General features: G+C 43.0%; 2 protein-coding genes across 5 annotated transcripts; both read left to right on the top strand.

The window, feature by feature from the left end:
• The first annotated feature begins 16737 nt into the window (after positions 1-16737).
• SPIN1 (spindlin 1) lies at positions 16738-48959 on the top strand. 4 transcript variants are annotated; one of them, XM_053409073.1, is made up of 7 exons: positions 16741-16957; positions 33942-34157; positions 36544-36643; positions 39779-39827; positions 42640-42893; positions 43958-44191; positions 45927-48959. In XM_053409073.1, exons 4-7 carry the CDS (start codon positions 39805-39807, stop codon positions 46124-46126), a joined length of 711 nt encoding a protein of 236 aa, XP_053265048.1. In that variant the 5' UTR covers positions 16741-16957; positions 33942-34157; positions 36544-36643; positions 39779-39804; the 3' UTR covers positions 46127-48959. The 4 variants fall into 4 exon arrangements, with proteins under 4 accessions (XP_053265044.1, XP_053265048.1, XP_053265047.1 ...); XM_053409069.1 differs by lacking the exon at positions 36544-36643 and having other exon boundaries at positions 16738-16957; positions 39755-39827; XM_053409072.1 differs by lacking the exon at positions 36544-36643.
• Positions 48960-60784: 11825 nt separating this feature from the next.
• On the top strand, positions 60785-69446 carry NXNL2 (nucleoredoxin like 2). The gene is made up of 2 exons (XM_053409075.1): positions 60785-61718; positions 68703-69446. The coding sequence occupies exons 1-2, from the start codon at positions 61417-61419 to the stop codon at positions 68869-68871; spliced, it is 471 nt and encodes a 156-aa protein (XP_053265050.1). The 5' UTR covers positions 60785-61416; the 3' UTR covers positions 68872-69446.
• The last annotated feature ends 2365 nt before the right edge of the window (positions 69447-71811 follow it).

Raw genomic sequence — 71811 nt, 5'->3', positions numbered from 1 at the left:
GAACCCTGATCTCACAGGTCCTAGCCCAACACGGTAACCACTACACCACACTGCCTGTCTGACATAGGAGCCAACTCCCAGGGACTGAGGTGCCTTTGGTCCCCACCCAAAAAAAATTGAGAGGGTTGGGCCCCCCAAAGTTGATCAGTATTGCCATTCAAATGGTGTGCGTGCGCCACATCTTGCGATTGATTAAGTGGAGCAGAGCTTACCTGTCCCGTCCCCCCCCCCCGCCCTCAAATATTTTATTCCGGTTGGCACCCCTGCAGTCTCTGAGATGAATAGTAATATCTGCTAGGCTATTAACCAGCAGGTGCTAGCAATCAACCAAATGAACTTGGAAATGTGAGGCTGGATAAGACGAAGGAAGAGGTGCAGAATAAGAGTAGGCGCTTTGAGGCATATAAGAGACAGCTGATTGGGTAAATTAGGCTATTGGCTGAGCCTCAGTCCCTCTGGTTGACCCTGCACTGACTCATAGGTGCCTGTGGATGTGTTTTGGGTAGGGTCCTCCTAGTTTGGGCTGAAGACCATAGACAGGTGTTGAATTTGGCAGCACAACAGGATGCTCTATAGGATTACACATTTCTCTCGCACGAGTTGATGTTTTCATTTAACTAATCAATATGATCCAACATCTCTTTCTTGGTTAATACCCCACCTTAGGCTTCATTAGCATATTGTGAATTATTTTTGTGTGTGAACATGTGGTGTATTACACATCCTTCTGGAACTCTTTAAAGTGTGCAGGGGGTTTCAACAAGCTGAAAGCAAAGATCACCAGTGTCAAAGCAATGATTCTTCAACATCAATTTCGTTGGACTGGTTATGTTGTGCAGATGCCTGATTATCGTCTTCCAAAGCAACTACTCTATTCCAAACTTAAAAATGGAAAGCGTAATGTTGGTGGTCAACAAAAGAGGTTTAAAGCCTGTCTCAAAGCAAATTTTTAAAAATGTAGTATAAACACCAACAACTGGGAAACACTGGCATGCGAGCACTCCAGTTGGAGAACAGCCTTTACCAAAGGTGTCATGGGCTCTGAAGACTCAGGACGCAAGGGAGAAACACGCTAAGAGGAAGGCACACTTGGGTGATCAACTTCCGCCCAGAAACCAATGTCCCCGCTATGGAAGGACATGTGGATCCAGAATTGGCCTGCACAGTCACTTACAGACTCATTGTTAAAACTGTGTTTATGGAAGACAATCTTACATGGCCAAGAGGGATCGAAGAAGAAGAAGAATTGGTTGTTCTGGTAGAAATTTCTGAGACATTCTGCTATATACTTGCCTGCGTTGCAAGATCTGCCTGCTTACTATTAACTTCAGCTTCCTGTTCTTTAGCCAGTTACTTATCTAATGGATGATGACTTCTTTAATCCAAAGAATGTCATGAAGCAGGACTTTTCCTTGCCGGATCATTCCAAGTCTTCCTTAGCAAAGCTTGCTCTTCTATATGCTTATAATTCTGTTCTCTATTTAATCATGCTTTCTACCAACTTACTCAGAGCAGGTGCTAGTAGCCCCGATCCCTTTTAGGGATGAGGGAGAATCAGTGTTATGCTGGTTACTTTTCAGTCTTACAGTAAGAATGCCAGTTTTAGTGACAAGTTGTATTTACTTATTTTTGACAGGTCAATAGTTTAATATTTGATTTATTTATGGACATTTGGGATTATGCCATTAGGAACTTGATTTTCTCTCTCTTCAGTTTAGAGGATTATATATTGACGTCTCTGTTTGGTTTAGGATCTAAATATCCTCTTTCCCATTCATTCATTGAAAAAGAAAACGGGAATGGATAACTTAAAAAAATACAGATACTTTAGACCTCGAGGGTCATGGTAATAGATTTGGGTGGCATGCATATTTATGGTATGAAAAGACCAAAGTGCATAAAGTACTCTTGAACCATCTGGTAAGAAAAACAATTTATGGTGTATGGAGAAATATAAAAACTTGTTAGAACAGAAAACACCATGGTGGCTTTCCCCAATAGAAGTGATATCAGTAAAAAAGGTTAATGCGAAAGGTGAGTGGGCAACATACGGTATAAAGAGTTGCTCACTGAAGGAGAACAATTGAAATTAAAAAGCATTGAAGATATAAGACAGTTAGTCAGAGATTGGTTGCAATATCATCAAGTAAATGATGTGTTTAAAGCAGATGAGAAAAATGGATTTAGTATAGAAATTTCAAAGTTTGAAAAGGAATTACTGGAAAATAATGAGAAGTAATTATCTAGAATGTATAAATTGTTGCTAGAATGGCATACGAAGGATGAAGAAGTCAAATCAGTAATGATAAAATGGACACAAGATATTGGGCATAATATTCAATCTATGTCTTGGGAAAATTTATGGAAGGAAGACTTAAAATTTACATCGTGCTGTGCGTTGAAGGAAAATTATATGAAAATGATGTATAGATGGTACTTAACACCAGTAAAATAAGCAAAGCTATATAGAACTGCTTCTAATGTTTGTTGGAAATGTAAAGAGAAAAAAGGCACATTCTACCATATGTGGTGGGCGTGTAAGATAACTAAAGCATTCTGAGAAATGATTTATAATGAATTGAAGAAAATGTTCAAAATAACATTTGTGGAAAAACCGGATGCTTTTTCGTTAAGCATTTTAGGTACAGAAATTCCGAGAAAGCAGAAAATACTTTTCATGTACATGACAACAGCAGCCTGGATACTACTGGCCCAAAGATGAAAAGAAGACAAAGTTTCAACCAGAAATGAGGAAAATGATGGATTATGCCGAAATGGCGAAATTGACTGGGAAAATCAAAGACCAGGAAAAGAAGAATTTCGAGAAGGAATGGGAGAAATTTATAATATATTTAAGAGAACACTGTCAACAACTGAAAACCTTGATTAGAGTAATGCTTGTAAAGTACAAAATACAATGGGAAAATGGATAATAATATTTCTAACAATTAGAAAAAATAAGATAAACTGAAAGAAAAAGGGATTGATAATTGAAGACAAGGAAGGGAGGTGGGAAGTCACAGGGATTCTGAGAATCCTAAACTGTGAAGGTGAATGATACGTTTGAATTTAAATTTGTTTTGTAATAACTCTACAGATCCAAGCAGGGTGTCCAAGGATGGGTTGGTGTTTCTTACATGCGGGGCATGAGAGCAAAACAACAACAACAACAATTTATTATTTATACCCTGCCCATCTGGCTGTGTTTCCCCAGCCACTCTGAGCGGCTAAAAAAGGAGGGAAGCAGGGAGCAAGAGTCTGGTTAGATGGAAGGCCCCAAGAGAGCCCAGCTAGTGAATCCTAGTCGCTGTGGGGCATGGAGGTTGTGGGGAGGAAGGGCCTGCAGAAATGCTGCCCTATGTGGCAAACTATTCCATAAGATCCACTGTCCTGTAATATCACATATGAGCTTTAACTACTGATGAAGCCCAGGATGGAGAAACAAGGCCAATATTCCGGAAATCCTTGTCTTCGACTCTGTGAAAGGATTCTGTGGAACTGTAACAACCTTTAATGTGGATTGTTTGGACCTTATGAACAGACAGGTGGAATAGACACTATTACGCGGATGGACCTTATGCATGAACTGATTAGAGAATGATCTGATCCACTGGGTCTTCTGCTTTGTTTGTTTCTTGAACTTTATGAGTTACTTCTGTTGAAATTTATGATTTGATATATGAATCGTATGCCTTATTTATCTAAGAACACAGCCGGTTACGTCTCGTGTGTTTATTGAGTATGCTTTACGTGACCATAGGTTTGTTTGTTGTTGTTTTGCTAGTCTTAAACCAAGCTCTGCATAGAAAAATGGAACTCGGGAAGGGTTGGGTGTGTGTGGAAAGACCCCAACCAAGCACAGCTGGGGAACCCCAGTTTTGCAGGGAACAAAGATTGTGAAGGGTCCATGGAAGCGAAGGCCAGCCAGTACTGGGAACAGGGTGGGACACATCTTAGCAGTGAGAAGAGTGGATCCTCCGTGTGTTGAGGAACCACACGGATGCAGAGAAACATCCCCCTGTCTGCAAGTTCAGCATGTAGCCAACTTTTCCTGAGTGACAGCCATTATCTAAACCAGTTTCAAAGAGGCTCAGTCGAGGTGAGCCTTAAGGGAGAACATGGGAGCAATGGAAGACGTCAAGGCAAGGGGGTTTGTCTGGGGGCTTTGAAGGAAGAAAATGAGTGAAGAAGGGAGTTTGGGATGAAAGGGGGCTGAGTCTACACCAAGCATAGGCAAACTTGGCCCTCCATCATCCCTAGCTAACAGGACCAGTGGTCAGGGATGATGGGAGTTGTAGTCCCAAAACATCTGGAGGGCCAAGTTTGCCTATGCCTGGCTACCCCAACATCTAACGTCTCTTGAGTCACAAGAAAGGAGATTCCAACTAAACACCAGGAAGAAATTTCTGGCAGTAAGAGCTGTCTGACAGTGGAGTGGACTCCACTGGAAGATGGTGGACTCTCCTTCCTTGGAGGTTTTTAAGGAGATGTTGTATGATCATTTCTCATGGATGCTTTAGCTGAGATTCCTACATTGCAGGGGGTTGGATTAAATAACCCTTGGGATCCCTTCCAACTTTACAATTTGATGATTCGATGTCACTGAAGGAAACAGGTATGTCACTGTGCCTGTAAGTACCTTAGATTTCTAGAAGATTTGTGTCCACAGGCCACAGACTTAGTGCAGATTAAGGGATATGCTTGTTAACCATCATTTCAATGCTGCTAGGATGGCTAAAAATGGTAAAAGAACCAGCTACTATATTCCCCCGGCCCCATGAGTTTTTAAAGACAGAGCTGTTATTTTAATCTGAATTACTATGATTGTCCTCAGAGTCAATAAAGACAGGGATTAACATAGCAAGTATAACCATACACTGAAAGAAAGAAAAAGCTTTATTATTCTTTCACTACCTTGATTCTTTGAACAAGAGGTGCATACTAGAAACTAATCAAGAGGCATTCATAGGTAAAGTTGTGTATTCATATGGTAATTGCTGTTAAGACTTGATCATTAGAATTTACAAAACATAACTTCACAGGATGAGTCCTGAAAGTTGTCTTTGATCACCTTAGGCAATTATTCAAGGAAGGAAGCTAATCCTGGTGCTGACTAGCTTTCCATAGGTTTTATGGTGATCTGCCTGGTATGATTTCCATCTGCCCTAACATTGTGAAAAGAGCTCGACTATTTAACTGTGGCAGTTTTGGTCAACTCATTATTATATCACTACGGCAAACTCCTTCTTCCACTCTATCTACCTCCTGCACAACTTCCCATGTGGGTTCTTCCAATCATGCCGGCCGATTCCTTCCCAACACAGATGTTCCAGAGGTACCGTGATGTGCTTCATCATGCTAGATTTCATGAGATGCTGTTATGGGTGTGTACCTGGACTCACCTGTGTGCAGCCAGCTGAGAGGTTTAGGATGTTTTGCTGGAGTTATGATGTGCACTTGCTAGGGATGTGTGTAGGGTTGCCATCCGTCCGGAATTTTCCGGACCTATCTAGAATACTGCAGCCTCAAGCAGTGTCCGGGCGGAAATCGGCGGAATGTCCGGGAGTGCCGTTTTTGCCAATTTCCCTCAGAAATAGCTCAAAAACCATCCAATTTCTGTGTGATTCTGAAAATTTTTTTTAAAAAAAATTCAATAACTTTGGCCAAAAAAATGCTCAACTCTTCTGTCCAGATTTTCACTTTTTGAAATATGACAACCCTAGATGTGTGTTAGGGACGTGGGTGGCACTGTGGGTTAAACCACAGAGCCTAGGATTTGCCGATCAGAAGGTTGGCGGTTCGAATCCCTGCGGCGGGGTGAGCTCCAGTTGCTTGGTCCCTGCTCCTGCCAACCTAGCAGTTTCAAAGTGCAAGTAGATAAATAGGTACCGCTCCGGTGGGAAGGTAAACGGCATTTCCGTGCGCTGCTCTGGTTTGCCAGAAGCGGCTTAGTCGTGCTGGCCACATGAGCTGTATGCCGGCTCCCTCTTTTTTTTTTTTTTAAGAATATTTATTAAATTTTCCAATTTTTTAAACAAACAAACAAACAAAACAAACAGAAACATTAAACACAGGCATAAAATTCATAAACCATACTTTTAAATAACAAATTTCTCAGACCTCCTCATACTTCTCCTTCTTGTATCCCAATTAAGATTATTTGTTCAGCAAATCCTTCATTTAAAGCATTACAGCTTATAACATTACCTTATTTTTCAAACCCTTTCTTTTCCCCATCTATGTTCTTATATATTATTGCAGCTAGAAACCTCTCAGTTTCAATCCAACACCATCTAACTTTCTTAAATTTTACAATGTTTCTGTAAATAGTCCTTAAATTTTTTCCAATCTTCTTCAGCCGACTCTTCTCCCTGGTCACGGATTCTGCTCGTCAATTCTGCCCGTCCCATACAGTCGATCATTTTCATCTGCCATTCTTCCAGAGTGGGTAGATCTTGCGTCTTCCAATACTTTGCGATGAGTATCCTTGCTGCTGTTGTAGCATACATAAAAAAAGTTCTGTCCTTCTTTGGCACCACTTTGTATGCCGGCTCCCTCGGCCAGTAAAGCAAGATGAGCGCCGCAACCCCAGAGTCATCCGCAACTGGACCTAACAGTCAGGGGTACCTTAACCTTTACATTTACCTTAGATGTGTATTAACTTCTAACTCAGTCCCTGAGTTAACCCTCCTGGGCCGTGTTCAGAAAGTGGTGGTGGGGGATGAGTGTTCAGACCCCTGGGCTCTCACTTGTGGGGTGCCTCAGGGTTCTGTCCTCTCCCCCATGCTTTTCAACATTTACATGCAGCCACTGGGAGAGATCATCAGGAGGTTTGGGCTGGGTGTTCATCAGTATGCGGATGATACCCAGCTCTACCTCTCTTTTAAATCAGAACCAGTGAAGGCGGTGAAGGTCTTGTGTGAGTGTCTGGAGGCGGTTGGAGGATGGATGGCGGCTAACAGATTGAGGTTGAATCCTGACAAGACAGAAGTACTGTTTTTGGGGGACAGGAGGCGGGCAGGTGTGGAGGATTCCCTGGTCCTGAATGGGGTAACTGTGCCCCTGAAGGACCAGGTGCGCAGCCTGGGAGTCATTTTGGACTCACAGCTGTCCATGGAGGCACAGGTCAAATCTGTGTCCAGGGCAGCTGTTTACCAGCTCCATCTGGTACGTAGGCTGAGACCCTATCTGCCTGCGGACTGTCTCGCCAGAGTGGTGCATGCTCTGGTTATCTCCCGCTTGGACTACTGCAATGCGCTCTACGTGGGGCTACCTTTGAAGGTGACCCGGAAACTACAACTAATCCAGAATGCGGCAGCTAGACTGGTGACTGGGGGCGGCCGCCGAGACCATATAACGCCAGTCTTGAAAGACCTACATTGGCTCCCAGTACGTTTCCGAGCACAATTCAAAGTGTTTGTGCTGACCTTTAAAGCCCTAAACGGCCTCGGTCCAGTATACCTGAAGGAGCGTCTCCACCCCCATCATTCTGCCCGGACACTGAGGTCCAGCGCCGAGGGCCTTCTGGCGGTTCCCTCATTGCGAGAAGCAAAGCTACAGGGAACCAGGCAGAGGGCCTTCTCGGTAGTGGCGCCCGCCCTGTGGAACGCCCTTCCAGCAGATGTCAAAGCGATAAACAACTACCTGACATTCAGAAGACATCTTAAGGCAGCCCTGTTCAGGGAAGTTTTTAACGTGTGATATTTTACTGTATTTTTGGTTTTTATGGAAGCCGCCCAGAGTGGCTGGGGAGGCCCAGCCAGATGGGCGGGGTATAAATAATAAATTATTATTCTTATTATTATAACTCAGTTAAAAGCGTTAGCTCAGTTGGTTGGAGCTTGGTGCTGAGAACACCTAGGTTGCAGGTTCGATTCCCTTATGGGGCAGCTGCAAATTCCTGCATCGCAAGGGGTTACCTAGATGATCGTCAGGGTTCCTTCCAACTATTAAATTCTATGGTTTTAACTCGCTTAACTCTTTAACCCACAAGAATTTCTCACACAAAGAAATAAAGAAAGCTTGGTTTATTATATAAAACAGAAATGACAGAATATATCTCAATATCATTTTAATTTTTTTGTATGCCGCCTTTCCATAGTTAAAACAACGCTCAAGGCGGCTTACAACATGACAAGATTTACATAATTACCAACATAACAAAAATCATAAACAGTAAATAAAACACATCAAAAGGTACACAACCAAATGGAGAACAATTTCCACATAAAATGTTGCTTTAGACAACAATGTCACAGACTAATCAGGTAGCCAATGCACACCTTAATTAATGAGTAAAACATTACTTAACTATTCTAAGAGGCCTACATGGGCATGACAATTATGCCATAAACCCACACTAGGAGAGAGAGGGAAGGAAAATATACCTGTCATTAAAGCGAAGCTGGATAAGTTCTCTCCTGTTGGAACTTTTCGAGCTAACTAACCTTAGAATCTAATAGTTTATTAAAAAAATACTTTTCTGCCAAGGCATGTCAGTGGAGAGGGGGCTGTCAATGAGTGATTCTTCAGTTTCCATAGTTCCTTCTGGAATTTCCTGCCAATGCCGGATTAAACCCTGTGGAGGCCCCCAGGCAGTCGAAATCTTGGAGTGGGGGGCGGGGAGCATTGCAAATTATCTCCTAATACATTTTTGTAATTTTCTTTCCAGATCAAATAAATATTATTTTGATCTGTTCTCGCGGGGAGCCATGGGCCAGTGCTTACTCTGCCTGTTCGGTAATCTGGCACTGTTTCCTGACTAATCCTTTCCTCGCCCACCTTAGTGAAAAACGGGTAAAGATGGACATCTTGTTTGCTTAACAAAAGGGTGACTTTTTATTTTTTAAAAATAACTTTTTATTAAAGATTTCATTGGTTTATAAACGTACATGCCTGGTCTCTTTTTTCAAGTTGCACAGTCTTTTCTACAGTTCAGTTGCATTTGTTATAAGATATTAGTGTTGTGTACAGTATAAAGTTGGGGATGAAGAGGGGGTGGTGAAATATATATATATATATATATATATATATATATATAGTTTTAAAATAGATACATTTATGTCAGGAAAGCAAACAAACCAACAAACAAACAAACAAACACTCAAATAAACTAACTATAAATTGACAGACAGTAGCAATATATGAAAAAACACAATTCTTATAACTGACATCCTTTGTACTCCCAATGATGTGAATGAGTGTAAAAGAAGAAATTAAAAATGACTTCCAATTAAACTCGCTGTACTTTATCTGTTGATTATCTTATACCACACAGTTACATATTTCTTACATAGTTCCTGTTAACTTCCCTACAAACTTATGCAAGGTTCAGTCTAATTCTGCCAAGAAGTTTCCTTTTATACCGCAATTTTTAAAGCATTCTTTAAAAATTCTCCAATCCTTATAGACTATTTGTTTTGTTTGGCCTCTTATCCTTCCTGTCGTCTTTGCTAGCTGCAGGTATTCTACCATTAGGATCTGCCAATCCGCCGTGTTAGGTAATTGCTGTATTTTTCCAATTTCTTGCTACTAAGATTATATTGTTTTACAGTGTACGTGTGGGGTTTTGTGTCAGCGTCAACTAGATTGGTTCTCTTTCTATTCGCTTGTTACATTTCCTCGGTAGTGAGAAAGGTTGGGGGTGCAGGGTGTGGTTGGTTGTCCATGGTTGACTGCAATGGGGTTTCCCATACAATTTGGTACCACTGGCCCATGTTTACTCCTGTCAGATCTCTCCAGTGTCTGGCTATGCTGAGAGTAGGTGGGTTATAAGCCCTCTATATTGTGAGTGGTCATTATGATCTTGGAAGATGTTCAAGAAGGCCAGTTCTGGGGTGACTTCTAATACCTGTTTAGTTATTTTGCATATCTCTTGTAGGACTGCTATCCAGTGTAATAAGAATTTTAAGGTTTCAGATATATAGTGGTACCTCGGGTTACATATGCTTCAGGTTACATACGCTTCAGGTTACAGACTCCGCTAACCCAGAAATGGTACCTCGGGTTAAGAACTTTGCTTCAGGATGAGAACAGAAATCACGTGGCGGCGGAAGCAGGAGGCCCCATTAGCTAAAGCGGTGCTTCACGTTAAGAACAGTTTCAGGTTAAGAACGGACCTCCGGAACGAATTAAGTACTTAACCCGCGGTACCAATGTATAATAAATGTTGATAAATGTACTAAGCAATAAAAATATAAACCACATGTCTGAAGCAGCACAGGAAGACAGTCCTGAAACCATTTTGACTCTCAAGTTGATCAAATGTTTCTCTGCAAGGAGGGAGGAGGTGAAAAAACCTTCCTTGTTACAGGAATTTAGTAATTATCATCTCAAAGATGGGGGTGACAGACTACCAGGAAAGGCAATCTGATAAGGCATTCTCAGATAACCTGGCAGGCAGGAAAAACAACATTCAAATTTCTGTTGTAGACCAGCTTTTCTGTGATGTAGGTATGATGTTTGTGGGGGGTGGTCTTGGGTTACACCCCTTCTGTAATGTATGTGTGATGTATGGAGGGGTGGTCTTCAGCTCTAGGGCAGGGAATTTAAAATGTCTATATAAGGGCAGGCACACCTGAGTTCAGGGTCCTCCTCCTTTCCTGCGTGTGAGGGGAACACCCTGTTGCAACAGATAAATAAAGATCAGGCTTACTAGCTGCTTTGCTTCTCAATATTCTCTGGTTGGCCTCTGTTATTTTCTCCTACCAATAGGGAACCCACATAAGGACTCTATACGGGCTCTTGGATACCCCATAAGGGGAAAAGGGCAGATTTTGTTTACAACACCAGAAAGGTTGGATTTTGGGACATTCCCACCACATGTGGAGGTATGTGCCTGTGGAGGTGCAACCTCTCCAACATTTTGGTGAGCTTCCTGGGCATATCAGTACCAGTTTCCGTGGTGTTAAGTACCACCTCTATGTGAGTTTCAGAGTGACTTCCCTTATTTTGGCTGAGATGGATTTCATGGGAGGTTTAGACCACATTCTAGTCAATTGGGTGGGGTTAATTTCATAGTTTATGTCCTGCTTCCATTGTTCTTTGATTGCATCAAAGGGGTTTGTGGGATTTTGGACCAATTATATAATCATCATCATCATCATCATCATTTATCATTTATACCCCACGCATCTGGGTGGGTTTCCCCAGCCACCCTGGACGGCTTCCAACAAAAGATTAAAAATAATTAAAACAATCCAGCAGTAAAATCAGCAGCCACTAGGCCCTTGACCACATTTGAAAACCTTCCCCTGACAGCAGAAGGACATGGCAAAGGGATGGTATCCACAAAATACAAAGCGGTGAGAGACTTTTGATAGTAAGTCTTATCTGCACTTGGCCATCTCAGGTCTGTGATCTGCCTTCAAATCACCATATCATTGTGGGGATGGATCTCACTGAGGAGTTGAATATCCTTGATGACTACTTTTGCATGTGTTAACCTTTAAGTAAGATGTGTGTGAATTCAGGATATTCCTGAATGCTTTTCAGCTGGAGGCTAGAATCAGGCTGGTTTCATGGTTACTGGAGTTCATCACAGAGGGCCTTGTGTAACATTATGTCAATCCCATGCTTATGCCATAACCTATAGAAATAAACCATGTCATAATAAAATAATAATAATAATAATAATTATTATTATTATTATTATTATTATTATTATTATCATTATTATTAGTTCAGATCCACACATAATGCAACAGCCTGACCAAGAAGGTTATCATTCAGAAGGAGTTTACTGATGGCATTAAATCATTATTATGTCATCATTACAGAAGCATATTTTATAAAATAATAATGAATTTATTATCAAAATATTGTAAACACAATCAAAATGAAATATTACAATCCAATATTCACTAATTTACAATTTATTTCTAAATCACCCTATTTAAAAGTCTGTCTTTAATGCAGTATAGTACAAAGATACTGTATAATATTTTCTAAACATTTATAAATTTCTATAAATTAACAAAACTAATTATGACAACAATAATTCTAAGCCTGTTCTTGGGCTGTATACTTAATAGTATGCTTAATAATTAATTCTCAAAATGCTCCTTTTTTCTACCTTAAGTGTACTGCTCCTGTTAATTTTGTAATTGTGGCAAGATACCAAATTTTCTTAAGCCATCCTCATTCGGTTTGAATCATCAGAGCATGCCATTTAGCTGCTGTTAATATTTTGGCAGTCGTCTGCAAAACCCTGACTAGATTACCATGTTCTGGTCTTGCATCTTTTTTAGATATCCCAGAAGAATTGTAAGTAGGTTCATCTGTATGTGATTTCCAGTTATTTATTGTGTGTACTCAATAACATCCCAAAAGCTTTTATTTTTCTTGCACATCCAGCAAATACAAGGATAATCTATAACTTTCTCACACACACTTCCAACACGTTCCACTAACCTCTTGATGTATCTTTGCTGCATCTCATAGATGCTATCTTTTATATTCACACATGATATAGGATTTTGAAAGCCCCAGGACCTCTGCCTCAGGCATCATCTGAACCCAGTCTGGGGCCTGATCCTGAAGAGTCCCAGTCTGCACAGGTTCCCCTGCAACAAGCACCAGCTGGGCCAAGTCAGGGGCCTGAGCCTGCCCTGGTTCCAGATGCGGGGATTACATTACTGCCTTCAGCTGGGACATCACTTACAGCTGCTCCACTACCAGTTGGGTCAGGGGAGGCTGAGGCGGCCCCTGAGTCTAGTAACCCACCGACATCTCCCGAGTTGCAGAGACTCAGGTCTGAGAGCAGGAGTAGAGTGCTCGCCTTCGGGCGAAACAGGGAGGTGAGTTGTTGGGGGATCAGGACCAGTCACTACCCTGACAAAGATAAAAGGCTGTCGGACCCCGCCCCAGGTTGTGGGAGCAACATTGTTGTATACTAGATCCTGCCTGAGATCCTGTACCTGTCCTTGCCTGGTTTCCTGCCTCGTATCCTGCCTTGGCTCTGTCAGACTGACTCCCAGCGGAACCTTCAGATTCTGGACTGGTCCTGGACCACGATAAATGGGTTACCCCGGGCCCAGCACATATACAGTGGTACTTCTGGTTACGTAGGTAATTCGTTCTGGAGGTCCATTCTTAACCTGAAACTGTTCTTAATCTGAAGCACCACTTTAGCTAATGGGGCCTCCTGCTGTTGCCGCACTGCTGGAGCCCGATTTCTGTTCTCATCCTGAAGCACTATTTCTGGGTTAGCGGAGTCTGTAACCTTAAACGTATGTAACCCGAAGCGTATGTAACCCGAGGTACCACTGTAGTCCCAAATATTAAATAACAGCATAAGAACAGCTTAAAACGAAATACAGCACTGTTATTAATAAAAGCAGTGACAGAAATTAAAATGCTCAGTGCCCCTCACCCCTCCTCAAAAACCTGGACAAAAAGGAGCATCTTTGCCTGTCACATTTACTGTAGATGCACTGCATAGGCAGTAGCCCAAAGACTGCCCCACCCTGTGGTCCAACAGGATGCCGCCCCCTCTGCCTCCCAGGAAGAACATCATGGCAGGGGAAGACCAGACTGGCTCCATCCAAAAGGACCAGCATGGCAGGGAAGTTGTTCTCCCTATGCTTTCCAGGATACTCCGTTCATCATCATCATCATCATATTATTTATACTCCGCCTATCTGGCTGGGTTTCCCCAGCCACTCTGGGTAGCTTACAGCATATATAAAAACATAGTAAAACATCAGACGTCAAAAACTTCCCAGTACAGTGGTACTTCGGGTTACAGACGCTTCAGGTTACAGACCTCCACAACAAATTGAGATCCGTTCTTAACCTGAAACTGTTCTTAACCTGAAGTACCACTTTAGCTAATGGGGCCTCCTGCTACCTCCATGCCGCCACTGCGCAATTTCTGTTCTCATCCTGAAGCAAAGTTCTTAACCCAAAGTACTATTTCTGGGTTAGTGAAGTCTGTAACCTGAAGCGTCTGTAACCCGAGGTACCACTGCCTTCAGATGTCTTCTAAAAGTTTGAGTTTGGATTTGATATCCCGCTTTATCACTACCCTAAGGAGTCTCAAAGCGGCTAACAATCTCCTTTTCCCTTCCTCCCCCACAACAAACACTCTGTGAGGTGAGTGAGGCTGAGAGACTTCAGAGAGAAGTGTGACTAGCCCAAGGTCACCCAGCAGCTGCATGTGGAAGAGCAGGGAATCGAACCCGGTTCACCAGATTACGAGTCCACTGCTCTTAACCACTACACCACACTGGCTCTTTGTTGTGTAGGTCTTTATCTCCTTGACATCTGAAGGGCGGGGAGGGACAATTGCGCAGCAGGACAGAAGGGAAGCTTGCTTGGGTCTCGTCCAGAGGTGGAGTTGTCCGGGGTGGAAGACCTGTTACTCTTTCTACAGCAGGATTCCCGTCTCCAATGTCCTTGAGCTGCCTATCAGCACGTTGAACGGGGATCTTTTTTGCCACTGAGAAGTCTTCTCACCTTTTGGGTTGACTGGAGATGAGTCAGCCACAGAGAACTGGCTGCTAGAGTCACTCTGGAGAAAGAGGTAAAGGGACCCCTGACCTCCAGGTCCAGTCACGGACGACTCTTGGGTTGTGGCGCTCATCTCGCTTTACTAGCCGAGGGAGCCGTCGTACAGCTTCCAGGTCATGTGGCCAGCATGACTAAGTCGCTTCTGGCGAACCAGAGCAGCGCATGGAAATGCCATTTACCTTCCTGCCGGAGCAGTACCTATTTATCTACTTGCACTTTGATGTGCTTTCGAACTGCTAGGTTGGCAGGAGCAGGGACCGAGCAACGGGAGCTCACCTCATTGCGGGGATTCGAACCGCCGACCTTCCGATCGGCAAGCCCTAGGCTCTGTGGTTTAACCCACAGCGCCACCCGTGTCCCTGGAAAAAGATGTACTATGCGCCAAAGCTAAGCATTTAGGGACACTGAAAACACAAGCGGCTTTGGTTTCAAGAGAATTATGTGCAAATGGAACTTCAAGGAACACCCAACTTAAGTCACTCTTAAAGAAGTTTGAGCACTCCAACTCCTTTGCCCATGCACACGTACAGAAAATAGCTCTGCAACACGAGATCTGCCTTGATTGCTGCAATACATCCTCAATTATTATTATTATTATTGCATAATTGTTCAGATTCTCATATAATTTTAGATGGCATGTCTGCAGGTATCATGAACGGACCATGTTGCAGCACTTCTGGCCAGATATGGTTTTATTATTTATTATTATTTATTGAATTTATATACTGCCCTATACCCGGAGGTCTCAGGGCGGTTCACAGAAAAGATTGACGTAAAAAACCCACAATATATATATATAATCAAAATAACAACAACAACCCATTATTGAGACCCATTGCCAAATGGTTCTGTTGAAAGGCCAGGTGTGAATGTTCAAATGAAATCCATGCATGGGTATCTATGCTTTGGCACGCATGGAGAAACACGTGTTTGATGGCTGTAAAATATGCAGGGATTTATGTTATGCAAAATGAACCATGGAAAGGGAATAAGGGAAGTTTTTGTTATTTTACAGTTGTTTAAATGAATATTCTGAATTGTAAAACAGAAAATTTAATAAAAATTATAAAAAGTAAAAAAGAAGAAATACATGTGCCAGCTTTGCAAGCTAACTTTCACATGTCAGAAGGCACCTTTTATCGTATGTGGTGGATATGTAAAGTAGTAAAAGAACTTTGGGAAATGATTTACAATGAGTTGAAAAAAGTTTAAAATAACTTTTTCTAAAAACACTGTAGCTTTTATTTTAGGAATCCTAGGTGTGAAAATCTCAAGTGAGCAGAAAAGACAATTTATGTAGCGATCACAGCTGTGTGGATGTTATTAGCCCAGAGATGGAAAGAAGATAAAGTCCCTACCAGAGAAGAATGGCAGATTAAATTGATGGATTATGCCAAATTGGCAAAAATGACCGGAAGAATAAGAAATCAGGAAGACCAAAATTTTAATAAGGAATAGGGAAAATTTATAATTAAACACCATTGTAAATGGCTAAAACCGTTAGCAGGACTGGAATAACACTTGTAGTTTAATGGTGAATTTTGGACATAATGGAGATGTAAAAGATTTGGATCATCATAAAAGACGCAGGAGGAAATGATTAACAACAGGAACCACAAAGGGGAGGAGGGAAGTCCAGGAGATTCTTTGGAATCTTGTTTTTATGTTGAATATGTGATTGTAAAACTTAGATCTGAAAACCAAATAAACAAATAATAAACTTTCACATGTCAAAAACGTGTAAATTTGTTTCCGCAGGTAAGATACGCTGCATGCAGGGGGCTGCATGCAGAAAACAGCAGAGCTTCTTTACCCCATAAAAACTGAGAGCGTAGTGCTGCTTTAAAAAAAAAAAACCCACATGTTTTGGAGGAGCAGAGAGAAAGCGAAGGCCCTGCTCCCCTGCTCAATCCGCGGGCAAGTGAGCCGGCGCATGCGCACTCCGGCTTCCCGGAGGTGGGGCGGGAGGGAGGCGAGCGCGCTCTCGCGCCGGGCCAGACAGACGGCCGAGGCCCCGGCTCTCCTGTCGCAGTTCAGCTGCGGCAGTGCGCCTGCGCGGCCGCCGCAGCAGGCCGGCGGGAGGCGGGGCCGCGCGTTTCGGAGCGGCTCACTATTTGGCAGGAAGGCGCGGAGGCCTCTCTCCTGGCAGCGGCGGCCGCGCAAGGCTGAGGGGGAGGCTCCCAATGTGGCAAGGGAGAGGAGGAGGAGGGCGGCTGAGCAGCGGCGGCGGCGGAGGAGGAGGGGGCCGAGCGAGACAAGGGGAGCCGCCGCAGCAGCAACCGCCGCCGCCGAGGAGCTGAGCGGCCTGGCCGGGCGAGCGGGGGGTTGGCGGAGCCTCTGCAGCACTGGCACCCCCGCCGACGCCGCACCCCCGCCGGGCACCGCGCGCCCGCCCGGGTGCAGGCGGAGGCGAGGGCGGACGAGGAGGCTCGGGCAGCGGCAGCAGGTGAGGTAACGGCGGTGAGGGGAGCGGGGGGGGGGAGGGGAAAGGGAGCGGGAAAAGGAGCCGCCGCCGTGCCGCCCTTGGCCCGGCCGGGCAGTACCGGCCACCGCCGGTGGGAGTCGCTGTGGGGGAGCCGCTCCCTTGGCCTGGCCCCTCCCGCCCCGCGTCCCTCGGGGCTGGCGTTATTTATTATTCATCCGAGGAGGGCGCGCGATCCTCCTCCTCCTCCCCCCCCCCCCAACTCGCTCGCTAGCTCGCGCCAGGCTCCCCCCCCTTCTTCTCTTCTCCCTCTCTTTCCCCCCCGGAAGCTGTTGCTAGGAAGAAACGGGGGGGGGGCAGCCCGGCGGGGGACCCTTTTCTCCTCCTGTGGGGTGGAAGGAGCGAGAGGGGGACGCTCGTGGTCTTCAAACCCCTCCCCCCAAAAATCTTCCTTATACACACATTGCTTCCCTCCCCTCTGTTTTGTGTGGGGGGGGAGCCTGGGGCCTTTTGTCATCCTGCAAAAATAAAATCCCATTATTGGAAACAGAGCCACGAGGGAGTGAGGGGCGGGGGTAGGTGAGGGGGAATTGTGTGTGTGTGTGTTTGTGTGTGTTGGTGAATGGGGGGGGGTGATGGATCTGTTGTTGCTAGTGGTGCCCATGAGAATGTGGCAAGCCTCGTCTCTCTCACACACAGGCTCTTGCACACTCACACAGACACACACAATCTCTCAAACACACACAATCTCAGACAGACACAGGCACACAGGCACACACAATCTCACGCACTCACAGGCACACTCTCAATCACACACTCACAGATTCTCTCTTACACACACACACACACACACACACTAGAAACTTCCCACTAGGTAACGAAAATGGCCAAGAAAAGAGGCAAACAAAGCTGCCCCAGTGCCTGCCACAGCAGCTCTGTGTGTGTGTCTTGTCAGGCTTTGCTGGGTTCCTTTGTCTGCTGTTGCTGCCTGTCTCTCCTCCCTTCTCTCCTTTCTTTCTGCTTTTCTCCCCTTCTCCTTCTCCTCGCCCTCTCTCCCTCCTCCCCCTCCTTTTTCTTCTTTTTCCTCTTGCCTTTCCCTCTCCCTCCCCCCCTCCTCCCTCTCTCCCTCCCCTCTTCCTTCACAGACTCCAAGAGCTGCTGCAGCTGCAGGTTTGTAAATACTGGACTCACATTCACACACACACACAAGCAAAACATGGCTGACGCTCTGCTCCCCCCCCTTCTGTAGGGCTCATTTTCTCTCTGCTTCTTGGTCTTTCATCCACTTGTGCTTTGCCTCCCCCTCTTTTATTTCCCCTTCCCCCCAACCCACCCAAAAAGGAAGGAAACTGCAGTGTGTGTGTGTGTGTGAGAGGGAGGGAGGGAGAGAGACTTTGATGGGATATAAAGGGAAGGGTCTTTGCTCTGGAGCCTTCTTTTCTTTTCTTTTTTGTACAGTATGGTAGAGGAAAAGTCCAAAAGATTCTTGCAAGCTTAGGGAGGCCTCGGGGAGGGGGAGGGGGTGAGTGGTGCGACCTCTGCTGAGAGGCTTGACTGGAATGTGCGTATCTGTCTTCCTAGGCATGGGGGGAAGGGAGGCTGATGCACCAAAAAAATGTTGGCGGTGATTAAGGTTATTAAATAGGTGTTACGTTAGCAGGATGCTCAGGGCCATTCCTTTTATTTTGGGATATGCCTCATTACCTGGCATCATACAGTATGTTAGCTCTGAACACAGAGCTCCCCACCCCCCAGTCTGATTCATCCTTTTTTTAGTGCTTGTGCCATTCCGGAATCTGAAGTAATTGTTGAGCTGCGAGAGTTAAAACATGCATATGGTGATGGTAGTTCAGTTTTACACAATAACTTTTCTTCATAACGACAAGATAAGTGCATACAAGGAAGGGCTGCACCTCATTTTTTAGGGTTTCAGTGGCTACACAGATCTAAGATTCCTCACTATCCAGTGTTGCTCATTGAAAGCATCCAAGACTTTAAAAAACAACAACAACCCCAAAGATCTTGGCCAGCTACCAGCATCTCCTTCTGGCTTTGACAAAACTTCATAAAACAGTTTTGAACTGCACACACACACACATCTTTAGTTGACAAGGACCTTTGCAGTTTCTTCTCATGTAAAATGACCTTGGGTATAATTGCATGCTTTTCTTTAAAGGAGGATCGTGCACAAGAGTTTTCTTCGGTTCTGTGCCTCCTGTGGGTGACTGGTTGCTACAAGAGAGATCCCCCCCCCCCATTGTGCATTTTTACTTCTGAGGATGTTACTAATGTTTAGAATGTTGGCTTTGTGTTACTATTCTTTTGTCCACACAATAATTTTGTGGCCTTTGCATAATTTATCACCAGCAAAGTTAGTAGTATCTTTCAAAAATACATAATGTAACCAATTGGAACTTAAATGCTTGGTGGTGATTGGTAAAATTGATTTTGAAATTGCAGAGCGGATGGGTAGAATAATGGAATATTTGTCAAGCTTTGGAAATTGGAACTCTTGGATTAGCTGCCACATTACAAAATTATATAAATGCATAGTTGGGAGCCTTTGTTTGAAATATTTATGTTAAGTGGTACGGATATAGATTGTATAACTGAAAATAATTCTAAGTGGCTTACAAGAAAGAATACAGTAATAAAAGCACAAAGCTAACATATTATGTATACATTATCAAATATGTTCAGTATTCCTGAATGAAGAATTGCACCTGTACTGAAATGAAGCTTTGATTAGTCTCTGCCCACCGATGGGACCAAGGAAAATTGGTTGCAGCCCAGGTTTTACAATTGGGAACCTTTTGTTCAGTTTTTGTTGGGCTTTGCATGCAGCATTCTTGTTATAGTTGACTTGTTGATCAGCAAATGATGCCCTGCATCCTGTTCTCAGAGCAGTTAATAGGGCAGTCTCCATGGCGGCACACCACTACAGAGTGAAAGTATATAAATATTTAGCCATACTGTATTTGTATTGACTTGTTTTTCTAAACTTTGCTAGGTCTAGGTGCAGAGGAAGCAAGAGTCAGAGGATGTTCATGAGGGGAAGTTTCTGAGAAGACTGTAGAACCTGAACTCTTTAGGACATTAGAGAAAAAACTGACCTCAAAGCTTAAAACACAGGATAAAAAAAGACATTTAAATGAACATTCTGATGTAGGAACCTTATCAACCCCTACAGACAAAGAATAATGGAAATTCAAAGGGTTCTGGAGTGGGTTGTGAGGTTATGAGCTCAAACACATGTGAGGGAGCTAAATTAAGGCCTTTAGCATCATCCTCTTACAGAGACTACTTTCTCCATTGTGGCAGTTTGAGGAATCTCTGTCTTCTAACTTGATTATATGTTGATAGTGATTAATTGTAAGTTGGCTTTCCAGGGGAGGGAGTAGAAGTATGAACAGAAAATAAACAGAGCAAGTTTCGGCAGGAAGGTACTGGTTCTCTGGCCAGGGTTGTTCAGTTCCATAGGCAAGGGCTGAAGCAAAAAGCTGAACTGTGCTTAATGGCTATTGCTTTGCTGTTTGTAAGGGGTAGGAGTAACAGAGAGGTGGGGCTTCAGGATAGTTATGTATATGCAATTGGTATGCTGTAGGTGATTAGGCATATAGATGAGGCTTTTTGCAAATTGAAATTCCCTTTGCCAGTCCAAGTCAAACTTTATGTTGAAGCAGTGAGACCTTTGGTTAACCTGGTGCTGTTTATTCCATCTGAAACAATTTGAATCTGTACAGTGGTACCTCAGGTTAAGAACATAATTCGTTCTGGAGGTCCGTTCTTAACCTGAAACTGTTTCTTAATCTGAGGTACCGCTTTAGCTAATGGGGCCTCCTGCTGTTGCTGCGCCACCACCACACGATTTCTGTTCTCATCCTGAAGCAAAGTTCTTAACCCGAGGTACTGTTTCTGGATTAGCAGAGTTTGTAACCTGAAGCGTATGTAACCCGAGGTACCACTGTACTTTGGAACAATGCAAGCAACTTCCAAGACTTCCCGTTGGAACTCATACAGTGGACATATGTCTCCTTTATGCTACACTCTTCCTTCACCACTGTACCTGAGTGTAACCTGAAATAATCTTGCTGTGCACCCACCCAACCTATTATGCACTGTGCCACAGTATTGAGGCACAGATGTGCAGGGTTCTCAATTTGCTGTAGCCTCAGCATGCTTCAGTTAAGTCATACCTCAGGCAAGCAGTCATTCATTTAGAGCAGGATTCCTCAACTTTTTGCCCTGCAAGTATTTTGGGCTACAATTCCCATCAGCGCCAGCACGGCTGGTGGTTAGGGATACTCTTCTTCTTTGGCGATCACTCGTAGCCGAGTAAGATTGTCTTCCATAAACATGGCTTTAACAGTGAGTCCGTAAGTGACTGTGGAGGCCAATTCTGAATCCACACATCCTTCCACAGTGGGGACATTGGTTTCTGGGCGAGAGTTGGTCACAGTCAGGGATACTAAGGAGTTGCAGTCCAACAACATCTGAAGTGTGCCATGTTGCGGAAGGATTTAGAGGGATTGGAAATGTTGATAGTTGATAATTCCAATGACTTTGCTGTTTAGACCTGAATAAGGAAGGCAGAGGTGGTTGGGTCATGTTAACTTGACTGCTTCCATAGCTGCTAGAATTTTAACTAATGGAAAGGTTTTGTATGTTGTATATGCCAGGTTTGCACCTCTAGCTGTATTCTAAATCAGAACTATAAAGTAGTATCTAGTTGGCATATTTCAATCAGACACAAGCTCAAGACCATTCTCAAGTTAATCCTTGTCACTTGGTAGGTTTATTTCACAAAACTTAGCCAAGTAATTTCCCAGGATATTTCTGGTTATCAGTAAATAGGAGGAGCAGAACAGTGGCTGGATAGCCCTTCTGCAGAGCAATTCCTCAGACCCGAGGTGGCTATTGTGGCACTTGTTAAGTACAGTGGCACCCTTGGGATCTAAATTTGGTGCTCACAAGGTGCACTCCCTTGCAATGATGACAAAGAGGCGGGGCTCCTTTTTCTCCCAGAGAACAAATAAGAGAGTAGGAGGGAGAAAGGAGATCTGGGTAGTTAGAGGGATGAAAATGTAGTTGTTGGGGTGCAGGGAGAAGGATGTGAGGCGATCTGGCTGCGACATCTGTCACCCCATTGGTTGGCAGGGAAGGAGATGGGGTGCTACAGGAGTCAGGAGAGAATGCAGTACCAGATACAAAGAAGGCTTGCATGTGTTTGCACATGCACACTAGATCCTGTGAAATGAATGATATTCAAAATGCATGATTTTTTCCACAGCTTCCCTCTTCCCCAAATCAACATCAATTTGCAGATCATTTCTGTCTCCATTGACTGAATAATAAAAATCATGGTTTCAGTGTGCTTTAGCACTGCCCAGATGCATAATCATGGATCTAAGGCAGGGATCCTTATGTATCATAAGTTTTACAAGGGATTATCTCAAAACTGCTATCAAACCATAACAGGTTAGCTCTGTGTACACTGATGTGTTATGTTATTTGTTTTTTGTCCTATGAGGAAGATTGCTGCCTTGGATCAATGTTCTTGTTGTGCTGGCGAATTCCAGATTTACATATTTTTACTATGCAGTTTAATACTTTCATTTGATAGTGGGTTTGTTTTTTTAAAACCTTTCATACAGAAAAGAATCTGTTTTTAAGTCTATTGGAACTGACTTTTACCCAGGTTCCATGGAAAATGTGTGCACATGCTTTCTGTCTAGTGAGATTCCAGCCTGAAGAGAGGAACAACCCAAGTTAGTAGTACCCATGGCACTCACTGAAAATTCTGAATGGACCAACAAAGGTTGGCTGTTTATCTAACGGGGGAGCCTGTAAGGCTGTCTCAGTCTGACCAGTTGATAAAAAATAATAATCTGTTCTTTGAAATTTTCCTATGACATCCTTTTCCTTGTTCTCCCAAGTATATCTTCCATCTTCTCTATTCTTATCAACCCATTATCTACATTTTTCTTGCCTTGGTTGTTAAGCGTTATACAGTGGTGCCTTGGTTTACAGATGCTTCAGGTTACATACGCTTCAGATTACAGACGCTTCAGGTTACAGACTCCGCTAACCCAGAAATAATACCTCGGGTTAAGAACTGCTTCAGGATGAGAACAGAAATCGTGCGGCAGCGCAGCAGCAGTGGGAGGCCCCATTAGCTAAAGTGGTGCTTCAGGTTAAGAACGGACCTCCAGAGTGAATTAAGTTCTTAACCCGAGGTACCACTGTACTCTACCTTCATTTGTGACTTGTCAGCTTCTGTAAATTATCACTTGCTGGAAACACCACCACCCCACTTAGTTGTAATTTTTATTGATGTTATTCAAAATATCAGTAAAGTTTGTTAAAACTCTAACCTGATTAAAGAGGACTAATTTTTGGTACTCTGTGGGCCAATAATGTAGTGAGGAAACGAGCAAATTGAATGTTTGGGATGTCTACTTGATCCTAGTGACGAGGCCGAAGACACTTAAATCAACAGCAGAGGTGTAAATGATATTTTTATGATAGAAAACAATTAGAATGAATGTCAGATAGCTTTCATGCTTTGGAACAAACAGAAAACTCATTTCACTGTTCAATGTATTATTTGAGATTGGTGAGGCATCAAACTGCCTTAATCTTGTGAAGTGGAAGAGTCCAGATAAATCTTTGTATTCGGACCAGTCTAAGTCATATGGGCAAGGGTGGCAGATGACTCAAGGAGACAAACATACAAGAGAGTAACTCATACTGCATTTTTAATAATACCCTATCCTGGTATTGGAAAGCTAGAAAACAGAGGGATATGCTTTAATTTGGAATGGAAGAAAAAGGCTCTATAAATGCATGCCTTTGTCTCATTATAGCATGTTTGCTAGTAGCTACCCATCTCCTGTTTCATTCTTACAATTAGTTTCTTCCACTTTACATTCTGACTTGGCTAGAAGTGCCTTGGGTCAAATATATGCTTCTATTATTCCTTTGAACCCTGTCCATTTTTGGCTTAGGGCTCTTTTACAGGGTTCTTGCGTAGAGAGTATGCAGGGGGAAAGCAGAAATATGAATTAAGCCTCACACCTGGTTTTTTTGGCTGCTCGTTATAACCCATGAAAGGGCCGTTAGATTCTGATATGCTTTTAGATTCATAATTACAATATTTCATGCCTTATGCAGAAATCACTTTAGTACAATACTAATACATATTAATACATATTTATTTGCTTTAGAATTGTTAATAATACTTGTTCATGTTAGACTTACCAACACATGATCAGAGTTGCATGGTGAGAAGGCTACTCGAGCCTATAGCTTATGTTCTAAGGATGCGGGATGCGCTGTGGTCTAAACCACCGAGCCTCTTGGGCTTGCCGATCGTCAGGTCGGCAGTTCAAATCCGTGTGACAGGGTGAGCTCCCATTGCTTTGTTCAGCTCCTGCCAACCTACAAGTTTGAAAGCATACCAGCATGAGTAGATAAATAGGTGCTGCTGTGGTGGGAAGGTAAACGGCATTTCCATGCGCTCTGGTTTCTGTCACTGTGTACTGTGCGCCAGAGGCAGTTTAGTCATGCTGGCCACATGACCCGAAAAGCTGTCTGCGGACAAACACCAGCTCCCTTGGCCTGAAAGCAGGGATGAGTGCCACACCCCATAGTTGAATTCGACTGGACTTAACCCCCCCGGGGGTCCTTTACCTTTCTAAGTACATTCTCTAGCCTGAGAAATTAGTAATAGGCTATTTTGCCATGTTTAATAACACTAAAGACAACTTACAGTATATTCTTTTTGAATTTCAACATTTGTTTTTTAAAAAATGGCAAGACAGCAGATAAAAATAATTTAAAAAATCATTCTTCAGGTAACCGGCACTATAGCTTTAGCTTGACAAGCAAAAGTTTGCAAGCAAAAGTCTTGGCTAGCAAAGGTTTATGCAACTCAAACCTCTCTAGGTAGGCCATTGCATAGCCTAGGAACTACCACAAAGTGGCTTTCCCTTGTCCCCGCTAGACACTTCAACTACTGATGGAATGCAGAGAAAAGCCCTTCTGCTAGATTTTATGAATAAGAAGACTCAGGGCTTTAAAGGCAAAAAACAGGTTGTTGTTGTTTAAATTGTCCCCATAAACTGGCCAGAAGCCAGTGTAGCTGTTGTAATCGCATACTCCCAAGAAATGATTCCAGTCAATACTCAAGTTGCTGCATTCTAGACCAGCTGAAGTTCCTGGACATTTTAGACGCAGCTCTATGGAGACGGCATTGCAGTAATTCCCTCTAGGTGGTAATTAAGGCATGTTACCTTGGCCAGATATGATCTCTCTAGGAATGGATGGAGCTGGCACACCGACTGAAACTGTGCAAAAGCATTCTTGGCAACAGCTGCTCCCCAAGAACCCAGGAGGAAAACTGGATCTGGAAATGTGAGCCTGAGTTTTCACAGGGAGTTCTGCCTGTCTGAGTGGCTGATTTCCAATACCATCAATTAACCCTAGTTCAATTTCTCTGCCGTCTGCATAAGATCTCATAAAAATAGTATTGAATTATTATTTTTATTTTATACATTGTGATCTTTTCTGTGAACCGCCCCAAGACCTCCGGGTATAGGGTGGTATATAAATTGAATAAATAACAACAACTACTACTACGACTATTCATTTATCCTGGAGCTTTCATGTGCACTCCTGAATTTAGAAAACAAACACGAAACAATTTTGTATGGTACCGAGTCCTCGCTCTTACTTGAATGCATAAAGCAGTGTTTCTCAAACTTGAGTCCCCAACAGCTCCCAACAACCACTGGTCCTGCTAGCTAAGGATGATGGGAGTTTTAGTCCAACAATAGCTGGGACCCAAGTTCGAGAAACACTGACATAGAGCCTGTTGTATAGTGGTCATCTAAACCAACCCCACCTAGTAACCTTCTAGTTGTATGTACATCAGTGTTGGACAGTGTTTCATATGGTTTAGTAGTATTGACTTTGTCATTTCTTCCCAAGCTCTTCATAATGTTTCTATTTCATATTAACGGCTTACATTGGAAATTGTGCTGAACTACAGTAAATTGGCAAGCTCAACACTCCTTTGGTCACAGTGAATCCACTAAACCAGTATGAGGGTTGAGGCAACTGGATAACCCCAGTCATTTTTTTCACAGAATAGTAGCGCCACTCTATAGTGCAAACTTTTAATTCTTACAGTACTGACTAACTTGAAACTTTAGCACTTTCTTCATTTCTATGAAGGTACAATGCAGAGAGCTTTGGGTCATTTTCTCTAGAATAGCTGACTTTGCCGTGTGGGTTTTTTAATTAGTCTGTACAAAAATAGTATTGGGATTCTCTTCAGAAATAGCTTGTTACTTTACTTATAGTTATAAAGAAACCTGTGTGTCTCCTGGATGTTGTGAGTGCAAAACCTCAGATTTTTTTTACCCAAACTTGATGATTTGGATACAGGCTAAAGTAAAGGTGTTTACTGACAAGAACATTTGCCGTGCCTGATCATGCATAATAAGGTGAGCCAAGTTGGCTACTTCTGATAGGTCAGTGAAGTAGCCTTCACTTAGTGGTAGATTGTGCAAAAACAAATCATTTGGCTTGATGAGCAGGACTTCACATTTCCAGGATGGAATTCGTAAGTGGGGCATTTCTCAGATGGAGAGGGATTTTTTTATTTATTTCATAAATAATGAAATTATAGCACGTTTTGAAAACAATTGCCAATCTAGTCCCTCTGTGTGTGTGCTACTAGAATAGGCAGATCATAGAGTCAGACGGAATTGCATTGTAAATCCTATGGGAGGAATTGCGCTAACGTGAAAGTTACATCAGTGCAAGCAGTTCAGCTTGTCTGATGGAATGTTCTCCCTTCTCTTCCCTGTGTACTGTTCTGGGGGTTCTCCTGACCGCCCCCCACTGTGGGAACCAGTTGCTGGAGCACACGGGGCGGTAACGCTGTGGCACTGGTAAAAGTCTTTCCATAGGTGTATACTAGTGGGATTAATTCGTTGAATCTAGTCTTAAGTGTACAGAACGATGATTTCCACCCATTGTATCTTGCATGTAAGAATGGTAGACAAATATATCACATAACTTGTCATGAAGTAGTGATCCTGTGAGCAAGTATCACTGGGTGGGGCAGGTGGTAACACTTAGTCCCCAAAGTGGGAGCATTTGATGGGGCTGGCTGGTTGCCAGCATTCCCCAGCCCCTATAAATATTCGAGTTAACCTGCCGGGGGGGAGAGAGAACCTGCCGTGTTTTAGACTTGCTGTTTGATGTTCTGTATGTGGTGCCAGAAAATAACCCAATAAAGCCAGGGAACCCGTTCGGTGCCTGCATGTGATTGATTAGCAGCTTGGAGGGAGGACACAGGAAATCAGCCCCCTCCTTGACATTTCTAGTCCAAACAGCTCTCTTTCTTGAGCTCAAGATACTAAAGTCTACAACTTCTATAATTTGAGATGGAAATTGGTTATTCTGATTCTTGCAGGGCTATCCAAGCTTGTGAATACACCCTACAGTTCTGTCTGGTAGTGTTGCCTCAAGACTTTTTAAAAATAGATCTAGATAGTCCTATCATCAGCTCTAACCTTTATTAGATGTATCCAGGTTTTTCCCTCTATCCTTCCTAGAAACAGCAAACTTCCTTTAGATTATGAGATCTTCAACAGCCATGGTAGGGTGTGATATCATAACTTGAGTCTATAAATAACTTCCTAGTTTGTACACAGGCTGCTTACATTCCATTGCCCTAAAGGAGATTTAAGTAGCCTGTGTTCAGAATTGGAAAATAATTAGTAACTACACGCTAGACGGAAATGTACCCTACTAAGATCTGGCACCTGGGTCACTTCTGGCACCCTTAGTGAGCAGCATGAGCCATTTTACTCTCACAAAAATGTGTTCCTGCCTTGTTTGTGAAACAAAAGATAAAATCTCATCTTCTCTGTTTGCTAAAGGTGCTAAATGTCCCTGCAGGCTAGACTTTGGTGTGTATAACAAAATTTGTATGCTGTTCACTTGTCTTTATCTCCCGGACATCATAGGATCAGCACCAGTGATAGATACCGGTAGTTGCTGAGTGAACAAGTATACGTTGTTGCTGTGCCAGCACATAGGAAATTGGAAGTAGTAATAGTAATATTTAGGATTACCACTTCAAGATTATGATGATTATAAAACAAAATTTCCAAATGCAGTAAATAAATCAAACAGAAATGCTTCATACTAACAGTCATAAAAGAGCACCATCAGATATAGTCCATGTGGAATGCAAGGTTCATATTTATACAGAGTAGACATTTGCCAAATATACCAGTAATCATATTTTAGTAGGAATGTGCCAACCATGATATGGTTTGGTTATATAAATAACAAACCACCCCTATATTACAAGTCTGAGGGGTCTGCAAACCACCACCCCCACCCCCCGCGGCACATATCATATGGGTCAGTTTTTCAGAGATGGCAGCGAACATGTCTCTTTAAAACCATAAGACCAAAGAGTAACAAGATGACTCCTTCTATGCTTGACAGATAACTAAACAAGCACTTACCCGCAGATATAAAATTCGTTGTTGACAAATAATATCAGCGTTAACACCATCAAAAATGGATAAAACACATAACTTAGCATCCAAACTGACCTGTTCGCCAATAATAATACTAATTTCTGTTGCAGCCCGCTTTCAGAATTTATATTGTGTCCCCACTACATATGCTAGCATGTTCCTCGTATCTTATAACCCTGCCAGCATTAGCAGGAGACCAGATCTTAAAGTATGAGCTAGTTGGACTGGGGTTAAAAACCAGTGGTGGACCACCTTCAAAATATGCTCCTGAATGTTAGCTGGCATGGACCTAAAGTGGGTGAGTGGACCAGATCTTAAGCCATTGAGAATCTTTCAGTTCGCCTGTAGGGTCCATCTCCCACATAGATTTCCAAGTAGCATGCAGAGAGAACTGGGATTGTAACAGTAACTGTATATCAATGAGAGACCCTGCTTTTTGGACCACTTGCTACATCCAGATGTTCATAACATCATTTTGTGGCTGGGCAATGCACCACAGGATCTTTCAAGATGATGTTAATCTTGTGGATGTGAAGCCAGTATAAGCCTGAATCTTTCAAACTTTCCAAGAGTTGCAATTCTGTAAGTGGCACATTTTTAAAATAACAGACTTGCAAGTGGTGAATTCCCACTTTATAAAGAATAATAGATACAACAGATTTATATTGGGCCTGAACTTATGCTATACAGGGAAATGGGATTAAGGTTGAGGGTGTGGAGGCAAATTTCTCAAACCATCTCTTCCACACCTCAATAGTACAGTGTGTTGAAAGGATTGGAAAGAGACTTCCTTGTCAACCTCATCTGGGGCAAAAGCGGAGGTTACAATTAAGAGCAGGCATCCCCAAACTCGGCCCTCCATATGTTTTGGGACTACAACTCCCATCATCCCTAGCTAACAGGACCAGGGGGCAGGGGTCCCAAAACATCTGGAGGACCGAGTTTGGGGATGCCTGGTTAAGAGGGAGGAAAGAGGAGTCTCATGCCCCCAGCATGACCCAGGATGTTACTACATCTAAAATCATAGCAATGATGTGCTGAAGTTGGAGGGCATTTTGTTTTGGCACCCACGACCCAGGTTCCAGGAGCCTTTGGGCAAATAGTTTCTAACACTGCATTAGAGGTGTCTAAAATGTATATTTTACGAAGCAGAAGTGGATAGAGATAGGCCTTTGCCCTCTCATATTACACTAGAACTTAGGGTTATCCAGTGAAGCTGAAACATGGGAGATTCAGTACAGGAAAAAGGGAAGTGCTGCTTCACATAGTGCGTAGTTAAACTACAGAATTCACTTACGACTTTAAAAAGAAGTTAGATTGATTCCTGGGGGATAAAGCAATCAAATCTTGGTGGTTATATACTCCTTGCAGGATCAGAAGCATGTGTCTTTGAATATCAGTTGCTGAGGAACAACAGCTGGAGAGGGCTAATCCCTTCATGTCTTGCTTGTAGGCTTCCCATAGGCATCTGGTCCCGGGGGTGGTGGAATGGAATGCAGGACTAGATGAGCTTTTGGTCTGATCCAGCAGAGCTCTTTTTATGTTCTTATCATCCATGGCAATTGTCAATCCATGAAGTTTTTCCATCCTAGGAGAGGTTCTATTTCTACCTCCCTCTGACATTTGGATGTAGATTAAGAGAGTCCAGATCTTAACTGTTCTTCCTTCCATGACGCTTAAGGTATGATTCAGAGGGTCTGGGGTGGAGTGTAGACTTGCCTAGGTGGACTTTCAGCTACAGCTTGGAGTTGGTTATATGTATTTGTAATGGTATGGGAAAAAAGCTGGTTCGCATGAAGCTCTTGCACAGGCTATCAACATTCTCATACACAGGTCTTTGTGTTGGGGTCGGCTGAAGACATTTTGGCATCTGGGGCAAACCACACAATAGTGCTCCCCCCGACACCTACACCAGGGACGAAGGAGTGGGTGAAGATCCACATCAGAAACAAGATGGGGGGATCAAATCAACCCCATCGGATGGCTGAAGTGGAAATCAAAGCCACCTCACCTTGCCCCATGGGCAGGCTAGCCCTGTATGGAGTGGTTATGGCTGGAAAGTCATACAAGTAGATACAGCTGCAGTCACCAAAAAGAGCTGCACAGATTTGCTCATCGTGAATTGTATTTGGCCTACTTTCAATGTGGCCCAAGAAACGGCTGTGCCACTGTGGTTAACTGGCAGGGATGCATGAGAAACCATGAAGCAAAAGCTGCTCCTTTTTTGTAATTGTGAAGAAAATGTTTCCTTCAATTAACTTGAAAGCTGGTCTTTGGATATGGGCTACTTCTTAGCAGTTGGATATGATGTCATTGGGTTAAGGTGCCTGTGTTATCTAGGTTTATTGTGCTTTAAGATCAGGGAGGCGGCGTGCTAATTGGGAAGTAAGTAGCTTCAGCTGTGGGGAAGTGCAGGGCCAAAGTACCAGAAAGTTCTAACTTCAAAACCTTCTAATTAGTTATGGGGAGTCACCCTACTTACTGTCTTTTTTACGATAAAGCTAAGCTTACTCCTGTTCTGTTTTTATTACGTCGTCTCTCCTCATCGCCTGTGAGATCTTAACTTTCTTGATACGGATTATAACTGGTAGAAGTCAATGCACTGCAATTTGTATAGGGTTGGGAGAAATTAGCTTTGTTATTTTATTTGGGTTTATAATTTCTAACCACTTTGTGAATTTGATTTTCTAACGATAGTTTTTATGTTGGGTCCCATTTTGTGCTGCTATCTTTAGTTTGTCTGTTTATCTTGTTTAAAAATATTATTTATTATTTAGTAGGTGTCGCTCTACTTGGTACCATATAGCCTTATTTTTGGCTCTCGTTTCTCTGGAATTCTACTGGTGTCTAGTAATGTCTGAGAGCCTCCTGACACAGGCTGGACAGAAGGAGTGGTAGCAGTGTAAGTTGCAGGGTTGATGTTGCAGGACCAAGTGGCTGAATCACCAAGATCTGAATTCTGGGTTTGGGGAACTGGACTTGACTGTAATCAGTTACGTAACTTGAGAAGAGTATTTCTTAATAAAAGGAAAGTATATGGGGTTTTCTTTGGTTAGGGGGAGGTGATTTGAAATTAATGATCCACAAGATTTTGGAGAGGGTTTTTTATTTAAAAAATAACTGTTTATGGTGCTGAATGGGGACCACTAGAAAGGGCCATGGTGAATTCAAAGTTGCTTGTGCAGAACAGTATCAAGAAGGTCTGACTGCATTGGTGCTTGAACATAGAACAGCTACATGAGAAATACAGGTAAATTGTGGCTTAAAAGAGGTATTAGGGGCTCTTGTGCAGCTCAGTGGTATCTCTTGAACAAGTTAAGAAAGCGAATAGAAGTAGAATGGAGCACACATGTGAAAATGGTCAACTTTTAGGTAACAATCTGTTTCCTCCCAGCCACAACAAAGGTGTAAAGAGCTTTGGAGAGGAATGGTTGGCTCAGAGAACTCTTGTCAAAGGTGGTAAGGAAAGCTCACCATGCAGGAAGGTGAAGTGACTGGAAGGACTAAAATGGTTAAGTTAGGATATCTGTAGAGTCTGCCACAAGAGGGTGTTACAGTGCTTATTTCCTAAAGGTACCAGTTGCATCAAGCATACTTGCAGTGTGTAAAACCTATGATTTATACTAATCCTTTTGAGGAGACTTTAAATCGGTTCCAACTACCAAAATCATGTGCCATCCATTAGCTGATTTCCATGTTCATAGAATTTTAACACTTACTACTACTACTAACTTGAGAGTTCAGCAACATTCGCCAAAAGCGGTCTTCAGGTACTAGTCAGAACTTTGTATGTTAATATACTTAATACAGATCAATACATCAAAGCTGTTAAAAATGAAACAGTTGGAACAAACATAATAAGATTAAGTGTATAAGATCAATAGAAAGTTTCTGAGCATTTTTTAAAAAACAGAAAGTGTTTAGGAACTGCTTAAAGACCAGAAGAGGCAATGGGGCTTGTCAGAAGGCAATTAAAGTAGGAGACACCACTGAAAAGACCCCCCTATCTTTGGTACCTGTCAATGGACTAGACATTTACAGTAGGGACTGTAGATAGTGATCTGTCCATGACAGTGGAGTCATAAAGCCCTCAAACCCTATTTACAAGTACCTTCTTTCCCCCACTCCTCCCCTTAGCCTTCCTGATCAGAACAGAAAATTTGTCAATTGCATGTCTTGCCACATGTTTTGTACTAGATATCAGTGGCAACAAGCCCATGGTTTCCTTAGAGCAGTGTTTCCCAACCTTTGGTCTCCAGCTGTTTTTGGACTACAACTCCCATCATCCCTGACCACTGGTCTTGCTAGCTAGGGATGATGGGAGTTGTAGTCCAAAACAGCTGGAGACCAGAGGTTGGGAAACACTGCCTTAGAGGCCATGAATTCCTGAGCAGTCCTAGGCAGAAAGGTTTAGTATGGAAGTTTTTGAAGATGTTCAACGTTGAAGATCTCGGGACCACCCTAAGACCATCTCAACCTGATCATGCAGAGAGACTGTTAGGCAGTGGTGTGAATGGTGCATTAACAGAATCCCAATTAGGTCTTGAGAGCCCAGTACCAGATACAGTTTTGAAACTGAGAGACTTCTGTGTGTTTTTTAAAAATAATCTTTATTGAACATACAACACGGACTTATACAACAATACACCATATTAAAAATTGTACAAACTACATACACATACTTTACAAAGAAAGAAAAGGAAAAGGGAGACGAGAAAAGTTAAAAGATAAAGGATGAAAACAAAATAATTGTTCTCATTGTACTACATCTCATTTTGTTATTTTATGCACAGCATAAATATTATTTATTTTCCCAGTTCTTTTCAAAAAATTCTATTATTTGTGACCTAAATGTTACAAGAGTCAATCAAGGTCTGCCAGGAGGTTTTTGCTATCACAATAATTTTTCAAATACTCTTTAAATACAATCCATTCTTTATTTACCTGTGAAACAGAGATTTCTGAGTGGGATATTTGGACAGAAGAAATGTATCCTTGTGGACAACAATAGCCACTCCTCACTCATAGATCACCTAGTTGATTTAAGAATTACTCTGTTTTAAGCATATTTAACTGAGAGGGGATTTTGTACCTTGGAGGCACCCAGCCAAATGAGGGAAATGAAAATATTCTGTTGCTGACTTGGATACCAAGAAAGAGGAGAGGTACCTCCTTTTTCTCCAGGTAAGTATGTAAGAGTTGGTAATGTAACTCTTCAGCCCAAACAGAAGTGAGGAAATGAGGCAACAATATGACAGTAATGCTAGAATTGGGACATGGGAGGAAAAGAAGTGGGTGGGAGGTTGTCATGGTAGGGAGAGAAAATGCATGCTAGGAAGAAGTTCTTCACTGGCTAAACTGGGTACATAGAGTTTCTGGACATTGTTGTTTACATTGCTCATTAGCAGTCCTTAAAATCTTGCTATCTTTTTCTCTTGCAGAGTATTATAATTGAAGGAGCATCTGTTACACTTGTGGGAAAACATACTTCATATTTGGATTATTTTAGTTACTGTTTCAAGACGGAGGAGGACTTCGCAACACCACCCAGAACTGGATTTTCACCCTAGTTCAGCAGCTTTGCTGCTCACTTAAATACAGATGAATGAAGACCCCATTTGGAAAGGCACCAGGTCAGCGGTCCAGAGCTGATCCAGGTAAGTAATGTCTCTACACACCCCACGGGTGGATAAGAAATCTTGGTGACTGCAGATCCCCTTTTTTTTTTAATCCCACTCCTTTGGCATATCAGACACACATCTTCTGGAAGTCCATGTGCATAGAAGCCAACCTGCACAGGATTGGCACATTCACATATTTGGTCTACAGACACCAGGCCATTATGTGTTTGTGCCATCCAGCTTGTGGATGTTGGGTATTCTGATTGGGATGGGGGTCAGTTGATGGAATTGCAATTGCAAGTCCGCTTCCCACCAGGCATAGGTAATAATATTTCTGCAATACTAGCATACACCTGTTTTCAATGTGTCTGCTACTCTCCAAACTGAACTACTCTGGTATGGCAAGTCTGATATTTATTATACAGTGCCTCAAATGTGGTTTTCATAGATGAGAGCATGACGGGGCTTGCCCACAGTGGTCTAGGTAAAAATATTTTAAAAATTAAAAAATAAAATAAATAAAAATATACTTGGTTGTATTCAGTGCTGCCTGTGCATGAGCAAAGTGGACTTTGCTCATGCAACAGGACTCCAGTTTCCTCTTCTCCCCTCTGTGTGCCCTCAGAATTGCTCCAGAGGGTTGAAGGAGCCTCTGGAGCAGGTTTTTGGGACGTGTAGGGTCACAGGGGGGAAGTTAAGGAAAGCAAAGTCTGTTAACTGCTTTTGCAACATTAGATTCTGCCCAGTATTCTAAACTCTCTGAAGGCTGCATATTTGCATTAGTAGTGGACAAGGTGTATAAAAATCAATGATTTAAAAAAGGATATTTAAAAAATCAGATTTTTTTATTTAAATTAGATTTTTAAAATAAAATGGTTTTGGAGGAAAAATCTTACTAGTAAGATTTTGTATTTAAGTTACACTATAGTCCAAAGGGCTATTCATCAGGAAATAAGGATTTCTTTTAAGTTTTTCACGTGTGCTAAAACTCACTCTGGTGTTTTGTTTTGTTTAAAAAAAAATGTTTAACCACATCAGTTAACAAACATATGCTATAATGTTATTGTTTTAGTTAAATAAATTGTTTAAATTGTTATTAAGGAAATGATTATTTTTCTCCTTCCAATAAAGTACAGCAGAAAAGTTGTCCAACTATAAACGGTTAACTTATTAAACCTCACCATAATTTCATAATTATCTGTCTATGTATTTCTAATAGTATAACCAAATCAGTAATTTTTGATATAACTGTAAAAACTACTCTGAAAATTTATTATTCCAAAAATGAAACCTTCCTCTGGTTGTCAGTATTAAGATGATACCAGCAAGAATGAGTCTTTCTGTAAAAAATGATTTAAATCAAGTCTTACTGACTAGTGATATAAATCGTGATTTATGATCAAGGTGTCTCCCCTGCCAGGTAAATATAAATCGTGATTTAAATTGATTTGATTTAAATCAAATCCACCCTGGTGGTGGAACTTACCAGACTAGCTACTTCATCTATCAAAAAAACTGGTCCAGCATTAATTTAGGCTAACTAGAGTGCTTTGGCAGTTCATCTGCTGTTTTGGTTGTAGCTGACATAAAACATTCCTAATAATTGAATCAGAGTACTGCTTAATGCAGAATTAAAGTAGTAATTCTAAAATTTACTATATTTGTTAAGTGAAGGCAAATATACAGTATTGCTTCGCCTTTACATACCAAATTTAAGTTGGGGAAGTTGCACACGTGGTAAGCAAATATACCAAAGGAGCTTTTAGTGATGTGCTGGCATTTAAAGTGGGTGTTTTGGGGTGGGTGGGTTGTGAACTGGGAGGAGTGAATGTATGCTTGCGTATTCTAATTTTCCAGAAACTACCGTATTTTTCGCTCTATAAAACGCACCCAACCATAAGACGCACCTAGTTTTTAGAGGAGGAAAACAAGAAAAAAATTCTCTCCATCTCTGCGCAGCACCTCTCCAGCGAAGCGGGAGGAGGAACGGAGCCCCTTCCATTTCTCCTCCTGCTTCGCTGAAGGGGCACTACGCAGCTCTCCCTCTATGCGCCGCGGCATTCACTCCATAAGACGCACACACACTTCCCCTTACTTTTTAGGAGGAAAAAAGTGTGTCTTATGGAGCGAAAAATACGGTACTTAATATGAAAATGCTTCTGCTAAAGCTTCTATCAAAGTAGAACTGAAATAGGCCTAGGTATATGTGAGGACGAACGTTGCATTAACTTGGTTCCCTCGGTTTATATTGGGGTATGTCCCAATTATTTGGACCCTTTCACAACATAGTGAAGAGAAGCCCCTCTGTGCACCATGTGTTGCCAAACAAATTTAATTGCAACAGTGGAAATTCCTCCTACATGAATAAGATTTCCTCATCTGTATGTAATTTAACATCTTGCTATCTTGTGCATTAATTCAGCTGCTAGTCTTCAGTTCTAATAAGTCAACAGGAAAAACAGCTTGCTGATTCTCAAGGTTGGAAATCTGAGTTGATATCCACTCCTACTCCACAACCTAGGGTGAGCGCTGTAGTCTGAAACTTTGCCATCCATAAAGCATAGATAAGTGTCTTGTGTTGAAAAGAATACTGTGAGAATTTAATGTCAAGGCATCTGTTTGCACAGATCATGAGTGTCATCGGCACTTTTCAAGAAGTTGTGGGTCCTTCACAACACTAGTCTCGATGCTGTTGCATGCTTCGTTAATACTGAAAAACTATTACAAGTCAGAGATAATACCTAAGATTTCTGCTCCATCTGGAGCACTAATTAACTTGTTCAGATGAAGATTTGTGATCACCCTCTATGTAATAGGATATTCAGTTTTTAACTAAAATAATCTTCCTCTGGGTTTTACCACAAATATGTTTTGATGCTGCTATATCCCTGCAGGGTATTATTTCTACTCTCAAGTAAGAATAACTTTTCGGTAAAGGTCTTAACACAGTGTCCCCAGAGTGCAGGTCTGTTACCCTCCCACTCTCACAAAGTCTTCAAGTTTATTTATTTTCTGGGTTCATCTTAATATTATCATTCATCATTTATTTATTAATGCCTTCAGGTGCCCATGATTGACTTTATCTGCACTTTTTAGTTTATTGAAGATTAGAGAATGACTTTTTTTAAAAAAATACATTCTTACTATCCTTGGGAGCTGTGTGCAGAAAGTTGGGAAGTTGATATAATAAATAATAAAGACTACTTGCATATCTAAACATATGCATATCATCTCTCAGAACTGCAGTAGTTCAGCGTATGATTTCCCTCGCTCAAAAAACCAAAACAGACAAGGATCAACAAGTGTAGCAGTTACAGTCATACCTCATGTTATGCGTGTTTTCGTCTTGCATCCCACGGCAACCCGGAAGTACTGGAATGGATTACTTCCGGGTTTCGCCGCTCACACATGCACAGACGCGCTATAACTCACTTTGCGCATGCGCAGAAGCACCAGATTGTGCTGCGCAGACGCAGCACTTCGAGTTGTGGGCTTTTCACGTTACGGACGGGCCTCTGGAATGGATCCCATCCGTAACACGAGGTGCCACTGTATAGAAAAGAAGCCAAAATTAGAAAATTTTACACTGACAGGCTGTGTGCCAGTTCCCCCCAAAACCCTAAGGTACTAGGCAGAAAGTCAGTATTCCCTTATTGATTTCACACTGTTGACCTCGGGGCAGGTGTGAATCCAGCCAATGAAAAAGTTTAATTTTGAAGCTGCCTCTTCGAGGGTGCTAATTTTTAATGCAGATAGAGAGTATGTAGCTATTTGGTTGCAGATATTTCTATTTAGACAGGCACTTATCACAATGCTACACATTGGATAAATGGAAAGTGTACGGGTCTCGAGAGATGATGGGTGTAATCCGTCTCTCTAGGGCACATAAATGGTTTCCTTGAATATGCACATATGTCCGCCTTGAAGCTAATTTTTATAGCTAATCGGCCTGATCTTACAAAGATCAGGGGCTTTTCCTGTGTCTATGATACAAGTTGTGCCTCATCTCCGGACATCTGTGTGTGTAGCCTTTGATAGCCAGGCTTTGGGCGATATGCTTACCAAAACTGTGAAATGGTGGAAAAGCTACTGTTCAAGAAAGGCACCTTGTCAAGAGTCTCCTAGTGTATTAGTTCTGAGTATGCTTGAAGTTCCAAAGCATATTGATGGTCTCCATAAATTGTACAGAAGCAAGGCCCGATGCACAATTTCTTTGCACGCTAATAGCTGGGTGACACATGATCTATACCTGGGGGTTTCCGGTTCTTATCTCAGATGAAACTGTGATAAACAAGGTTTGGCATTTTTCTCGGTATCGTGCAATGTATGAAAGACATGGTGCATTCTAACTGTTTTTAATTTTGATTTTTATGTTGTTTTAACCTGCCCTGGGACCTGCTGATGAAGGATGGGTAATAAATCTGATAAGAATGGTCTGTACCACACTCAGGATCTCTCTTTTGCTTCCGTACCCCAGGCCAGCCTAACTCAGTAATTGAACACCTAAGGCAGGGGTTGTCAGACTGGTCCCTGCCACCCACTAATGGGTGTTTCAGGATTCTAGGTGGGTGGTAGGGGGTTCTGTAGCACAAACTGAATCCTCCTTCCATCGAGCACTGGTCTGCGGTAAGGAAATTTTACCATCAAGAAAGATGCATTAGTGGGTGGTAGGTATAAAAAAGTTGACTACCCCGACCTAAGGTGACTGAGCTTGGTTTTGGTGGCATTAAGCACTTACCTACAATGACATAAAGTGGGCAGAGAAGCAATTTTGGCTGGAGGGCTGCATACCAGCCCATCAGCTGACTTCCCATGCTGTCACGTGAATCCAATCCCGGCTGAAGCACTGCTGCTTAAATTTGGCACCAAATGCAAGCTGCGCTTGGATCTACTCAGCAAGTCTCAAGTGGATAAAAAGCCCTGGCAGAAAAGCAGCACAGCTTGCATTTGATGCCAAATATAAGTAGTGCTTGCAAAGGATGCGTTGTGGTTTGCAAGCACAGTGTGCATTCAGGGCTATTTAAATTTGGCACCAAATGCCAGTCACACTGCTTTCTGCCAGGGTCATATCCACTCAGGAGCTTTTGAGTGGATACAAGTGCAGCTTGCTTGGCTTTTCTGCCAAATTTGCACAGCACTGAATGCGAGCTGTGCTCACAAAGTAACCGTTCAGTAGCGCACAATAAGGCTCCTGATTCTTCCTTTGCAACTGTGGCTTTACCTGTCCCATACCTGATGTCACCGCATCAGATGAGCAACAGGTTGTTGTCATTAGTTATTGGACTTGTTTATTGACAAACCCCACCTCTCTTCATCCGAAGGTCCCAGATTGGGATGCAAAATGAAAATACAGCGTTAAAAATAGTTTAGAACAATTTGCAATCCTAAAAATAAGGTGGGCATTATCGGGGGAAATGGGCTTCTGGGCCAGATTTAAGAGGCATGGCAGGTCTGATTTGTCCTGGAGGCTTCCCATCTGTGGCATGAACAGGGTGGGTGCAATTCATTTCTGTTAGCGTTTTTAATAGATTTGGTCCATGTGCTGTGTTCAAGTGAATGTCAATACAGTAAACAAATGCTGCATGAAATAACAATTAAGCCTGTGAGGTTAAAACCTGTTCATGGTGACTTAGTCACTCTTGACATCTTCCTTGTAGGGCATGCAGGTGTGTCTGCCAGCGTGATGAAGAAGAGGGCTTCCCACAAGTAAGTGGCTTGGTCATTCTTAAAATCCCACGCCTGGCAGCTTTCTGTGAGGACTGTATTTTTGTGTCCACTTTACAAAGGCATTTTGTTACCTCAGCTGTGTGGATTTTCTGTTCCAGAAGTTCCAGTGAAGGTCAATGGGGTTGCAGCACTCAGTAACTGTTTCTGTACAAAGTCAGAGGTCTTGAAAGTAACAAATGGAATTTCAGAAACCAAGGACACCTGTAGAACTTTCCTTGTGCTCCAGAACAAAAAACTATCTGATACCAACTGATAACAGTGCATCGGCTTGAGCTTGCAGAGTCCTCACTCAAATGAAATGTTGCCATTCAAATCTAGACTCTGTAAGCTGCAGTTTGTTTCACTTGTGAAAATACACACCAGTGAGAGCGGGTGGTCCTGGACCAGATCCAGGTGCTGCTGCAGGAAACCCATTTTCTAGATCCATTTCAGTCTGGGTTTTGGCCCAGAAACTGCTTTGGTCACCCTGCATGATGAGACAGAGACAGAGGGCCCTGTTAATTCTAATTTACAGCTTTTGTTGTCTATGCTCTGGTAACCTCTAGGTTAGTTTACTGCAAAGTATTATATGTGGGGCTGTCTCTGACGATTGTTCAGAAACCTCAGCTGGTGCAGAATTCCTCAATCAGGATGCTTACCAGGGCAAGACAGTTTAAGCCAGTGGTTCTCAACTTTGGGTCCCCAGATGGCTCCCTAGCTCACAAGACCAGTGGTCAGGGATGATGGGAGTTGTAGGCCAAAAGCATCTGGGGACCCAAGGTTGAGAAAGGCTGGTCTAAGTGTATAACACCAATCCTGACCCAACTGCACTGGTTGCAGATTAGTTTCTGGGCCCAATTCAAAGTGCTGGTTTTGACCTCTAAAGTCGTAAGCGGCTCAGGACCGCAGTACTTCAAAGACCATCTCTCCTCATATGGACTGATGTTGACCCTGCGATTACTAGCTGAGGCCCTTCTTCATGTGCCCTTCCACGAGAGATGTGCTGGGCAGCAACATGATGACGGGCCTTCGGTGGCTCCCCGTTTGACTAATGTTTTCCACAGGGAGGTTCACCTGATGCCTTCAATGCAGATCTTTAGGCGCCAGGTGAAAACGTTACTCTTCTCCATAGCCTTTTAAACCGGGGTTGGTGGTGGTACTGTTTTTGTTTGTTACTGTGTTAATGTATTTTTGTGTTTTCGTATTGTAAACTTCCCTGTGATCCTTGAATGGAGGGTGGCGTGTTAATTAAATAAATAAACAATTATTTCACGTTTGAAATATAATATAAAATCCCGTGAAGTGCAGTAGAAATATTTTGGAATTCAGTAGAACTAAAAGGAAGCAGCATGATTGAAATTTTCCTTACTCTGCTATCAAGCATTTCACAGTAAAACTTTCCTTTAGTAGCTCTTTATCTGTTTCTCTGTGGCTTGGATCTCAAGTCCCATATGCTCGTAGAAAGGACCTCCATTCAGGCACACTAGGGTGGCCAGTTCCTTCAAAACCCCTGGCTGCTGCCACACAAGCTGCTCCAGATGGTTCCCCAGCGTAAGGGAGAAATCTTTTCGGAGATGCTGCCAAAAACTGGGGAGGGAGAAGCTCACTTGCCTGAGGCAAAGCAGCTCCATGCCAACTTGGGTCACACCACCTTTGTCACCAGGTGGGTAAAGGAAGGGTTATGCTACAGCAAAGCTTTCCAAACTTTTCATGTTGGTGACACACTCTTTAGACATGGATCATTTCACGACACAGCAGTTCAGTTTTACTAGCAAACCGGAGGTTAAATTAACCCCTTTCTAGCCCTGGGAGGGGCGCGGGGAGCATTCACTCGACACACCTACACACTGCAGCCAACACACTAATGTGTCGCGACACACAGTTTGGAAAGATCTGTGCTACAGTTTTTTGGATAGTGAAGAGTACAGACTCTACTAGAAAGATAATACTTTCTCACATAACTTATTAGCAGTTTAAGATTACCAGTACAAAAATAAACATCTTCATAAACTACAAAACAGCAAATCAAAATAGGAAAAACCTTTCTGAAAGGTTTCAGAGAATATACAGACAGATATGTACACATTCCTTAATTGGTAAGGCCTACGACAAAGTTTTGAGCATTTGCAGCTGTGTAGGCACTGGTGAGCAAAAAACACAATATGAAAATGAGTGCATGTTAAGAAATAAGCTCCCATATATGTGCTTGACTTAGACTACTTTTCAGGCAAAATATGTCTCCAAAGTGATTTATAAATTATATATCAGCATGTACATATAAAACTATATTATTAGAGCCATTTAAAGCACTTAAACATAAATTTCCTTCAAAACATTTATTGAAAGCAAACATAAACAATATAGTAGCCAGCAAAATGCTAATGATTACAGTTCCAATTCTACAATCCAGGTCACAGTTAACTTCTACAGGTCTCAGTGAAAAGATGGGTCTTAAAAGTATTGAGGAGTGGCAATCAAATTCCACATTTGTGGCGCCATTGCCTTGGTTTCTTTGGCTAAACTATAGCTTTTAGTTAGTACGGAAGTATTCATGGACTGCACCCAGATCCGCTGTTGCTGCTGTGGGTTCTGGACCAATACTGGAAATACAAAACGTGGCTGTATCTGGAAACATCAGGTAGGAGAGGAGGCAGCAATGCCATTCACTTAGGATGCCACAATTCTGAAGGGGAGGTCAAGCAAGCCTGGGCACGTCCTGAAAATAAGCTTGCATATGGCTTGGTTAAAATATATTCTTATTTTGAGGTGCTTCATTCCATAAACTATTATGTTTGTGTATCTGTAAACACAGAAAGCATCGAAACAACGTGGGACCAAGCAAACCAATGTCGCAACCTAGAAGAAATATTGTAGGCTGCAGAATACAGCATGGATGGAAAGAAGGGAGTGGACCTGTGACACAATGGAAAGGCACTGTCCTAGACCAGGTTCCTGTAAATCCCTCCCTCTACCTTATCAAATATGATGGATTTGATTGTGTCTATGGACTAGAACTGCACAAAGACGAAAGGGTTTCAGCACTCGAAGTGCTTCCAGATAGAGTTGGTAAGTGTCTCGATGGGGCTGAATTTGTGTGTGTTATTTAAGTCCCATATCCCCCAACTTTCATTCCAATAAAAAAACTCAAGGTAGCTCACAATGAATTTAAAATTATCAATTTCAAAAATACTTTAAAACCCCAGAAGAACCATAGAGAACAGCATTACATCAGCGGATTTAAGCCAATACAAGCTACAGCCTAAAAGGAAGGTTTTGACTAATATCCAGAAGATGGTTAGAAGTGATGTGCTCTTTTTCCCCCTTCACCACCAGTAATGGCTATTTCTGTCTAATGATCTCAGTTAATATAATATTTATTCAACCTTTTAAAATAATGAGTACTGGGACCAGGATCCAGTGTGGTGGTGTGGTTAGAGATAGGACCCGGGGAACCAGGGTTAAAATCCACACTTGGCCATGAAACTCACCTTGGGCCAGTCACGACCTCTAAGCCTAACCTACTTTGCAAATAAATAAATTCCAGTGAGCCACTGTCAGTGCTCCCTAGGGCTTATGCATGTATTTTCCATTTTAATAAAATACCATGTTGTCACATTTCTAACATTGCCTCTCTTAGTTAGCAGTAAGTATCTTAGAACTAGAACAATGGTATCCATGTTTCCCATAATGTTAAAAATTCAGTAAAGGGACTTTGGCCACTCTCTCGTTATCTCTTAAAAACAACAACAGAGATCATTAGGACACCTTAAAGATTATCAATTTTATTATGACTAGAGACCACTTCATAAAAAGCATGAAAAACAGGCTTATTCAGTGCATGGTGCCTGAGTTAACTTTGGTGTGTCTAATTAGAATTTAGCTTCCAAAGGATAATGGCTGAAATAGGGGGACATATGGATGCCATGGTTAGAAATTGTTCAGTATGTAGTCATGGATAGAAAAAAAACCTATACCACAGTGTGGATTAAACCAGAAGAATGATGTAGCTTTGAATTCAGGGCAATACCTTTACTCTTGCAATTAGGCGCACTATTTTCCTGGCCTCCTTTAAGATGTAGTAGCCATGCTTCTACCAGAATGATAATCAGATATTGGTGTTTCTCTTCCAGCTTCATCTCGAATCAGTGATGCCCACCTGGCAGACACAATGATTGGCAAAGCAGTGGAGCATATGTTTGAAACCGAAGATGGTTCAAAAGATGAGTGGAGGGGAATGGTCTTGGCTCGGGCACCAATTATGAACACATGGTTTTATATTACCTATGAGAAGGATCCTGTCTTGTACATGTACCAGCTCTTAGATGACTATAAAGAAGGTGATCTCCGTATTATGCCTGATTCCAGTAAGTTGGCCAGTATTTTATCCTCTATGTAAAGAAAGAAAATACGTTTAAAATGTCTGACATTGAGCATTGAGAGTTTTTAGAAGAATTGGAGCACTGTTTACTACTTGTTGTTTGAAGTGAGACAAACCAAGAAAAAACTTCAGCTACGATGAAGTTTGCAGTGAGACAAACTATGAGCCATGGTTTGGCTTTAACACTAAACCAAACCATGGCTTAGCCCCAGGGAGCATAGCAGCAGGATTGGTGGAAGAATGCTGCAGGTGGGATCATCCGTTGTGGAACATGAAGGTTTGCACCAAGTCATGGTTTGGCTTGGCGCTACATGAGAATCTGGTCACTCACCTGTCGTGATTTCTTATAACTACAAATTGTGGTTCAAGATTTGATGGTGAGCTGTTGGGTTTGACCTTCAGTTCTATGGAGCCACTGACATATACAGTATGTCTGAAGTGGTATTCTGCAGGCTTCAGAGGAGTATTTTGTGGTGCCTAATTTGTCCAACTTGGAAGAGGTGATGGAAAAGGCACCCTTCCCTCTTCTCGCTTTTAAAGGGTTATTTATAAAGCGATCTCCTTTGTTGTGGAGCATAAGGCCAAAAGAAGAACTATTTGAGGTAATTTGAGGTTTGGAGGAGAGCCCAGAAATGCTAGGCTTACCATACTAACGTTTTCCCTTAATTGACTATTTGGAGTCTAGGAAGATAAGATTCTGAGGGAGTTACTCTAACTGATACTGTAATGCTTGACAGCACCAACCACAACGTTTTTTTAAAAAATACTTTGTGGATTCTGATACTTGGAACATTTTGTAGAGCGAATATAAATGAACAGGCAAAGAAACTTCAGCATGGCTTTCACATTCCAACTTTTAATTCAGGTTGAATGTACAGCTTAACTACTCAGCTGAACAGGTTGATATGTTGTCAGATCAGCAGTATAGCCAACAGCTGATAAACCTCCAGGAATTAGGTTATGCAACAATCATTCTGTCTGTCCTTACCATAATCTGTACATAATCTGTATTTAAGATGGTTACTGTGAAATGGAGACAAATTGAATAAGAGGAATATCATATATGTATATCCAGTTGTTTATTTTCCCTGGGCTAGAAGACAAAACCATTGTGATCAGAAATACTGTATTTTTCGCCCTATAGGGCACACCGGCCCATAGGGCGCACCTAGGTTTTTTCTTGGGGGGGGGGGAATAAAGAAAAAAAATTATTTCCCCCCCAGGTGCGGGGCTGGAGTGGGGGAAGCCCGAGCTTCCCCTGACCCCAGCCCCCAGAAGAGGCTGCTATCCGGGAACTCCTGCCGGGCTCCCCAGGCTTGCGGATATCTGCCCGAAGCCCGGGACGCGCTGCGGAGGGCTCCCCGGGTTTCGGGATGCAGGCTGCTGTCCTCAAGTCTTGGGAGCCCGGCGGGAACTCCTGTTCAGCTCCCAAGGCTTGCGGATAGCTTCCTGAAGCCTGGAGAGCGAGAGGGGTCAGTGCACACCGACCCCTCTCGCTCTCCAGGCTTCAGCGAAAGCCTGCATTCGCCCCATAGGACACACACACATTTCCCCTTCATTTTTGGAGGAGAAAAAGTGCGTCCTATAGGGCGAAAAATGCAGTACATTGCCATGAACATTTAATTGTTGAAGCACTTAGTAAACTATTGCTCCTTGAGCTGACTATGAGCATCTGTTCTATAAAATCCTGCTGCATTTTAACTCAAACGTTGTGTTCACAGATGATTCACCTCCAGCAGAACGGGAGCCTGGCGAAGTTGTGGACAGCCTAGTGGGGAAACAAGTGGAATATGCCAAAGAAGATGGCTCAAAAAGGACTGGCATGGTCATTCATCAGGTGGAAGCCAAACCCTCGGTCTATTTCATCAAGTTTGACGATGATTTCCATATTTATGTCTATGATTTGGTGAAGACATCTTAGACACCACCATGCAAACTTTTGCCAAACTCGTGGAACTTCAATGTAAAATTTGTAGACACAAAGACTTAAGTGCTTTCCAGTTTATTTGAAAGCTTAAATGTCCCTGCGAGCCCACAATCTCTGCCAGGAAAACTATTCCATTGTGAACTATACAAATAGACTTTTATGTGAACATGACACATTTTGTGTAAGGGAACTCCCTTTCTTGGAGGAAGTCTTCTGGTGGGTATGTGGATGAAGTTAGAGAAAACGGCAGCTGCAAATTCAAGCTGTGTAAAGTGGATCTAGCAACATAATCATTAATCTGATTTCCTCCCACCCCCCAAATATAACTTTCCCTCACCGTCTCACATAACTATTCAACTGCCACATGCAAGTCTAGCTTGATATTATTACTTTCATGTATGTATTAAGTTTTCTTGTCTGGCAGTCCTTGTTTTCACAGGGTTTGGGCAAAGATGACTATAATATGTTTAAAGCAGTGTTAAGGAGTGCCTAACCCAATTTAACATCGGCGTACTGTGTTCAGGTTAACTGTTGAGCTACTATCACATGAGAATTTTGTACATTTTAGTTGCAGGAAAATAGAACGTGGCATACATGTAATGCAGCTGAATGCAGAGTAAGAGCCCATATTTGCAACTGTAGGACCTGGTCAAAACATTCAAAGCAAGGATGCCTTCAGTTCTCAATGTCGTAGGGGTTTTTTTTGGTTAACTTTTAGCAGAATCCAGGTGCTTGGTGCCCTAGCAGTCTAGAACTCCATGTTAATGTTAAATTCTCCACAGCAACTACTGGGTGTCTCAGTTTCAAAACTAGCAACCTAGATTCGTGTGTGTGGACTTAAATCTGTTACGTGTAAAGACAAACCTCACAAGAGAAGAGTCCTCGTACATTAAAGGCTTGTGTTGCAGAGAAGGAGAATCATTTGTTGCCTTCTACTTTGATCTGCTGCATTCCTTCTCATTTTACTGTGTTTTGTTCAAGAAGGCACCTACCTTCCCCACCCCTCGCCCCTCTTTCTGGCCTTTCTTCTTGGGGTTTACCCAGACAAGACATTATACAAACTCAAACCTGTTGTCGCCTTTTGTGCTGTACGTTGTATTTTGCTTGAAGTATGCTGTTTTAACGTGAACTTCGTTAAAAGGACACTGGGGTTCTGCATGCTAGTGGGGTGCTGCCTGACAAAAGCTAGGCGGTCTCCATGGTCCAGTCATCTGCAGCAGATTGTGGATGTAAATAAGCAGCCCACAGCCACAAAATTTGCTTCTTCTTCTCTCTCCTCTCTCTCTCTCCCCCCTTCTTTATTTTTTTCTTTTTTTAATTTGTAAGGTAGTAGATTGGTGTGGCAGCTTTTTAAAGTAATCAGTGGAAAAATATCAAAACAGCAGGAAAGCTGAAGCAGGGCATTGCAGTCTGCACATGTAAATGAGAAGCTAGCACCATTGTTTATATATAGCTAGAAGGTAAAACAAAAAACGAGTGTTGCTGATCAGCCTTCTGAGGTCCAGATTACCTCTGGTGTGGGTATACATATTAAACTCCATGTGGTTTAAACTTCCTTTTTTTTAATTTTGCCTGATTTCATATTGTAGCCTTAAGGCTTGTGCCTCATTAATGCTCTTTAATGGTAATAAATACCGTATAAATACAGTATCTTAAACTTTTCCTGTCCCATCGCTGCTGTTGCATTGTGTACAGTATTTCATCATGGGCACCCCAAGGCAGGCTGTAGTCTTTTCCATGAAGAGCTTCTCAAATGCAGTCCTTAAGCCCTAAGTACCTGAGTCATAAATGTTCCTGTGTTCTTGAACCAAGTGAGCAGATTTGCAACCCAGTGGTTTTTGTTTTGTTTTGTTTCCTCCTTCATTCTGCAGATCTGTATGTTTTCTATTGACTCTTTAGAGTCCTGCATGTAAATCTCAAAAGCTGAGCCTGGCTCCATGAGCCCAAGTTGATATTTGTGGCACAAGAATGAGTGAGTGTATTGAACCCACACACAAGATACACGAAACATAGTACTTTGAATTGCGGGCTACATTAACGGTGAATCCAAGCTGTGCCTCCAGGATTGCTGAGGATTAGGTAGACCGAAAATGTTGCATTCAAAAAGCTTCCAATTGGAGGTTTTCTGCAATACACCACATTCTGCCAGTTGAGAGTGATCTATATTCTGTGTAAATTTTATGGTTTTTAAAGTGTCCACATTGTCTGCTTTTTTGATAGCTTAAACCACCTTTTTTTCTTTTGAGGCTTGAGACTTGATTCTACTCCCTGCCAATCTGCTTTGGGCTTTGTTTTAGGCTCACGTTTCAGATCTGCATGCAGTGCTTGTTACCCTGGTAACTAAATGTTGGTTCCTTTTCTTAGGGGTTCAACATGATTTTCCGAGTTATCACGGGGCTTGTGGTGGCACAAGCTATGGATCTGTGTATAAAAGTTACTGGCCTTTCTCTCCATTTACCTGCTGTAGTATTGTATATTGTGTGTTTCGCGTGATGTCAGGCTGCCCTGTACAATTTTAAAAAGACAAACTTAAAATGCAGACCATCCCTTTTTTGCATGCTTAGAAGGTAGAATGTTCAATGTAACAAACTTAAAAGTTGCATGTTTAAAAAAATGTTTAGGTTTTTAGTTTCGGGTTTTTTTTTAATTTTGTGTTCTTTGTGAATTTGCTTATTGTGCTGTTTTTAATGGTGGTTAGTAGGATAAATGCACTGGTGAGGCAAACATAGTGCCAACAGGAGGTAACTTTCCAGTTGTATGTGTCATGCAGCGTTTGAAGGGACCATGTACTTTGCTCAAAATGAAATAAAAAACCAGTAAAATTCAACAGTATGCTTTTTTGTGCCAAATCCTAAATTAAGTTGAAGTAGAATCATATTACGACACTCCCCTCCCCAAACAATGATGGGAAAAGCCTTTTTTTCACTGAATAAATTGCTTAGCCTTCTTAAATTGGTACATTTGAAAAATAAAGGCTTCTCCAGGGATACATTAATTGCAACCATTTCAGAGAACCCAAAAAAAGAGAAAAAGCTTCGATGATTTGTGGTTCCTTGGAAATGCTGTGCTTTTTTGTATTTTACATCATTAGTGCAATTTGGATGGTTCTTGGTATGTGTATAGTTCAAAGGTCTTCGTGTTCACATTTTAAAATTAGGTAAATGACTTCATCTCTAGAGCTTGGTTTCATTTTTTTATTTTTTAACAATGTAGACAGTTCCCTGTTCTCTGCATTTAGAAGTATAAACACTTTAAATCTGTTACTTAATTCTGTAAGTAATTTTTATAATTATGATGTAACTCTATCCTTAAAACATTTAAAATAAACCCTTTATGTGCAACTTACGACTGTAAATCTTGTTCTCATAAGGCAAATGTAGTGATGTGTTTAAAACTGAATAGGATTTTTTCCATTTTTATAATTAAAATTATTTTAACAATGAGCATTTATGCTGATATATACTTGCCTAAGCAGCTGTGCTTATTGGGCAATACTTTTGGCCAAGAATTGTAACTTTAAAAAACCATCCATTTAAAATGGGTAGAATTCTTTGGCATTGAAACAGCTTTATTGTACTTTCAACCCAAAAACCCCAAAAAGACAACATCTAAGGAAGTAAGGTAAGTAGGTAAAGCAGCCCCCAAAATATTTTGGTATATTGTCCCCTGTATATACACTTTATCCGGAATATAGAAGTAGTGGCCTTGAAAACAAAATCAGATATTACAATATTTGCTTTGAATGCCTGATAAAAGTGTTGATATGAAAACTGTTTAATATGGTGATGACTGATAGCATACAACTTCCATGTATCAATCATGGTCCTTCAAAAACATCAAAATTCAAAATATATCCAATTTTGCCTTTTAAAACTGACAGATTTCTTGAGTGGCAGGGGTAAGGCAAAGTATCTGTAAAGAATCCTAAATACAAGCTGATTTCAGTAGAATTTACATGCAAGTAATTCGAGTTTGATATTTGGCTGTCACTTAAGCTAGGATTTAGTCCCACTGTTCTAAGTAGCATAAGAAGTTGACATACTAGATTCCTTCAGAAAGCTTTTGGAAAAAATGACAATTTCCCTCTTTCTGCCAAAGACAACAATTATGCATGTAATGTGCTTCCAGTACAGTACTTAACACTTCCCTACCCATTGAAACATGTTCTCCCTCCCTCATTAATGTGACACTTTTATTTTTGAAAAAATAAATACTTATATCTTACCTTTTCCACCAGTGATGCATAAGGCAATCACGACAAACTTGGGGGGGGGGGAGTAACAAAAGAAACTAAATATATTTTAATCTTTTTAGTAGATACATATATAAGTGTTAATTCCATTAATGTTTAATTGTTTTTTTAAAATGTTTTTAGCTGTTCTTATTTTATCTGTAAGCTGTCTTAAGTCCCTGTCTGGGAAAAAGGCAGTGGAACAGGGGGGGAAAACCAGACAGTTCTAGGTAGGGTCAGTCCCTTTGCTGGCCATGTTAAGGTCTACAGCTTACAGGATACCTATACAGTTGTAATATTCTGACCTGCCAGCAGCAAACAGTCTCCTTTCAGCATCCCAACACAGGCTAGGCTTTGGCCAAGAGCGAATTTGCCTCAAACACAGGTGTCTATAGTTTCGATTGTGCCGAGTTGCTCTCATATTCTTAACCAGGTGCAGGACAAAAACACCCAAAATTAAGCACACCTAACTTAAACCCTTTCTTGCCCTTTTCCCTCTGCAGGCACAAACCTCCTTATACATTAACACAACAAGAGAGGTAAGATGACTCTCTAGGGAGAGCCCTCAAAGTACTTGGGGCTGAATCCACACTGACCTTTTTACCGTCATTAGAACAATATTGGATACATCGTTCTAAAACAGGTTATACCTGAAAATTAAAAGCATTTGTTTCCCCCGTCAGAACCCTATTTCCCTTCTGCTGGTTCCTCTGCAGGGCCCTATGGTGTCACATTTTAATAACACATTATGAACATTAAAACCAGGTTGTTCTGTCTCCCATCTGTTACGAAAACCATTCCTTGACCCTTAATGTTACAAACCATGAGTGTCAATCCTCCCTGGGTGCAGCTGCCAAAAGTCCTTTCCCCGTGTCTCAAGTGTAACTTTACAGTATGCAGGTCTTCTCCAGAAGATGTTGAGCCCCTTTCCTGAGCTGCAAAGCAGCGGTGGATAACTGCAGGCCGCTTCCCATGCCTTTGGGACTCCACCCAAGCAACACTTCTCCATAGGCCACGGCCTCGCCAACCCTGCTCTGCTCTCTCTCTGAGAGCTTTTGCCTGACCGACACATGTCCTTAAACTATGATGATGCCTCTCGCTTGCACGGATGAGGATGGGTTGGGTAGGGCATGCAAAAACTTAAGATTGTGTAGCCGGAATATCTCTGCAAAGGTAAGAAACTGCCTGGTTGCTCCACCTGGTCATCTCTATCCTTGTCTGCTTGCATGCATGCCCCCTGGATGAAAAGGTGGGAAATAAATGCAAAATAACAATAATGCTGGCACGGGGTCCTTGGAAGTATGCTGTGGGTAGGTTCTCCATCGCTGCTACCAATGCTTATAAAGGAAGGAAGAGTTCTATCTGGGCTTTTCTCTCAGTGTCTTACCAAGGCTACGTGTTTTGAACTTCAAAGGTGAAAGGGTCCACTCTCAATGTGGCCCCCACTTGCTTCCTGCTCACTCCTGTTGGTGCTCGAGTCCTGTGATGACTGGCCATTTACAAGGTCAGCTCCACATTTGAAAAATCAACACTGGCTTTCATAATCTAACGTCTCTCCCTGGGTGCAGTATGGAAACCACATCAGGAGTGTGAACCAGTTTCCCCTTTAAAACTATTAAAAGAGCTCAGAGGCATCACATGACCAACACAACACTAAAATTCTAAACTGCCCAATGGGGTGTTTTCTCTTTTAAAGGCTGGAAGGTTTCTAGCACAATACATTTAAAAAGTTGCAGCCAGTGTGTGTGTGTACGTTTACGTACAACTGACAAGGTCAAAACAGTTGCCCAAGATGATAGAGTGGCATGTCAAAAGTGCTGGGATCAGATAATCAACAGGATATGGGGTGCCTTGAATAACCATCAGGTATGTTGTTGTGGGGGGCGCGGGTGGCACTGTGGTCTAAAGTTAAACCACAGAGCCTAGGGCTTGCCGATCAGAAGGTCGGCGGTTCGAATCCCTGTGACAGGGTGAGCTCCAGTTGCTCGGTCCCTGCTCCTGCCAACCTATCAGTTGGAAAGCATGTCAAAGTGCAAGTAGATAAATAGGCACCGCTCCGGCAAGAAGGTAAACGGCTCTGCTCTGGTTCGCCAGAAGCAGCTTAGTCATGCTGGCCACATGACCCGGAAGCTGTCTTCGGACAAACGCTGGCTTCCTTGGCCAGTGAAGTGAGAGAGCGCCGCAACCCCAGAGTCGCCCGCGACTGGACTTAACGGTCAGGGGTCCCTTTACCCTTTATCTTTATGTTGTTGTGGAGCTCAGTGAGTCACTGACATTTAAAGAAATGGCAAGAGAGGAATTGTTGATTGCATTGATTGCTTTCAACTTGCCCCTTAAAAGGAGAATTTCCTTTTGCCCTCCCCTCCCCTGCTTTTGTATTGGTTCTGGCCTTTGAAAGAAATCTGGCTCAAAACAATGAAAATGGCCATTAGGAAAATTAACAGCCTTTAAGTCACATTTTAATTAGATGCAACTCTTTCTTCAAGATTTTGTAAATAGTAATTATAGGAGACCCTGTGCAACAGGGCGAGTAACATTTTCCTTCTTATGTACATAGGGTATAGGGTTTCCATATTTCAAAATCCGGACACAAAAAGAACTTTTTTGGGGTGGGATGCAAAGTTGTTGAGAGTGGGGTTTTTTGTGTGTTTTTGAGATATTTTTAAGGAAATTCGACAAAATCTAGACTTCCAACATGGGTTGCCATGCATCCAGATTTCCCTGGACATTTCATCGATTTTTGCCCAGACACCTTATTTCCGACAGCCATATTTCAGCTATGTCTGGGAAATTCCAGACGTATGGCAGCCCTGTTACACAACTTGCTACTGTTATATTCTGACTCCCAAAAATATTACTCAGTGTAGTTTGCAGTACTTAAATACTAAATGCAAAATGCCCTAAATAAAAATTTCAACAGTATGCCAATTCTTAAGTCAAAATAGTAATTGCTATATAAAAAAGATCCCGTCAGTTCTAAAAATTCTCAGTAGTTTACAAAAATGAGTTTTGCACTGCTGAACAGTATAACTGTTCCTGTTTAAAGCTTAAATTATTCTCCAGAGTAAATTGTGCCTTGAGCTTTTGTTGCCACCACAACAGGAACACTTAATTTCTTTCTGGCAATGCTTTCCTATACATCCAGCATTTATGAAGCTTCCCTTAGCAAATTGCCCCAAAACATTTTGTTCCCATATAGCATGTATATTAGATCCAATTGTACATTGTTATTATTTAGCATATCTGATAGAATACTTCATAGAAGTTGTTTCTCAAAACAGAGAAGTTTTGTTTTGTTTTTATTTATTAAATATCTATCCCACCCTTCATCCAAAGATCACAGTTCAGTTTACAATTTGGAGTCAGAACTCTGGGTTCTGGGAAGAATATCTTCAGGTGTAGTCCTGTAACACTTACCTGGGAGTAAATGCTATTAGAGAACATGCTATTAGTTCTACTAACTTACTTTTGAGTAGAAAGGCCTGGGATTGTGCTGTTGGTCTTTTCATGGATTTTGTCAGCCATTTGAATCTCTTTGCAATTTATTTCCTTTTTTTGTCTAACTTGGGATGCTAAGATGTTTCTGTACCATGTCACTGGAGGGAAATCCCCATATGTGGGGATCAAAGGATGTTAACAAAATCACACTTTACATAGTGTGAGCCTTTTGAAAAACAAAAATGTTATTTTCTTCCATCAAAGGAAATATGTAGCCCCCCCTTTTGAAGAGGCTCATGAATTGTGCCTCATGTTAATTGCATCTTCTGAAATTACTGCTCTTGCCTGGTCAACAATGGACACATTTCTTTTAAAGGACTCCCCAAAGGAAATATGTGGCTGTTGGCACTGAATTTACAATTACTGCCATTTTCAGCTGCAATTAAAGCCATTTTCAATTTGGAAAGGCCTCAGTGTTGCATAATACAAAACGTACAATGGTTCACAAAAGCATGATACTGCAAACGAGCCATTAATACACGACGTATTCATACAGAAGGAATCCAGTTCCTACCAGAGTTGTACAGCAAGATTTTTACAGCTACTTTTCGTAGAGGATGCTCACGTGGTAGTAGAAAGTCAACACAGGTTGCCTGTCCTCCATTGCTATTCTAACTTTCCCCCCTCAATAGCAGTGGGGAAAAGCAGGCTTCCAGAAATGGTACATGAATTCCCTGGCCTGTGAACATCAAATGTGCTGCATTTCAGTGAGTCACATATCAGGGATGTGGGTGACTCTGTGGTCTCCACCACTGAGCCTCTTGGGCTTGCCGATCAGAAGGTCGGTGGTTCGAATTGTGAGCTCCTGTTGCTCTGTCCCAGTTCCAACCTAGAGTCATGTATCTACAGAAAAGCAGACTTCAGCCTGGAAATGTCTTTCATGTGGTGCCCCGTTAATGTTGCCAGGGATGTGTGATTTTGAAAATGTTGAAGGGGAAGCTGATTTAATAAATATAAAAATTCTGTTCCACAGTAACTGGGTTATTCTATTGTACCCTAGCTAGTTTTTCTCTTAGTTAATACATTGCAGCCCCAACATTTTGGATTATGTCACTGAGAGAATGGAAAGGCAAAACAAGAGTGTCTATTCCATATATACAAAACAGGCCATTTCTTGAATTATCAGCAGCAGATGCTATAACCAGCTAATGTTTGCTGGATTAACTTTTGAAGTGGGTCGACTGCTGAAAGCTTAGAAGGAAAAGAAACAAAAAAAAGAACTGTGCTATGAGAAATGTATTTTATTAGTCGTTCAAAGTTATTCCTAAGATCATACAGGGAAGTAATAATAATTTTATTATCATTTATGTGCTGCCTAGGGGGACGCGGGTGGCGCTGTGGGTAAAACCTCAGCGCCTAGGACTTGCCGATTGCATGGTCGGCGGTTTGAATCCCCGCGGCGAGGTGAGCTCCCGTCGTTCGGTCCCAGCTCCTGCCCACCTGGCAGTTCGAAAGCACCCTTAAGTGCAAGTAGATAAATAGGTACCGCTTTATAGCAGGAAGGTAAACGGCGTTTCCGTGTGCTGCAATGGTGCTGGCTCGCTGGAGCAGCTTCGTCACGCTGGCCACGTGACCCGGAAGTGTCTGCAGACAGCGCTGGCTCCCGGCCTCTAGAGTGAGATGGGCGCACAACCCTAGAGTCTGTCAAGACTGGCCCGTACGGGCAGGGGTACCTTTACCTTTACTATGTGCTGCCCAGCTGACTGGGTTGCGTGAGCCGAACTCTGTGCAGCCTCCAACAAAATATTAAAACACGAAAAACCTCAAATATTAAAAACATCCCTGTACAGGGCTGCCTTCATTAGAAGACCTAATGAAAGATGAGCAGATATATTGAGGTGCAGCCTGGCCACATTCCAGATCTTGGAAGGTATGGTCTGGGTATTAGGGCTTGTTTGCCAGGATACCCCAATGGCGTAAGAGGAGACTGTATAAATGGAATTAAATGGCAGGATTTGAACCTGTTAAATTTACAGCAAAGGCAGATATATGATACACCCTCCCAACATCATGATCTGGGGTTACACACTTTGATTACCTGCAGAGACTCGAGCTCAAGGGACCAGTGAGAACAGACAGGGTAGGGAATCTGGTTTGAGTAGCTGTCTGTCAGGGATTGGACTCAAGAGGACAAGACGGAGGAGGAGTGGTGGATGTTGCAGGAGAAGAGGAATGTAGCATTGATTTACAGCAGGGAGTTGAGGGGGTGGAGGAAGGTTACGACTCAAGAGATAGACGAACAAAATAGTTGGGCAGTTTTAGAAGGGGGGTGGGTGGGTGGAATTGCGACAGGGCAGCCAGTTGACATGTTGTCACTGGAGAGTATTTCAGACCCCCCCCCTTCCCCCAGAACTCGGCGTTCATTAAGAATAACGGGATCAGAGACTTTTGGCCCCAAGCAGACACTTGGGAGATGTTGCTGTTAGGAATGTGGGAGGTGGAGCCCAGTTTTGAGCAACGCCATTGTTAAGGCTGGATACGTTCTTTTGTCTCTCTCTATTAAGACAGAATAAAACATATTAAAAAGGACTTAACCTTGTTATCTCTGCTCTTGCAGCAGCCGGGAAAGGAACAGCTTTCCAGAAGCTTTTTTCGCAGCAAACATGGGGAAGTGGCTGCTTTGCATGTTACGTATGGAAAGGTAAAGGTAAAGGGATCCCTAACCTTTAGGTCCAGTCACAGATGACTCTGGGGTTGTGGCGCTCATCTCGCTTTATTGGCCAAGGCAGCCGGCGTACAGCTTCTGGGTCATGTGGCCAGCAGGACTAAGCCACTTCTGGCAAACCAGAGCAGCGCACAGAAACACCGTTTACCTTCCGACCAGAGTAGTACCTATTTATCTACTTGCACTTTGACGTGCTTTCAAACTGCTAGGTTGGCAAGAGCAGGGACCAAGCAACGGGAGCTCACCCCGTCGCAGGGATTTGAACCACCAACCTTCTGATCGGCAAGCCCTAGGCTCTGTGGTTTAGACCACAGCACCACCCGTGTCCCAATAGGTACAGAAAGTTAACTACAAATAGTTGTGTGAGTAGGGAATGAACTGCACAGATTCTCCATTCCTGGTGCGGACAATACTGAGCTAGGCAGACCAGTGGTTGACTTGGTAAAGGTAAAGGTAAAGGGACCCCTGACCATTAGGTCCAGTCATGGATGACTCTGGGGTTGCGGCGCTCATCTCGCTTTATTGGCCGAGGGAGCCGGCGTACAACTTCCGGATCATGTGGCCAGCATGACTAAGCCACTTCTGGCGAACCAGAGCAGCGCACGGAAACGCCGTTTACCTTTCCACCGGAGCAGAACCTATTTATCTACTTGCACTTTGACATGCTTTTGAACTGCTAGGTTGGCAGGAGCTGGGACTGAGCAACGGGAGCTCACCCCGTTGCGGGGATTCGAACCGCCGACCTTCTGATTGGCAAGTCCTAGGCTCTGTGGTTTAACCCACAGCGCCACCCGCGTCCCTGGTTGACTTGGTACAATATGCCTATCGAAAACTGTGTTCTTCCTTTATCCTTTGTGGGCAAGTAAATGTCTTTCTAGGATTGCAAAATGTCTTTCCTAGGATTGCAACCGCCGTTGAAGATACAAAGAAAGACACACAGGTATTCTCTAATCACACTATAAATAGATGGTGAGTGTTTTCATTGACTGAAAAGGCTGCTGGTTGGTAGTGGCCAAGACATGTTTATCAGTTGTCTAATACGCAGTGCCATCTTGGTGTCAAGTTAAAGCTAATTTGCTCCCTTGACGGAAGATCAGGGACTCTGTATAAATAGAGGCATGGCGACAAACCTCAGAGCACCTTACAGACAAGTAAATAAATACATCTGAAGAAGTAAATACACATAGGCTATGTTGCTGTGACCAAAAGAGATGTATCTCCAAAATGTAGCAACCTCTTTGATATTTTCTCAATGAACTCTTTAATAACTGTTTACACATGCAGTTCTCTATGAATTGTGCATGGTTTCTGGTTGAGTCGCAGAGGCTCAACACTGGCAACAGAAAGAGAGGTTTTCACTGCAGCTAGTGCGCTATAGGGAAGTTTGCAAGACACTAACTACAAATGTACTTTTATACAACCTTCTCTCTGTTACTGCAATGCCCATTTGTGAACTATAGCTTCCATCACCCCTGCTCAAAAATCTGCGCCACTAAAGTTGGTACAGTGGTACCTCAGGTTATGAACTTAATTCGTTCTGGAGGTCCGTTCTTAACCTGAAATCATTCTTAACCTGAGGTACCACTTTAGCTAATGGGGCCTCCCGCTGCCACCACGCCGCTGGCACACGATTTCTGTTCTCATTCTGAAGCAAAATTCTTAACCTGAGGTACTACTTCCGGGTTAGTGGAGTTTGTACCCCAAAGTGTTTGTAACCCAAGGTGTTTGCAGCCCGAGGTACCACTGTATTTGCTTATATCACTGTGAACTGCCATAACATTTATCAAGTATAACTTGGATGTAGCTGTTACACATTACCATCCCAGGAAGTAGACACTGTGGTAAAATCATCAAGTGGTAAACCCATTCAGTGGTACCTCAGGTTACATACGCTTCAAGTTACATACGCTTCAGGTTACAGACTCCGCTAACCCTGAAATAGTGCTTCAGGTTAAGAACTTTGCTTCAGGATGAGAACAGAAATCGTGCTCTGGCAGCACGGCGGCAGCGGGAGGCCCCATTAGCTAAAGTGGTGCTTCAGGTTAAGAACAGTTTCAGGTTAAGTACGGACCTCTGAAACGAATTAAGTACTTAACCTGAGGTACCACTGTACTGTGTCCTTAATGGGAAAGCCTGAACTGGGTTTGAAAAGCCATATAAGATTTAGAACGAAGATCTGAAACAAAAAGTTGCAAAATGGAGTCGTGCTCCTGTTCAGAAGACACCATTCCATTCAGCACCGCTAGCCATTCAGCATTCCGTGTCTACTGAGCATGCTCAGTCCTCACTGAGCTGAGTTCCCGTCCCCCAATATGCTTCTGTACTTCTGCAAACCTTGGGGTTCCTCTGAGCTTGCTCTGTCTTGCATTCAGATGGTGCTGTTTTGACTACGCAAGTAATGAGGACTGCTTTTTAGAATATAGGATACTGCTTTGAAAGTTGGACTGCAATGCTGATTAAGACCAAAAAGCATTGTGTGTCGACAGGAAAGATGGTCAAAGACTAGAGCTGCCTTGAATTTGACGTGCTGTGGTAACAATGGCTTTATGTAAAACATCATTCAGGTTTACACTCCACCCAGAAGGCTATGTGAACACCAATATATGCCCAGAGCTCTTGAGGGGGCAAGCTGTCCTTTCATTCCAAAGAATAGCTGCAACTGCAAAAAATGAATGAGTGGAGATCTACTTCTCCTAGTCAATCGATGGGAAAAGCTCTTACAGCTTTGAGCTTCACATTAGAGCTCCACATCTGAAATACATCAGTGCTTCAGAATGCAAATTTGCAAGGTTATTTCCCAAACAATATCTTCTTTATCTGTTACTGCACCCAAACAAGTTTTTTTTTATTAAACATCTTCAGCATATCAGGTAGCAGGTAATTAAGTAAAGATAACATTCTCAGCCTAATAGGCTCCTGAGGTGGCTTAACAACCAATTAACAACCATATAAATACTACCACTGTTAAGATTAAGTGCAGACTCTACAATCCCCAACAACTAGGAACTGAAGCTGTAATTCTAGCACACTTACGAAGGAGTAAACCTCACTGAACACAGTAGAACTGAATTCTGAGTTAAACAGCTAACGCTGTGCATTTGCTTCTACATTAACCTTCCAGGATTTGTCATGAGGCCCCAGGGATTCTCAAGGTCCTCTCTTGAGCTTAGAGTTCCCTTACTGGCCTCAAAGAGGTAAAGCAGGCATAGGCAAACTCTGGCCTTCCAGATGTTTGGGACTACAATTCCCATAATCCCTGACCATTGGTCCTGTTTGCTAGGGATGATGGGAACTGTAGTCCCAAACTTCTGGAGGGCTGGAGTTTACTGTCACTGTTAATGTTAACTGGGACTCCGTTTTTATTTGGATTTGAAACCAGTTTCAAAGGCTGGTTCCAAAATTTAGTTTGTCTATAACTGACTGGGCACACTGAAAAATATTGATTTCTAACATGTTCATGTTTCAGTAGCAGCCAGTGTGCTGGAGCAGAATTTTGGATCCGGTGTTATTGCCTGAGGCGAAATGGGAAGGTGCTGTCTCATTTACTGGGGTCTCAGGAAAGTTGTGTGAGGCCTTTGAGTGGAGGCACCCCTTAGATTGTGCCGCCTGAGACAGCTGCCTCAGTCTGCCTCATGGATGGGACAGCCCTGTGTGTCACCGTAGCTCACCTGGATAAGGAAATGATAGGGCAGAACCACAGCCAATCTGGGATTCCCACTGGACATTACTCGTGGCTTTGAATAGTGAGGAGACAATAGAGAATATTGGTTGGAAATAAAGAAACGGGTTTTTGGAAGTTTCTGATTGAGGTAGGTCCTTTGGCTGTCCATCATGTAAGTTGCACTGTGCTAAAGAGAACCAGAATAAAAGCATCTGTAAAGAAGTTTCAATCATTTGAACTGCTTTCAAAAATGGAAATTAAAATAATTCTGGCCACTGCAGCTCACCCCCCCCATTAACCCTTCACAAACTACAGTGCCCAGACTTCTTTGAAGAAAAAAAGTCACTTTCAATGTGCTTCGCAGGTAAACACAGGCTTTGGCTTAACGTCTAGCCCGAGGAAGAATTCTCATGAACTCGACAACTTGTCCACGACTCTCTGCGTTATTGCGCAACTGTCGCTTGTCGGTGTAAGCCGCAGAGCAGGATTTTATAACTCCTTCCCCAAATCCCCTCCTTTTTTTCTCTTTTTGCAGGACTCTGCGAGCCATCGTGCCTTCCTCTCGCTTGCCGGCTTGACGCTTCTCCGACCTGCGCGAGGACCAGCTGAGCAGACCTGTTGCTTCGCCTCCTGCGCGCAGAAACCCGCCCCCTTGCGCAATCGGATCTCGGGATGCTCAGAGCAGGAGCTTTCCAACCTCGCCGGGCTCCGGAGGGCTATTTTTAGCGAGCTCATTCCATTTATATCCGCGGCAAACAAAGGCATCGACCTTAAGACGCTCCACGGCTTGGATAACCCCGACCCCCTGCAGTCCTCTCGCCTGCCGCTGCCTCTCCAAAGCCACGCGCAAAATCGTTTCTCTCCCGGACGTTTGGGGACGCGGACGGGTCCAGCGCGCGTTGCGCCTTCATCCCGTTTCCTCCTCCTTAGGATCTTCGGCTTTCTGGAGGAAAAAAAAGCCCATTCGGGAGCTCAGGAAAGTAGGGTATATTCCACCCCCCCCTCTCCATTTGGCTCCTCGCTGCTGATTTCCCTCTGAAGCAGAAACATTCGCTCCATCCAAACTTTAGAGACGGTGCGCGCGGCGGATCGCCTTAGAAATCCAGATTCCCACTAGCACGTGGCTTCCCTCCCTCCGGGGGCCCCTCAATTTCGGAGATCGGCAAGCGGGGAAAAAGGATCCCCAACCAACCACCACTCCCGGATCCTCGTCGCGCCGGTGAGAAAGAATGGTGGACATTTTCACTGGGCATTTCCTGGTGAACCGGGACGGCCAAGCCGTGGATCCCGAGCAAGCGCTGCAGAACAAGATCGTGGGCTTGTACTTCTCGGCCGCCTGGTGCTCCCTGTGCCGGGATTTCACGCCGATCCTGTGCGACTTCTACAGCGAGTTGGTGGAGGACGCGCCCTCGCCGGCGCCCTTCGAGATCGTGTTCGTCTCGTCGGACCGCAGCCGCGAAGAGATGGTGGATTACATGCAGAACATGCACGGGGAATGGCTGGCGGTGCCTTTCCAAGACACCTTTAAGCAGTGAGTAGGAGAAGGGAGCGGCTTGGGGGTGGAACACGTGTGTGGGAATGCAGAAGCCCGCGAGTGGGAGGCAGAGGAAGACCAACCTCCCTCCCCCGCGTATGTAGATCTGCTTCCCCTCCGCCCACTCCGTGGTTAAACCCCACCTCCTAATTCCAGGTGTGTGCAGGAATTGGGGAGGGCATCCTCCGGTGCTGCCAGGTAGGGGCAAAGCTCTGTTTAGCATTTATAGAGGTGCCTATGGTCCTCTATAAGTCAGGTGGCGCTGTGGTCTAAACCACAGAGCCAAGGGCTTGCCAATAAGAAGGTCGGCAGTTTGAATCCCAGTGACTCGGTGCTCAGTCCCTGCTCCTGCCAACCTAGCAGTTCGAAAGCACGTCAAAGTGCAAGTAGATAAATAGGTACCACTCCAGCGGGAAGGTAAACAGCGTTTCCGTGCGTTGCTCTGGTTCGCCAGAAGCAGCTTAGTCATGCTGGCCACATGACCTGGAAGCTGTACGCTGGCTCCCTTGGCCAGTAAAGCAAGATGAGCGTCGCAACCCCAGAGTCATCCGTGACTGGACCTAACGGTCAGGGGTCCCTTTACCTTTACCTATGGTCCTTTACTGGTTTTATGTCATAAAACTTGTACACTGCTTTATTGTAAAACAAAACAAAGCAAAAACTCACAAAGCAGTATACACACACACAAAAAGCTACAATAAAATTAACAAGAACAATAAGACGTTCAAAAAGTTGAAATAGCAATAAACGAAAAACTGATTGTATCAACTTTCTAAATATCTGGGGAGGCTCATAGGAACAAAAATGTTTTTAACAGATGCAGCAAAGAGTACAGCAAAGGCTTCTTCTTCTTCATTGGCGATCATTCGTAGCCGAGTAAAATTGTCTTCCATGAACACTGTCTTAACAGTGAGTCCACAAGTGACTGTGGAGGCCAGTTCTGGATCCACACATCCTTCCCCAGTGGGGGCATAGGTTTCCAGGCAGGAGTTGATCACGGTGAGGGTTTGCCAAGTGTGCCTTCCTCTTAGCTCGTTTCTCCCTTTTGTCCTGAGTTTGAGCATCTTCAAAGCCCATGACTCCTTTGGTAAAGGCTGTTCTCCAACTGGAGCACTCGCAGGCCAGTGTTCCCCAGTTGTTGGTGTTTATACTACATTTTTTTTTAGATTTGCCTTGAGAGTTTGAACCTCTTTGGTTGACCACCAGCATTACTCTTTCCATTTTTAAGTTCGGAATACAGTCATACCTCGGCTTGAAGTTGCTTCAGGTTGAGCACTTTCAGGTTGCACTCTACGGTGACCCGGAAGTAATGGAATGCGCTACTTCCAGGTTTCGCCGCTCGTGCATGCGCAGACGGTCAAAATGACATCACGTGCATGTGCGGAAGCGGTGAATCACAACCCACGCACGCACAGACGCAGGTTGCATTAGCTTCAGGATCCGAACGGGGCTCCGGAACAGAACCCGCTCGTATCCAGAGGTACTACTGTAGAGTAGCTGCTTTGGAAGACGATAATCAGACATCCGCACAACATGACCAGTCCAACAAAGTTGATGTTGAAGAATCATTGCTTCAACACTGGTGATCTTTGCTTCTACCAGTGCACTGGCAATAGTTCGCCTGTCTTCCCAAGTGATGTGTAAAAGTTTTTGCGTCAATAGGCAGGGAGTTTCAAAGTTTAAGTGCTGCCACAATGAAAGATTAAAGTCCGTACAAATTTGGAAGGGGTGTTCTGTGGCCTTTCTATCAGTTCTGCCCATTTGTCAAGGTTTTTAACCTCTTGCACCTGTTGGTTTGAGACAGGCATGGGGAGGGGACAAGTGTGTGGCACTTCAGATGTAGCTGGACTGTGACTCCCATCATCCCTGGCCACGCCAGCAGGGACTGAGTTGGAATAGAGGGGAGGGAAGGTACTTTGGTAAAGAACAATATCTGCAAGTAGAAGGACTGCAGAGGATCCTCACCTGAGACCTTGGAGATCTACTGCCCAGTAACCCAGATGAGATGGCCTGCTAACCTTGTATATATTTTGAGCAGCCACAGTTCTTTTACCCTGTGCCAGGAAATCTCTTTGCTGGACTTGAAGTCATCAGATATCAAATCTCTGTGTGTAAACTTGCTTTTTTTTTGGAAATCTCCCATTTTGAATTGACACTTTGGTCTCAGCAGGTTTGTCTGCTTACCTGCAACAGCTGAACCCATCCTTCCTCGAAGTAGCATCATACAAGGGGATGTCTCCTTTTACTGTCATAACAGTCCCTTGAAGTATTTCAGAGACGCTGCTCTCAGCTGTGAATCACAGAATCTTAGAGTTAGAAGGGACCCAAGGGCCACCTAGTCCACCCTCTGCAATGCAGGAATCTCAGCTAAAGCATCCATTACAGGTGGCCCTCCAACCTCTGCTTAAAAACCTCCGAGGAAGGAGTCCATGACCTCCCAAGGGAGACCGTCCCACTGTCAAATAGCTCTTGCTGTCAGAAAGTTCTTCCTGACATTTAGTTGGAATCTCCTTTCTTGCAACTTGAAGCCATTGGTTCGATTCCTACCCTCCAGCACAGGAGGAAACAAGTTTGTTCCCTTTTCCATGTGAGAGCTCTTAAGATATTTGAAGATGGCTATCATATCTCCTCTTTTCCAGGCTGAACATACCCAGCTCCTTCAACCATTCCTCATAAGGCTTGGTTTCCAGACCCTTGATAATCTTGGTTGCCCTCCTCTTCACACGTTCCAGCTTGTCAACATCCTTCTTAAATTGCGGTGCCCAGAACTGGATACAGTATTCCAGGCGTGGTCTGACCAAGGCAGAATAGTGGTACTATTACTTCCCTTGATCTGGACCCTAGACTTCTGTTGACTTGCCCAATGAGCTGAATGCCTAAGCAAGGATTTGAATGATGTCCTCACTGGTACATCCTGTTCTGCCCCCATGCACCACTACGCCCCAGAGTGTGTTCACATCAAAGCAAGCACTTCAGATTTGTTTGTTTATTTAAAAAAGCCCAAACCAGCCTAATTATGGTATTGAGAGGAGATAGCCTCGCTTTAGGAGGGATAGGTGTGCTGAGGAATGGGGGTCGGGGAAGTTGTCACTTAGAATCATAGAATTGTAGAGTTGGAAGGAACAACGGCAGTGAACTAGTCCAACCCCCCTGCAATGCAGGAATTGGAACAGCAACCAGTGATGTGACAGGCACTCTAATGCGTAAGTTTACCTGTTCCCTGGTTTGACCACATAATTGCACCTCTGGTTGTTAGATTAACTAACATTAACTAAGATTTAGAGGTAATACATCACTGTATGGAAAGGAGCCATTTTGCTTACAGCTATAGCAGAGAGCTTGAAGTCTGGATGATTAACTTCACCCTTGCACAAGGTCTTACCAGAGATAATGATAATGATAATGTTCAGTGGTTAGGTGGTTCCCATTGTTGGAAGACAGACCAGTTATCTGTTCTGGATGGGGCTGCATTGCATCTTAAGGAGCAGGTATGTAGCCTCAGGGCACTCCTGGATACAAGGATGTGGTTGGCGCTGTGATCTAAACCACTGAGCCTCTTGGGCTTGCCGATCAGAAGGTCGGCGGTTCGAATCCCCGCGACAGGGTGAGCTCCCTTTGCTCTGTCCCAGCTCCTGCCAACCTAGCAGTTTGGAAGCACGCCAGTGGGTTTGAGCCCCACATTTGGCAAAAGATTCCTGTATTGTAAGGGGTTGGGCTAGATGACCCTCATGGTCCCTGATTCTCTGATTCCATGAAACCAATATCCCCCCCTCCCATGGGCTCGATCTATTCATGAATATCTACCTACCACACATCATATTCGTGAACATGCAAACACCATTCTGCCTCAACCACATTTGAAAATGTACTCACACACACATTTACCAGCCAACATCCAAAAACATGACACCCATTCACGTTTGTATCCTGGCTACAATCCACAAATATACACTGGCTTCTGTTGACTGTCTTCCATCAGCCGACATCCACAAACATCAGTCTGCTTTAGCCTTGTAGCCTCCACCAACTTCCAAATCCAAAAGCCACTGGCTTCCATCCACCAACATCTGCCAGCTTCTCTTAGGTCCATCATCAGACGTCCACTAGCTTCCAACCATGGATACCAGCAGGCTTCGAGCAAGCAAATTTGCCTTATTTTCACTCCCTAGCATCCTACTGCCAGAGGATTGCCTCCTTCCATTCACCAGTTTGCCTCCTGCAAGTGGAAGAAACCTGGGCAGTGCTGAATGTCACATCCATTGCCAGGTGTGTCCTGCTGGAAATAGAAAAGGGCTTCCCCCTTGGCCTGCCTTTATATCCACTCAGTTGCCAGGTGCCTTTGTGACATCACAAGAAACCCACAGTCAATGGTCCTGTACCACCAGCAGCTAGACTCCTGACGGGGTCAGATGGCCAACGGTATGTGATACCTCTGCTAAAACATTGGCAGTGGCTGCCCAAATGCCACACAAGGCTCTTGTGTTGATATGCAAAGCCCAAAACAACTTGGGTCCATGATACCTTAAGGAGCCATTATATCCCAGCTCAATCACTGATATCATCTGACAGAGGCATGTTAGTTGTCCCTCATACAGTCTTCAATGGCACCTGGCATCTCCACCATCTGGGGATAATTTGATCTGGACTGTTTTCTTTTTTTTTTAATAAATATTTTTATTATTTGTTTCCTTAAACAATATTTTCAACAATCCAATAACAAACATAAAGCTTTCTGCTCTGCCGAGCATGCGACTTTCCTCCTTCCCTTCAGCAGGTTTTCCGCTTTCAAGTCCTGTCTTGCATTTTAGTTCTTTCACTTCTATTATCCACATTGTAGGATTTATTTCAATCCTGCTAGTGTCTTCAGATTTTGCCATTATGATTCAAATATACAATAAATTTACTCGAGTCCCTTTGAAATTTTTGATCGTCCTAGTCCCGAAACCTGCAGGTCAGTCTGGCCAATTCTGCAAAGTCTGTCATCTTCGCCTGCCACTCTGCAATCTGAGGTACTTCCTTTAACTTCCACTTTTGGGCCATTAAAGTTCTTGCTGCTACTGTGGCGTACATAAATAATCTTTTATCTATCTTCGCAATTTCCTCTCCCATCAAACCTAGCAAAAGTGCTTCCACTTTTTTGGGGGGAAAGGTATATCTAAACATCTTTTTTGGTTCATTATAGATCAATTCCCAAAATGTTTTTACTTTATCACATGTCCACCACATTTCCAGCATGTTTTGACTCTCATTCTATACATCTGGGGATAATTGGATCTGGACTGTTTTCATTCACTAATATTCTGTAGAATTCTATCAGCTATATTTTATCTATACGATTGGAACAGATTTCAGGAACCAAAAACACTTTTTTTGCAGCAGGAGCAGTCTCCATTAAGAAAAGAGGCTGGAATAGAATATATGTGTGGACTGTCCATTTCTTCTTTTCTTTTCTTCTTCTTTAACTTTTCTGCTTTTCTACTATAACTTCTCACAGCTCTTAACTTAGCTCAAGGTCGTCATCTGAACTAGCCAGATGTTCAACTGAGAATCAACCACAGAATCAATCATTTGAAAAATCAGACTTTAGAGCTATCTTCCCCCAAAATGGCAGCTAGACATTCCATTTTGGTGACTGCAGCCTTGGTTTAAGGAGCCATTTGGTGCCTAGTATATATATCTGGGTTTCCAACACTGCCCTCATGTTACATGTTACGGAGGCCTGACTGGTCCCAACTACAAATTGGGTGTAATCCTAGGCTGTGAAACAATCTTCCAGCAGAGATTCAGCAGGCAGAGGTGTATAAGTACTTTTATAAACGAATAAATTAAATAAAGAATTCCTGAACTTGTTTCATCCCCCAGTTTGTCTGTGTAATCCAAAGGCCATCCTGAGATTTACCGTATTTTTTGCTCTATAAGACTCACTTTTTCCCTCCTAAAAAGTAAGGGGAAATGTGTGTGCGTCTTATGGAGCGAATGCAGGCTGCGTAGCTAACCCAGAAGCCAGAACAGCAAGAGGAATCGCTGCTTTTGCTGCGCAGCGATCCCTCTTCCTGTTCTGGCTTTCTTGTTTTTCTCCTCCAAAAACTAGGTGCGTCTTATGGTCTGGTGCGTCTTATAGAGCGAAAAATACGGTGACCAAATCCACACCATCGGGATAAGCGCTGCAGTATTCTCTCTCTCTCTCTCTCTCTCTTTCTCTCTCTCTCCTTTGGTCTGACTCTTTGTCTTGAGATAAATGAGCATGTAAACAGCATGCAACATTATCTCTGATGGATGCAGCTCATTGTTTTGCACCACCCAATCACTTTGAATGTGCCAAAGTCTCAATGAGATGACTTTACTGACTGACCTTGCATGATGCAGCGCATGTTTACCCAGAGGAGGAGTCTGGCTGTTTTCAAAACAATAATGCGTAAATCATTTCTCGCACTCCATGGAAAACTGCATGGGTGGAATCTAAATTATTTAAGCTTGAAAACCCAACACCCAAAAAGCCCCTAATTTAAGAGAAAAAATTATGCTCTTACAAGCTCACTCATACAAGCTCGATCATGCTCCAAAAACATGGAAATTTTTAGTTAAGGCTTCTGCAGTGATTTTGGTTTCAGTGCTATGCACCTGGCAACAAGCTCTGCCAAATGTAGTGGAAGTGAGTTCTGTATAAGTATTCATGGGAGTGTGTTATTAATGTAACATCTCGTTCTGGTTTGAAGAGTGCTTGAAATTTTTCAGAATATTGTCTGTGTGTGTTACAGAAAGCGCTTCTGTTATTTGAATTAGCACTTTAAACCAGGTGACTTTTTAAAGAGACTTACAATAAATTGTGTGCTTGTTGTTTTTTAAATAACAACCCTATCACAATTCTTTTAACCAACTTTAAGTAAAAATAGATATTCAATCACGCTTAATCCACTCTATTTTCTCTTGCATTTTACACCAATGTGTTCCTCTTTTCCTGCCCCCTCTTTTTCTTTGCAGTGAGCTGAAGAAGAGATACAACATCACAGCCATTCCTAAACTTGTGATTGTTAAACAAACTGGAGAAGTCATCACCGATAAAGGAAGGAAACAGATAAGGGAACGGGGACTCAACTGCTTCCGAAACTGGCTGGAAGGGGCAGACATCTTTCAGAATTTCTGCAGCTGAACCAGTGGTGGGAATTTCAGACAAAGATAGCTTAGCTAAATCCTTTGTGTAATCGGAATTGCCACCTTCACAACTAGGCCAAGCAGAGAAATGGCTTTTTCTTCGGATGGTATCTAACCAAGTCATACCCAAGGCAGACCCATTGAAATGAATGGACAGGACTAACTGTGGTCCAGTGCTTTCAATGGATCTACTCTGAGTACAACTTAGTTGGATACCCTCCTTTGTTTGAATGTCGCTTTGCTTTATTTAAAATTCTGTGTGACTGGAAGAATTAAGCATAGCTGGGTCCAATGTACTCTTCCATCTGTTTTGTATTATTTATGCTTTTGTTACATAGAATATAACCAAAGCTGAAGAATTTGGTAAAGGCTAGCATTATCTAGGAAAGAGGATTTTCGCAGTTAGAAAGAGTGCCCTCTCCAATCTATGCAAGCCTGTTATTTTTACAAAGGTAAAAAACTCTACAGGGAAAACTATATTTCTTGGCAAGAAGACTTTTTTGGGGTATTGGTTTATAATTTATATTACTAAAATAAGAGAGTATTTGCTTTAATAAATCCATTTATAGCTTATTTGACTCCTTTACTGCGTACCAAATTGAAAACGAAAACTCAATGGCCTGTTATCTAATGCTTCTCTTGCTATTAGTTCATGCTTTCTTCTCTCTAGTAATATATTTCCCTCTGGAGTTTTTTGGGTCGCTTCTTATTCCACCCTGGTCTCTTCATTGCTAACAGGTGTTCACCTTGCAAATGCTATACAACTTGTGAATCACCGAGCCAATCACAGCATACCAGTCATGGATGGCAGCCTGTTATGAGCATGATAAACCTCTTTATTTTTGCTCAGTTGTGTGGGTGCCATCAAGAGAAGAAGATGCAATCTCTGTGCTTGTAGAGCAGGCTTCCTCAACCTCGGCCATCCAGGTGTTTGGCGACTACAATTTCCATCATCCCTGACCACTGCTCCTGCTAGCTAGGGATCATGGGAGTTGTAGGCCAAAAACATCTGGAGGGCCGAGGTTGAGGAAGCCTGCTGTAGAGTCTTCACATCCACTGGGGACAAGAGAGAGAGCCACTTTGGCCAATCAAAGAGATCAGGGAGATGAATATGGAAGAGGCACTCATTACGGTCCATGGATGATGGTCTAGGGCAGGGTTATCCAACTTGGTGCCTTTCAGATGTTGTTGAACTGCCATTCCCAGCAGCCCCAGACAGCATGGCTGATGGGGAGAGACAATGGAAGCTGTACTGTGGCAACCTCTGGAGGGTGTGACATTGGCCACCCCAGTCAGGTGACTTGATTCTTGCTCTGTGTGAGAGAGGTTCTGGATTAAATTCCCGGACAAGCCCAGGGAAGAAGAGTCTGGATTTGATATCCTGCTTTATCACTACCCGAAGGAGTCTCAAAGCGGCTAACATTCTCCTTTCCCTTTCTCCTCCACAATAAACACTCTGTGAGGTGAGTGAGGCTGAGAGACTTCAGAGAAGTGTGACTAGCCCAAGGTCACCCAGCAGCTGCATGTGGAGGAGCGGAGACGTGAACCCGGTTCACCAGATTACAAGTCTACCACTCTTAACCACTACACCACACTGGGGCTGCAGCTTTAGGGTTGAGGGGGGCATAGTTCAGTGATTTTGCATGCCAAAGGTCTCAGATTCAATCCCAGTTACAAGGATAAAGGAGAAATGGACACAAAAGTCGCTTGGCGGAGACCCAGGAGAGCCACTTCCAATCCAAGTAGACTCTGGATGGACTCTGCATAAAGCATTTATTCCTGGAGATTGTGATGGGGCTTTCAAGCCAGAATATAGACGAAGCCTAGGCATTAGAAGATGTGTGTATGACAGTGATGGGACACCTGCAGCCTCTTAATTTTATGTGGTCGTCAACCTCATTTCAAAAGCCCTCTGCAAGTGGTAAGTTCAGACTTCTGCCAACACCATCTCTCCCTCTCCAGTAGCCTACTAGCTGGGGAAGAAGAGGGGCTGAGAAAAGGGGTAGCCTTGCCCACTTCGGATCTCACCTGCCAACTATTATTATTATTTATCATAATTTAGTGTTTTCTGACATCTCTTGATTATCTCTTTGTGGCAGCAACTGGCAGCTGCATCTCGCAGGCCTCAGAGTGGATACAAAATTCATTTACTGTAATCCTTACGATACATTTCCACATATTTTCAGTCTCACATGGGACACACAGCAGCCAGGCACAACTCTCAACCCAGAGAAGTGAGTCTGCTGATGGCTGCCTTGTATCCAGTCTGGTCAGCTCACCCAATCCTATATTATTATCATTATTATTAATATTATTTGAATTTATATACTGCCCTATGCCTGGGGGTTTCAAGGCGGTTCACAGAACAAAATCAAGATATAAAACCAGAAAAAACATAATAAAAATAAAAACAACAACCCAATAGCTCCCCCTCCAAAAAACTCCAACATTTTAAAAGGGCATAGGATGTAAATCAGATCAACCAAAGACCTGGTTAAAAAGGAACGTTTTTGCCTGGTGCCTAAAGGTGTATAATGAAGGCGCTAGGTGAACTTCCCTGGGAAGGGCATTCCACAGACGGGGAGCCACTGCAGAGAAGGCCCCGTTCTCATGTTGCCACCCTCCGGAACTCTTGAGGAGGAGGCACACAAAGAAGGGCTTCATCCCTTCCAGCCTTTGGCACGTGGCATTCAACATTATCCCAAAGCGACCCACAACAGAAAACAGGGTGCCCACCCAGGTGTGCAGAATAACATGCAATGTGGATCGCAAGAGGCCACCTGGAACCAACATCAATGTTAGAACGCTCTGTGATGTTTCCAAAGCCTAAAATTAAGCTAGAGCTCTACATTTCCCCCCTCCCCCTTCTGTCTTTCTTCAAGGGCAATGTGAATTTGATATAGTGGAGTAAGGAATGGCCCATAGCTGTCAACTTACA

Source organism: Podarcis raffonei, chromosome 11 (assembly GCF_027172205.1).
Source record: "Podarcis raffonei isolate rPodRaf1 chromosome 11, rPodRaf1.pri, whole genome shotgun sequence".
Classification (NCBI taxonomy): Eukaryota; Metazoa; Chordata; class Lepidosauria; order Squamata; family Lacertidae; genus Podarcis; species Podarcis raffonei.
The sequence above is the reverse complement of the archived record's forward strand: the minus strand, read 5'-3'. Positions and strand labels throughout refer to the sequence as shown.

Bases quoted from the DNA above. Each gene is read 5' to 3' on its own strand.
- SPIN1 (XM_053409069.1), top strand. From the start codon at position 34,106: ATGAAGACCCCATTTGGAAAGGCACCAGGTCAGCGGTCCAGAGCTGAT. The intron at 34,158-39,754 runs GTAAGTAATGTC...ATGGTGACTTAG, and splicing joins GCGGTCCAGAGCTGATCCAG to TCACTCTTGACATCTTCCTT. The intron at 39,828-42,639 runs GTAAGTGGCTTG...CTGTAAACACAG, and splicing joins AAGAAGAGGGCTTCCCACAA to AAAGCATCGAAACAACGTGG.
- NXNL2 (XM_053409075.1), top strand. From the start codon at position 61,417: ATGGTGGACATTTTCACTGGGCATTTCCTGGTGAACCGGGACGGCCAA. The intron at 61,719-68,702 runs GTGAGTAGGAGA...TTTTCTTTGCAG, and splicing joins TTCCAAGACACCTTTAAGCA to TGAGCTGAAGAAGAGATACA.